Raw genomic sequence first — 70005 nt, 5'->3', positions numbered from 1 at the left:
TTCATACTACCAATGGGACATTAAAAACTGTAATATCTTATGTTTCACCGAGTTGTTGCTGAACAACGACATTAAAAACAAACGGCTGGTGGGTTATACACTCTATCGGCAGGACAGAACAGCAGCCTTTGGTAAGACACGGGACGGGGGCCTATGTATTTATGTAAACAACAGCTGTTGCACAATAGCTAAGGAAGTCTCAAGGTTTTGCTCGCCTGAGGTAGAGTATCTCATGATAAGCTGTAGACCACACTATCTACCTAGAGAGTTTTATCTTTATTTTTTGTAGCAGAAGGTGTCTCCTTCCTGAGCGGTATGACAGCTGCGTGGTCCCATGGTGTTTCTACTTGCGTACTATTGTTTGTACAGATGAAAGTGGTACCTTCAGGTGTTTGGAAATTGCTCCCAAGGATGAACCACACTTGTGGAGGTCTACAATTATTTTCTGAGGTCTTGGCTGATTTCTTTTGATTTTCCCATGATGTCATGCAAAGAGGCACTGAGGCACTTGAAATACATCCACAGGTACACCTCCAATTGACTCAAATTATGTCAAATAGCCTATCAGAAGCTTCTAAAGCCATGACATCATTTTCTGGAATTTTTCAAGCTGTTTAGAGGCACAGTCAACTCAGTGTATGTAAACTTCTGACCCATTGGAATTGTGATAGAGTGAGTTATAAGTGAAATAATCTGTCTGTAAAGAATTGTTGGAGAAATTACTTGTGTCATGCACAAAGTAGATGTCCTAACCGACTTGCCAAAACTATAGTTTGTTAACAAGACATTTAAACGAGTTAAAACAAGTTTTAATGACTTCAACCTGTGTCTTCAACATAGTGTATGTAAACTTCCGACTTCAACTGTACCACCACAGACTGATGCTGGCACTTAAACCACACTCAGTGAGCTGTATACTGCCATAAGCAAACAGGAAAACGGTCATCCAGAGGTGGCGCTCCTAGTGGCCGGGGACTTTAATGCAGGGAAACTTAAATCAGTTTTACCTCATTTCTATCAGCATATTAAATGTGCAACCAGAGGGGGAAAAAATTGAGACCACCTTTACTCCTCACACAGAGACGCGTACAAAGCTTTCCCTCGCCTTCCATTTGGCAAATTTGACCATAATTCTATCCTCCTGATTCCTGCTTACAAGCAGAAATTAAAGCAGGAAGCACCAGTGACTCGGTCAGGAAGTCTCAAGGTTTTGGTCAGATGAAGCAGATGCTAAACTACAGGACTGTTTTGCTAGCACAGACTGGAATATGTTCCAGGGATTCTTCCGATGGCATTGAGGATTACACCACATCAGTCACTGGCTTTATCAATAAGTGCATCGAGGACGTCGTCCCCACAGTGACTGTACGTACATACCCCAACCAGAAGCCATGTATTACAGGCTACATTCACACTGAGCTAAAGAGTAGAGCTGCCGCTTTCAAGGAGCGGTACTCTAACTCGGAAGCTTATAAGAAATCCCGCTATGCCCTCCGACGAACCATCAAACAGGCAAAGCGTAAATACAGAACTAAGATCGAATCGCACTACACCGGCTCCGACGCTTGTCGGACTACATGAATACAGACTACAAAGGGAAGCACAGCCCAGAGCTACCCAGTGACACAAGCTTACCAGATGAGCTAAATAACTTCTATGCTCCGAGGCAAGTAACACTGAAACATGCATGAGAGCATCAGCTGTTCTGGACGACTGTGTGACCGCGCTCTCAGCAGCCGATATGAGTAAGACCTTTAAACAGGTCAACATTCAGAAGGCAGCAGGGCCAAACTCCGGTGCCGACAGAGATGGCCGCCTCGCTTCGCATTCCTAGGAAACTATGCAGTATTTTTTTTAATGTGTTATTTATTACATTGGTACCCAAGGTAATCTTAGGTTTTATTACATACAGTCGGGAGGAACTACTGGATATAAGAGCAACGTCATCTCACCATCATTATGACCAGGAATACAACTTTCCCGAAGTGGATCCTGTGTTTTGCCCACCACCCGGGACAATGGATCGGATCCCAGCCGGCGAGCCAAACAACGTCGCCGTAAAAGGGGCAGACGAAGCCGTCTTCTGGTCAGGTTCCGGAGACGGGCACATCGCGCACCGCTCCGAGCATACTACTCGCCAATGTCCAGTCAACAAGGTTGATGAAATCCGAGCAAGGGAAGCCTTCCAGAGAGACATCAGAGACTGTAACGTTCTTTGCTTCACAGAAACATGGCTCACTCAAGACACGCTATCGGAGTCGGTACAGCCAGCTGGTTTCTTCACGCATCGTGCCGACAGAGCCAAACATCTTTCTGGTAAGAAGAGGGGCGGGGGGGTATGCCTTATTAACGAGACATGGTGTGATCATAACAACATACAGGAACTCAAGTCCTTCTGTTCACTTGGACTTAGATTTCCACACAATAAAATGTCGAACGCATTATCTACCAAGAGAATTCTCTTTGATTATAGTCACAGCCGCATATATTCCCCCCCAAGGAGACACATCGATGGCCCTGAACAAACTTTGACTCTATGTAAACTGGAAACCACATATCCTGAGGCTGCATTCATTGTAGCTGGGGATTTTAACAAGACTAATCTGAAAACAAGACTCCCTAAATTCTATCAGCCCATCGTTTGTGCTACCAAGGCTGGTAAAACCCTAGATCATTGTTATTTTAACTTCCGTGACGCATATAAGGCCATCCTCCGCCCTCCTTTCTGAAAAGCTGACCACGACTCCATTTTGCTGCTTCCAGCCTATAAACAGAAACTAAAACAGGAAGCTCCCGCTCTCAGGTCTGTTCAGTACTGGTCCGACCAATCTGATTCCACGCTTGAAGATTGCTTAGATCCCGTGGATTGGGATATGTTCCGCATTGCGTCAAACAACAACATTGACGAATACGCTGATTCGGTGAGCGAGCTCATTAGCAAGTGCATTGGCGATGTCGTACCCACAGAAACAATTAAAACATTCCCAAACCAGAAGCTGTGGATTGATGGCAGCATTCGCGCGAAACTGAAAATGTGAACCACTGCTTTTAACCAGGGCAAGGTGACCAGAAACATGACCGAATACAAACAGTGTAGCTATTCCCTCCGCAAGGCAATCAAACAAGCTAAGTGTCAGTATAGAGACAAAGTAGTCACAATTCAACGGCTCAGACACAAGAGGTATGGTATGGCACGGTCTACAGTCTATCACGGATTACAAAAAGAAAACCAGCCCCGTCACGGACCAGGATGGCTTGCTCCCAGACAGACTAAACAACTTCTTTGCTCGCTTTGAGGACAATACAGTGCCACTGACACAGCCCGCTACCAAAACCTGTGGACTCTCCTTCACTGCAGCCGACGTGAGTAAAACATTTAAATGTGTTAACCCTCTCAAGGCTGCATGCCCAGACGGCATCCTCAGCCGCATCCTGAGAGCATGCGCAGACCAGCTGGCTGGTGTGTTTATGGACATATTCAATCAATCCTTATTCCAGTCTGCTGTTCCCACATGCTTCAAGAGGGCCACCATTGTTCCTGTTCCCAAGAAAGCTAAGGTAACTGAGCTAAACGACTACCGCCCTGTAGCACTCACTTCTGTCATCATGAAGTGCTTTGAAAGACTAGTCAAGGGTCATATCACCTCCACCTTACCTGTCACCCTAGACCTACTTCAATTTGCTTACCGCCCCAAAAGGTCCACAGACGATGCAATCACCATCACACTGCAAACTGCCCTATCCCATCTGAACAAGAGGAATACCTATGTAAGAATGCTGTTCATTGACTATAGCTCAACACCATAGTACCCTCCAAGCTCATCATTAAGCTCGAGGCACTGGGTCTCAACCCCGCCCTGTGCAATTGGGCCCTGGACTTCCTGACGGGCCTCCCCAGATGGTGAAGGTAGGAAACAACATCTCCACTTTGCTGATCCTCAACACTGGGGCCCCACAAGGGTGCGTACTCAGCCCCTTCCTGTACTCTCTGTTCACCCATGACTGCGTGGCCATGCACGTCTCCAACTCAATCATCAAGTTTGCAGACGACACAACAGTAGTAGGCTTGATTACCAACAACGACGAGACAGCCTACAGGGAAGAGGTGAGGGCTCCCGGAGTGTGGTGTCAGGAAAATCACCTCTCACTCAATGTCAACAAAACAAAGGAGATGATCGTGGACTTCATGAAACAGCAGAAGGAGCACCCCCCTATCCACATCGACGGGACAGCATTGGAGAAGGTGGAAAGTTTAAGTTCCTCACCGTACACATCACTGACAAACTAAAATGGTCCACCCACACCGACAATGTGGCGAAGAAGGCGCAACAGCGCCTCTTCAACCTCAGGAGGCTGATGAAATTTGGATTGTCACCTAAAACCGTCACAAACTTTTACAGATGCACAATTGAGAGCATCCTGTCAGCCTGTATCACCGCCTGCTATGGCAACTGCACCACCCACAACCGCTGGGCTCTCCAGAGGGTGGTGCGGTCTACACAACGCATCATCCAGGGCAAACTACCTGCCCTCCAGGACACCTACAGCACCCGATGTAACAGGAAGGCCAAAAAGATCATCAAGGATAACAACCACCCGAGCCACTGCCTGTTCACCCCGCTATCATCCAGAAGGCGAGGTCAGTACAGGTGCATCAAAGCTGGGACCGAGACCGAAAAACAGCTTCTATCTCAAGGCCATCAGACTGTTAAACAGCCATCACTAGCACAGAGAAGCTGTTGCCTATATACGGACTTGAAATCATTGGCAACTTTAATAAATGGAACACTAATCATTTTAATAATGCCACTTTAACAATGTTTACATATCTTGCATTACTCATCTCATATGTATCTACTGTATTCAATACTATCCATTGCATCTTAGCTTATGCCGCTCTGACATTGCTCATCCATATATTTATACATTCTCATTCCATTCCTTTACTTAGATGTGTGTGTATTAGGTTTTTCTTCCCTGAGTGTGGACAGAGGGACACACAGCAACTATGACTGCCCTGAGCTCAGCCCTATGGGACTTTGCTCTCTGTCTGGCCTAAACCTAGTTCACTGATTAATCTGGTATTAATCTGATTAATTTTTAGATAACCCCAAATGTAAATGGCTTTCTTTTTCTATGGCCATAGGTTTATTTCTGAATACTTGTATATAATTGTTCACTTGAGATTAGCAGTAATACATTTGTCTCTGAAAATACTGTTGCATATTCATTTCATTTCTGGATAAGCACCCAGCTATATTTGATTATTTTCTTGAATCTACAGTTGCATAAATGGCGCCCAACGCAGGGCTGGGTCCTTTTTCAGAAATGAAAATGTACAATTGAGTACATCATAAATATTCTCTCAATATTTCAAGAGCATATACATCTTCATTATTAATTTCCATTATTCCTTTCACCATTCCAATGGATTATCTGAGACCAGCAACCAACAATTAACAAAAGGTATTTCATTTATCTGGTGAAATCTCACAGGCAAGTATTTGGGCCAAGGTGAAATGTTGTGTGAATTCTCAAACACAATCACAGTCAAACATCTTGATGAATTGCAGGATCATTGAAGAAGAGCAGGGTCCCCCGCGTGATTCACAGCAAGAAGCTAGTGCTGGGGTCAGGTCTTCAGATGAGCTGCTTGAAGACAGTACAGGATCTCACTGAACATTTTCAGGTGCAACTAGACTGTCTTGCTGCGGCAAACGCTGTGAGGGAAAATGCATTGAGGGAACATGCAATCATGAAGCTCAGTGTGTCAGGCACCCCAGTACGAGACAGCTTAACTGCGATGTACCCCATAGACTCATTCACACCAAAGTAAATCCTCCCACATATGCCAGACATCCACCTCTTTCCATTCCTGCTGATGTTTAAAAGATGGCTGTTGAGCATGTTGTGAGGGATACAGTTGAAGTCAGAAGTTTGCATACACTTTGCTTGACATCTTGGGAAAAATCCAAAGAAATACAATTGTAGACCTCCACAAGTCTGGTTCATCCTTGGGAGCAATTTCCAAACATCTGAAGATACCACATTCATCTGTACAAACAATAGTACGCAATTATAAACACCATGGGACTATGCAACCGTTATACCACTCAGGAAGTCTGATGAAACAAAAATAGAACTGTTTGGCCATTATGACCATTGTTATGTTTGGAGGAAAAAGGGTGAGGCTTGCAAGCCGAACAACACCATCCCAACTGTGAAGCACGGGGGTGGCAGCATCATGTTGTGGGGACTTGTGCCCTTCACAAAATAGATGGCATCATGAGGAAAGAAGATTATGTGGATATATTGAAGCAACATCTCAAGACTTTTGTCAGGAAGTTAAAGCTTGGTCACAAATGGGTCTTCCAAATGGACAATGACCCCAAGCATACTTCCAAAGTTGTGGCAAAATGGCTTAAGGACAACAAAGTCAAGGTATTGGAGTGGCCATCACAAAGCCCTGACCTCAATCCCATATAACATTTTTGGGCAGAACTGAAAAAGCGTGTGCGAGCAAGGAGGCCTACAAACCTGACTCAGTTACACCAGCTCTGTCAGAAGGAATGGGCCAAAATTCAACCAACTTATTGTGGGAAGCTTGTGGAAGGCTACCCGAAATGTTTGACCCAAGTTAAACAATTTAAAGGCAATGCTACCAAGTACTCTTTTTTGTACTCCCTGACAAAGGCCATGCAGCCGAAACGCGTTGGTTTTTAAGAACGTTATTTCTATTGAACATGCCATACTAATAAAGGCATTTTAATCAATTATATGAAGAGCGCCTTGGTCCTCCTTTCTTTTTGGCTACCAAATACTAATTGAGTGTATGTAAACTTCTGACCCACTGGGAATTTGATGAAAGAAATAATAGCTGAAATAAATAATTCTCTCTACTATTATTCTGACATTTCACATTCTTAAAATAAAGTGGTGATCCTAACTGACCTAAAACAGGCAATTTTTACTAGGATTAAATGTCAGGAATTGTGAAAAACTGAGTTTAAATGTATTTGGTGTATGTAAACTTCAGACTACAACTGTACATCATCTAGCCCCACCTCAAGACCCCACCTGAAGGTCTTCTCTGGTGTTTCACCTAAACCTGTCAATGAAGTGACACATGCTGTGTGGTGTGTGCAAGTGCATCAAATCTAAAATACAATCTCTCAGATAATGCAAAGAGAAGAAGACTACTAGACAGCCATCACCTGGGTCAGTGCAAAAATGAAACCGTTGCTGATCCAAACAGAGGAGTTCGACAGAGGAGCTCCAGAGTAACGTCAACCCAAGTCTTTAAACATGTGAAGGATTTTCTTGGGGGACAAACAGAAGCTTTAAAAGAAAAGTCCTATGCTTTACTCACAGAACATACATGCAGATGGAAAGGTTTTAGAGGGAACACAAACCTTTTAAAATACCTGAAGTAAAAAATAAAACATGTTTTTACCTTTATTTAACAAGGCAAGTCAGTTCTGAAAAAAAGTATTATTTTCAATGACAGCTTAGGAACAGCCTAACCGCCTGAATGACAGATTTATACCTTGTCAGCTTGGGGATTTGAACTTGCAACCTTTTGGTTACTAGTTCAACACTCTAACCACTAGGCTACCCTGCCGCCCAAGGGTCAGAGAGGCATGTGAAACCAAAGTGTTTGTTGATGGAAAATAATGTAAACGTCTAATTGACAGTGGATCACAGGTCACATGTGTTTAGGAGACCTCCCATATCACCAAAGTCACCCTGAACCATCTCTCCTGAATACATTGATTAGCATTGAAGGTGCTGCTGGGCAGAGTTTGCCATACTTGGATGATGTCGAAATAGACATTCAACTGAAGAGCTTTGTGAGACAGAGGAAACCTTCAATATCTTAGTTCTTGTCTGTCCTGATCATCAGTACTCCATGCGGGTGCCTATAATTGTAGGGACAAATTAGCTGAAACCTGTTGCCAGGTCATGTAGAGATGTTACAGGTGACAGTGCTTTTGACTAACTCACTATTCAAGAATACTTGGCCCATGTACTGCAAGCTGTATGTCATCTAGTCACTGCCTCTGTCATGGATGAACCAATAGAGCAGTTACTAGTGAACACCAGCAAGCCTGTCGCTGTTCTCAAAGAGGAAACTGTTGAAATCTCAGGTGAATTCGTCAGCAGTGTTGATAAGTTCAAGTGTGCTGTGCTAGAGGAGCCTTCAGATCCATGCTTGCCAGGAGGGCTACTTATGTTTCATCAACTCCTCTCCTTCCAGGGAGAGCCTGTGAACTACAGTGTTCTGATGAAGAATGGGACAGAGCATGATATTACACTCGCCCCAAAGAGAGTCAAATTCAGATGTATGTGCAGTGGAGTGGGTCAAACTGATCAATGGAAGAGAAACTGTACAAAGTTGTCCTGACCAGCCCCCAGAGAGTCCCATCTGTGTCGAACAGTCAGCTTTTCAGTCGTCTGACTTTCATTTGGAAGATTCGCTAGCTGCACCTGAATTCTGCAACCGTGTGATTAAGAGACTGATCGAAGAGGTCCCACATGCTTTCTCCAAGCATGATTTGGATAAAGGCCATATATCTGGAGTGAAAAATAGGATCAGTGTCAACTGATGTGCCTTTCAAGGAGCGGACTTGTACTATGTCCCCGACCGATTTCAATGATCTGAAGCAGCACCTTTATCTGATAGTCCCTATGCTTGTCCCATTGTGCTTGTAAGGAACAATAATTATGCTTTAAGGATGGTAGTAGACTATCCAAACCTGAATTGCTTAACCGAGCGTGATGCTTCTCCTCTTCCAAGAATAGAGGAGACCTTCAGACTTCTTGCCGGTTTCAAATGGTTCAAATGGACTTGAAAAGTGGCTACTATCAGTTTGAGATAGAGGAGGGTGACAAGCCTAAGACGACCTTTACCACTCCTTTTGGAAATTGGCAGTTTAAGATGATGCCGCAAGGATTGACCAATGCCCCTGCTACTTTCCAGTTGACAATGGAGAAGGGAATGGCAGGGATAAACCTGGAGGAAGTCATTGCTTTCCTTAATGACATCATATTTTCTGAGATGCTGGAGGAGCATGAAGAGAGGTTAATGAGGTCTCATGTCTTAAAGAATGGACTCAAGCTCTCCCACTCCAAATGCAAGTTGTACTTGGGGCGTTCTGAGAGGGGAATTGAGCCTTCTGAAGACAGTGTCTATACTCAAGACCTGGCCTGTTACAAGGATCACAAAGGACAGGTTACTCCTTGATTTTTCTGCATATTACAGAAGGTTTGTTCAGAATTATTAAATAATTGTGAGCCCACTGAATGATAATGATCTTCGAGTTGTAGATCCCTCCGTGAAGAAAAAAGGGCAACTGGAGAGGCCCAAGGAGAGCCCACCACTCGCAAGATGACGGGGTGATCATTGCCAGAGAGCTTTGAGACTGTCTTTGAGAGGCTCACCTCTGTGCCTGTTCTTGCATTTGCAGATTGTAGGATTCCATTTGTGCTTCATACTGATGCCTACACATCAGGCCTTGGTGCAGCCCTGTATCAGATGCAAGATGGATCGATGCGGGTAGTTGCATATGCCAACAGATGACTCAGCAGAAGTGAACAGACCTATCCGGCCCATAAACTGGAGTTTCTTGCTCTCAAAAGGGCAGTCACTGATAAGTTCCGGGACTACCTCTATGTCTGTTAATTTACAGTAATAACTGACCACATCCATTGACTTATGTCCTCACGTCAGCCAAGCTGGACTCCACTGGACATCGCTGTCTGGCAGCACTGTCATTGTTCAACATACAGTACATACAGTACCAGTCAATAGTTTGGACACACCTACTCAAGGGTTTTTCTTTATTTTTAACTATTTTCTACATTGTAGAATATGAAATAACTAATATTGAGTCATGTAGTAACCAAAAACAAGAGTTAAACACGTCAAAATATATTTTATTTTTGAGATTCTTCAATTCACTGTGAGCGGATCAAGTAATTGGGCGTCACTCTAAAGCGGGAAGGTGGAATAAACGAGTCAGGAGTAGGTTTTTCTTGATTGAACACAGTTTTCTATTGAGGGCATTTGGTCAACACAAACACTCCAACATAATCCATGAAAATCTCCCAAGGAAAAACATACATCTTCTTCTCCAGATGAAACAGGAACACAATATGATTATCTTTAAACTACAACAAAAGTCACGGGATTGTTACCGTCTTAGTGGTTCTTCATGGACAGATCCTCTGTCTAGGTGGCCATCTTCCAGAAATAGTTTGCCCCCGCTCTCTGCTGGTTCCATACTCTCTCTTATAGGGGAAGGAGAATATGTCATTAGTACCGTCAGCTGTGCTTAATTGCCTCTGGTTACCTTGTCTCCCATGCCTTGTTGGGCTACTATCCGTGAGCCCAGCCTGCCCTCTGGTGGTCCTTCCACATACCTTCCCCCTCAGGACCGAACCAGAGGGTCGGGCGCCAGACGCACCGTCTTGGTCACGTCGGGACAGCGCGTCTGCATTCCCTTTCCTCGATCCGGACCTGTGGATGACATGGAAAGAGAATGGTTGTAAAGACAAAAACCATCTGGCTATTCTGTTGTTATTGTTTCTCTTACCAGCCATCCACGTGAGGGGCGCATGGTCAGTAACTAATGCAAACCTCCGAACCAGTAGGTAGTACCAGAGATAATCGAGGGCCCACTTAATGGCTAAGGCCTCTTTCTCTACGGTAGCATACCTCTGTTCCCGATCGCTGAGCTTCCTACTTATGAAGAGAATCGGCTTCTCTGCTTCGCCTTTACCCTGAGCTAGTACGGCCCCGAGCCCCGTATCCGAGGCGTCGACCTGCACAATGAACTCTTGTGAGAAGTCCGGAGCCTGTAGAACGCGACCAGAACACAGGCCATCTTTTAGCAATTGAAAGGCCTTTTCCGTCTCGTCTTTCCACTCTACCTGGTTTGGCAGGTTTTTCTTGATGAGGTTTGTGAGGGGGTTGGCAATGGTTGCATATCCCGGGATAAAACGGCGATAATATCTCGTTATCCCTAAGAAGGCCCGAACGTCTCGATTGGTCCGGGGTCGAGGCCAGTCACGAATTGCCCTGGTCTTCTCTGCCTGTGGGCGTATTTTCCCATTCCCCACGGTGTACCCTAGGTATTCTGCTTCAGACAGGCCCAGGCAGCATTTATTTGGATTGGCTGTCAACCCTGTGGCTTCCAAACTCACGAGCACTGCCCGTAATCGCAGGAGGTGACTATCCCAGTCCTCGCTGTGGATGACCACATCGTCTATGTACGTCGCTGCATACTCTTGATGGGGCCGTAGAATGGCATCCATGAGGCGTTGGAAAGTTGCAGCGGTACCATGCGGTCTGAAGGGCATCCTCACATACTGGAAAAGTCCCTCTGGGGTGGCGAAGGCAGTCTTTGGGCGATCCTCCAGAGCCACCGGCACTTGCCAAAATCCCTTCATCAAATCCAGGGTGGTGATGAACTTGGCCTTTCCTAAGTGCTCCAAGAGTTCATCCACGCGGAGCATGGGATACGCATCGAATGTAGAGATGGCATTCACGCCCCTAAAGTCGTTGCAGAGTCTCATACTACCATCGGATTTGGGGACCAGGACTATGGGACTGGACCACTCACTCGTCGATGGCTCGATCACGCCCATCCTCAACATCTCATCTTACCTCGTTCTTAGCGATGACTCGGTGAGCCTCAGGAATCCTGTAAGGGCAGATATGCACCTTCTTGCCGGGTTCAGTGTGGATATGGTGGAACAGGATATCTGTTTGTCCTGGGAATGGAGAGAATATTCGAAGTTCATAATCAGCTTGTCTAGCTGTCTTGACTGCTCCGGCAGGAGAGTTTGGCCACGGCGCACCTGTGGTAGAGCCTCCTCTTTTCCTTTGCCCTCCAGGGCCATCAAAGCCACCTCCTCCTCTCGTCAAAGGTACATCATCAACAGGTTTATGTGATAGAGTTGGACCTACTTCCTCCTGTCAGGTTGCTTGATGAGGTAATTGACTGGTGAGACCCTTTTCATTACCTCGTAGGGCCCCCTCCACTGCGTCAGCAAGCGATATTCGGCCGTGGGCACGAGCACCATCACTTTCTCTCCCACGGTGAACTCACGGGGGTCGCGGACTTATCGTAGGCCCGGCCTTGGGTCCTTTGTGCCTTCTCCATATGCTCCTTGACTATGGGCCACACTGCTGACAGGCGGTCTCTCATCAGGGTAATATGTTCTATTGTGGATCGAAAGGGGCATGGTTGGGTCTCCCAGGTCTCCTTGGCTAAGTCAAGGATACCTTGACAGGGTCTGCCATAGAGCAATTAAAATGGAGAGAATCCAGTGGATGCCTGGGGTACTTCTCGCAGGGCAAACATTAAGTGTGGGAGAAGCATGTCCCAGTTTTTGCCGTCTCGGGACACCACTCTTCTCAACATGCTTTTAATCGTTTTGTTCAAGCGTTCACACAACCCATCTGTTTGAGGGTGGAATATGCTTGTACGTATCTGTTGAACCTGATATAACCGACACAAGTCCTTCATCAACCGGGACATGAACGGGGTTCCATGATCAGTTAAGATCGTCTTGGGGAGGCCCACACGAGAGAACATCATGAATAACTCCTTGGCAATTCCCTTTGACGACATGTTACGTAGGGGTATGGCCTCCGGGAACTTGGTAGCGTAATCTATAACCACTAGAATGTACTCGGGAGGGGTCCTACGAGATCCATAGCTATGCGTTCAAAGGGAGTCTCTATGATGGGGAGAGGGGGTTTCGTCAAAGGGTTACGTAGGTGTGGCCGTGAAGCTGTACGTTGACATTGATCACACGTCCTACAATACCTGGCCACATCCCGGGTGACCCGGGGCCAATAAAATCTCTGCATGATTCTGTCAATAGTCTTGTCTCGTGCCAGGTGTCCTCCTAGGATGTGAGAATGGGCTAACTGTAGAACTGTATCCCTGTATGGTCTAGGCACCATTAGTAATTCCTGGTTTTCCCCCCTTCGTCGTACAGCCCAGTATAAGGCTGCATAGTAAGGAAGAGGGGGCTCACCTGATCCGTCGACGTTCCTCCGGTCGATCACCTTCACCTTCCTCATGGCCTCCCTTAGGTCTGGGTCTCTATGCTGCGAGGTGCTGAACTGTCCCTTTAATTCCTGGGGCAGGTCGACCTCGGTAGAGGGATGTGGAGGTTGTTCTCCATCCCCATCAGGGGTGACCGAGGAGAATCCCTTCCAGGTTCCCTCCTCGGATGGAGCTTCAAATATATCCCTTAGCGCCTGGTTGCTCCTTCCTTCCTGCGTTGTGTATAACCCTTCACAGGTGTCTTCATCGGTGGTTTCCTGGAATATCTGTCGTAAACGTTGGGTCGCTATTTCTTCCTCTGCTGCAGAGGACGAGGACGCGGCTACGTCTCCTTGTAGGACTACTACCTCGGGCTTGGATTTTCTCTTCTTTCCTGTCCCCCTTCTTCCCGTGCATAACGTCATCTGCCGAAGCTCCTTGTATGGGGGACAGTCTCTCCCGATCAATAATGGCACCTTCAGCTGGGGCACTTTCCCTGCCCTGACTGTACACCTTCCTTTTGGAGTGAGAATAGGCAGATTCACAGTGGGGTAATAGTGGGTGTCTCCATGGATACAGGATACTGCTACTTTGTCTGGTAGCAGTGTTGCGGAGGTCACCATCCGCTCCTCTACTAACGTAACCATACTTCCCGAGTCGAGAATGGCTACCACACTTCCCGAGTCGAGAATGGCTACCACATCTTGTCCTTCGACTCGAACCGGAATCTCTGGGGCTGCTAACCAACAGTGTTGATCCTGCCCCCTCAAAACGGGATGTGTGGGGGTAGGCAGTGATGACTCCGTAACCATGGGCTGGGACTTGCTAGGACATTGTGGGGCATAATGGTCGGGAGACTGACATTTATAACACCGACCCTGCTGTGTGGTGGATGACTTCTCCCACCTCCGGAGGGGGTTTGGACGTTTCGGTGGCGGACGCGCCGGGCTGAGTCGTGGTACGGGATTGGAAGAATCCTTCCGTTCCTCCTTGTCACTTTTTAACAACTCCCCTGTAGACCGAGTCACAACAATAGACAAACACAGTCTGATTAAACTAATAACACACACATTATTGTATTTTTCTTGACTATATTGAATACATAATTTAAACATTCCATGTGTAGGTTGGGAAAAGTATGTGAAGCCCTAGGCTAATGACTTCTCCAAAAGCTAATTGGAGTCAGGAGTCAGCTAACCTGGAGTCCAATCAATGAGACGAGATTGGAGATGTTGGTTAGAGCTGCCTAGCCCTATAAAAACACTCACAAAGTTTGAGTTTGCTATTCACAAGAAGCATTGCCTGATGTGAACCATGCTTCGAACAAAAGAGATCGCAGAAGACCTAAGAATGGTTGACTTGCATAAAGCTTGAAAGGGTTACAAAAGTATCTCTAAAAGCCTTGATGTCAGTCCACGGTAAGACAAATTGTCTATAAATGGAGAAGGTTCAGCACTGTTGCTACTCTCCCTAGGAGTGGCTGTAAGAGAAAGATGACTGCAAGAGCACAAAATGCTAAATGAGGTTAAGAAGAATCTAGAGTGTCAGCTAAAGACTTACAGAAATTTCTGGAACATGTTATCATCACTGTTGACGAGTCTACGATACGTAAAGCACTAAACAATAATGGTGTTCATAGGAGGACACCATGAAAGAAGCCACTGATATCCAAAAAAAAACGTTGCTGCACGTCTGAATTTTGCAAAAGTGCACCTGAGTTTTTTACAAGGAACACACAACACTATGTGTGGAGAAAAACATCAAAACCTCATCCCAACTGTAAAGTATGGTGGAGGGAGCATCATGATTTGGGGCTGCTTTGCTGCCTCAGGTCCTGGAAAGCTTGTTATCATCGACGGAAAAATGGATTCCCAAGTTTTATCAAGACATTTTGCAGGTGAATAAAGGCTGTCTGTCTGCCAATTGAAGCTCAACAGAAGTTGGGTGAAGCAACAGTACAATGACCCAAAACACAGAAGTAAATGCACCTTCTGAGTGGGCCAGTCCTGACCTCAACCCAATTGAGATGCTGTGGCATGACCTCAAGAGAGCGGTTCACACCAAACATCACAAGAATATTGCTGAACTGAAGCAGTTTTGTAAAGAGGAATGGTCCAAAATTCGTCCTGACCGTTGTGCAGGTCTGATTCGCAACTACAAAAACTTTGGTTGAGGTTATTGCTGCCAAAGGAGGGACAACCAGTTATTAAATCCAAAGGTTCACATACTTTTCCCACCCTGCGCTGTGAATGTTTAGTGTGTTCAATAAAGACATGAAAACGTGTAATTGTTGTTGTGTTATTAGTTTAAACAGACTGTGTTTGTCTATTGTTGTGACTTAGATGAAGATCAGATAAAATTTCATGACCAATTTATGTAGAAATCCAGGTCATTCCAAAGGGTTCACATACTTTTTCTTGACACTATATGTTACTAGAACTAGTCTGTATAGATTTTCTCTCACAAGAACCTGACAATTCAGACACCAGAAACATCTTAGTAATGTCAGATAATTTTACAAAGTACTCTTTAGCTATCCCAACTAAAGGTCAAACCACCAAGACTGTAGCCAGAGCACTTTGGGAGAGTTGATTTTACATTATGGATTTCCTCAGAGTATTCATAGTGACCAAGGAGCCAGTTTTGAGTTTAAGCTGATAGCGGACATATGCTCTATTGGAAATCACAAACAACCCCTTACCACCCTTGTGGTAATCCTGTTGAGCGCTTAAATAGTGCTTTATTCGACATGTTAGGCACACTGAGTGACAAGAGAAAAGAAGAGTGGAGACATTATGTGGAACCCATAGTCCATGCATACAATTGCACTCGCATTGACACAACAGGTGAGACTCCATTCTTTCTCATGTTTGGGCCACAAGCTTGGTTACGCATTGACCTTTGTTTTGGCCTGAGGCCTGCTGGCCACAATGCAACCATGCATCAGAACTACACTAAACAGCTACGAGATGACTGAAGTACACTTACGAGTTGGCTGTGAAATCTGCAGAGAAGAGTCAGATGTCCAACAAATGCAGATGTGACTCAAAAGTGATAGAATCTACAATCACTTAAGTTGACAGAGTGCTCGTCTAGAAGTGCATTCGAGAGAAACACAAGCTACTGATCGCTGGGAGTCTGATGTGCACATTGTGGTACGGAAGATATCAGATGACATCACAGTGTTTGAGGTGAGGTCCAATAGAGCCGACGGCCCAGAAAGAACCCTCCACTGTGACGTGCTAAGACCCTGCGGCTTCCTGTCCCCACCTGATGATAACCAGCAGGAAGAAGTGAACGTCCCAACTCCACCTAACACCAGGCAGAGAATGCGGAAGCATGGAGGTGATGTTTTAGAGAGATGGATAAGGATGTGGATGAAGACATCCTGGAGCCTTTCCCAAGTGGTCATGAGAGTCATGACATGGGAAAGGGTGTATCAGTGAATTTTGAAGTTCTGGCAGGTGATATTGCGAATGGTGAACCACAATCCTCACCATTAAATGCTTGATCATTAAGGCTTGATCCTTAAGCCAAAGAGTTATCTTTGCCCAATGGGGTGGAGTCCATTGTTGAGACAGTGGAGGAGGTCACAACTGCTCCAAGAAGTTCGACTCAGGAGCGCAGACCTCACAACAGATTGAGTTATCCTATGATGCTGGCGGAAATCACACCTATGGTATCAGACCGTGAGGATCTCAAAGAGTTCTCTGACCTAGGGAGGTTCTTAGTAAATTTTGTCACAAAACAAAGTGAATTAATGCAGCATCAGTGTAAAGTCATTAAAAAGCTAATAGAACTCTTAGCTCAAACGAACAATCATGTTACTGGATTGTCGGGACAACGATGTTAAGCAGGGGAGAGTGTAACCCTGTGTTACTTTTGGATATCATAGCGCAGTTGATAGTACCAGTGAAGCACTATAGTAAAATTGTGCGTTGCCCCTTTAAAGTTCCTTAATTATTCTACGGCTGCTGCTTTATCCAGACGTGTCCTGTATTACTCACAGAAGTATTCATGTGGGATGATTTTTAATGTGTTTTGAGCTACTGTTTTAGTCATATGGAACTCTGTTACTAGGTGAATTATGGATACCTGCACATCATACACCATTGCTCTTGCTTAAAGGTGGAACTGGTTCTGAAGTCATCACGTGATCAGCGAGGGATCATCTCGTGTCCAACATAGTTCCACTTCCATCACATCCCTGCTCTTCAAAGCAATTGTGCACAAAGTTTTACAGCTTAAATAGGCATTTTATTTCTGGGATTTCCTTTCCTATGACCATAGGTTTATTTCTGACTGGTTGTATTTAGTTCTTTACATGAGATTACTGTTTATTGGAATTCTTGAAAATAACAACAATCTAGCAGTAATCATTTGTCTCTGAAAATACTGTTGCATATTAACTTCTGCATAAGCACACAGCTATATTTGATTATATACACAAATATACAGTTACACATGCAAAAGAGAACTATTAATAATGTCATTTGAAACCGATTGTCTTTGAAAATTGACAGAGCTAGGCATGTAATTTACAAATCAGGCAAAGAAAATCAAGACAAATAGGCCACAATAATTATTTACGCATTGAGGTAACCACCTGACAGGCTAAATCCCATTTTAAAGTGGAGCTACGAGTAAAATATCCTAAAAATTTGGACCGCCTACCCAAAAAGCCTTTTCTACAATCCCATATCTGATGTTTCTCGTGATCCAAAGAAGCACCTTTGGCGTCTGTATATTTTACTACTGCACTATTGATGAATCACACCCTGATTTATAGATCCATTGACACTGATGAATTAGGACTGACTTCAGCAGGCAGCAAGCTTTAAAACCTCTTAAGGATTAGCCCCCTTTTTTCCACATTTTCAACCTAAAGAAGGAAATCAGACCTAAGACCAAGAATAATAGGTGAGGCACCAGTAGCCTTCTCTCTTAAAACCAAAGGTGCAAGTTGGATCCAAATAAGGTTCTTGAGAGTGATGCCATAGGGGAACCGTTTTAGGGTCTCTGAAGAACCATACAAAAATACAAAACCAGAAATATTTTGGCCCTCCAGGACAGAAATTGAATATCCCTGCTGTAGGGATCAAGACTTATTTGCATATTCCCCAGGGTGCCTTTGGATTGAGTTTTAGAGTTACCAGTACAACCCATGACTGTGTTTGAAATGGTTGTTGCATTAATTAAAAAACAAATCCAATCCAAATGTATTTATCACATGCACTGAATGCAATGGGTGTAGACTTCACTGTGAAATGCTTGCTTACGAGCCCTTCCTAACAAAGAAACATAGTAATACAAGAGGAATAAAAAACACAAGAATTAAAATATATACAGGGAGTACCAGTACCAGATTCATGTGCAGTGGTACGAGGTATTTGAGGTAGATATGTACATGAAGGCCTTGTAAAGTGACAAGGCATCAGGATAGATAATAATAATAAGGGATAAATAAAGAACATAGTAGCAACATCATATGATACGTGTAAAAGTGTGTGTGTGTGTGTGTGTGTGTGTGTGTGTGTGTGTGACTGTGTGTTTTGACTCCATTGGCTTGGGTGGCTGAAGTCTTTGGCAATTTTTCCAGCCTTCCTCTGACACCACCTGATATAGAGGTCCTGGATGGCAGGGAGCTGAGCCCCAATGATGTACTGGGCCTACCGCATCACCCTCTGTAGCGCTTTGAAGTCGAGGGCAGTACATTTACCATACCAAGGGGTGATGCAGCCAGTCAAGGTGCTCTCGATGGTGCAGCTGTAAAACGTTTTGAGGATCTGAGGGCCCATGACAAATCTTTTCAGCCTCCTAAGGGGGAAGAGGCGCTGTCGTGCCTTCTTCAATATACATGTTTAGTCCTGTGGCCTTCACCAAGTGAGATCATAAGTGAAAATGTTGACATTCAAATCAAATTATTTAAGACAATACAATACAGATTTCATAAGGCCTTCTTTTGAGGGCCTAGTTCTACCATAATACAGTGGCCTGAAACTCATTGTTCTCAGGTCACATCAGACCTGCAAGACACATTATGCTGACTTGCAATATGATGTGTAATTCCTATTGGAATCTGGCCAGATTGGGGATATTCAACATTTGGAATTTGCATTCACCTGCATTCAGAATGGCTACAGGGGTTGGGAAGACTAAGATATCAGACTACCTTAAACATCTAAACTGGAACAACCATTTCAGTAACGGGTGCAAAAAGTCCAAGTAACAGATGTGAATAGTTTCTAAAAAATGTATGTTATTTATACTGTATTTGATTAGCGTAACATTTATTTATCAATCAACGTACATGCAAAAACAGATATTGAACAAACAACTCTGCTTATTAACACCAACACTGGCGTTCTTTTTCACCACTGAGTGTTAATTTAACTTTTTACAGTGTTACTTTAACTCCTAAATCAACACTAGAAATGTTACATGGAAAAAATCAACACTCGTTAACACTGTGCTATAAAAGAGACACATCTGCTGCCTTTCATACATTTCAATAACCTTTTACAATTCTGAAGAACCGTAGATGCCATGTCAAGAACCCCACACTTACCTCAAAGGTTTTTTTATCAGGCAAGAGTTCTTGAAGGAACCTTAAGAGCTGAGGAAGAACCATTTACGAACCTTTGTTTTTTTCAGTGTATAGCGTCCAACTGTTGCCACAATCCCTGCATACACAGTGCATACGGTCTATTGCCTATACCTTTCAAGGGGAATGTATGTTTTTTTTATTTGCAAACATTTAAAAAAAAAGTGTTTTTGCTTTGTCATTATGGGGTATTATGTGTAGATTGATGAGGGAAAGAAACATTTTCAACAATTTTAGAATAAGGCTGTAACGTCACAAAATATGGAAAAAAGTGAAGGGGTCTGAATACTTTCCCGAATGCACTGTAAATATTCACACCCCTGAGGCAATACATATTAGAATCACATTTGGCATCGATTACAGCTGTGAGTCTTTCTGGGTAAGTCTCTAAGTGTTTTTGCACATCTGGATTGTGCAATATTTGCCAATTATTACTTACAAAATTCTTCAATCTCTGTTAAATTGGTTGTTGATCATTGCTAGACAATGATTACAAGCATACCCATAGCATGACGCAGCCACCACTATGCTTGACAATATGGAGAGTGGTACTCAGTAATGTGTTGTATTGGATTTATCCCAAACATAACACATTCTATTCAGGACAAAAGTTAATTGCTTTGCCTATTTTTTCCAGTATTACTTAGTGCCTTGTTGCAAACAGGATGCATGTTCTGTACATGGTTACTTCTTTTCACTCTGTCAATTAGGTTTGTATTGTGGAGTAACTACAATGTTGTTGATCCAACCCCAGTTTTCTCCTATAACAGCCTTTAAACTCTAACTGTTTTAAAGTTACCATTAGCCTCATGGTGAAATCCCAGAGCGCTTTCCTTCCTCTCTGGCAACTGAGTTAGGATGGACGCCTGTATCTTTGTAGTGACTGGGTCTATTGATACACCATCCAAAGTGTAATTAATAACTTCACCATGTTCAAAGGGATATTCAATGTCTGCTTTTTAATTTGGACCCATCTATCAATAGGTGTCTTTCTTTGCGAGGCATTGGAAAACCTCCCTGGTTTTTGTGGTTGAATCTGTGTTTGAAATTCGCTGCTCCACTCAGGGACCTTACATATTATTGTATGTGTGGGGTACAGAGATGAGGCAGTCGTTCAAAAATCATGTTAAACACTATTACACTATACTATTATTGCACACAGAGTGAGTCCATGCAACTTATTGTGTGACTTATTATGCACATTTCTACTCCTGAACTTATTTAGGTTTGTCATAACAAAGGAGTTGAATTCTTATTGACTCAAGATATTTCAGCTTTTCATTTTTCATTGATTTGTAAAAACTTCTGAAAATATTTTTAAAAAATCTCTATTTAATCTATTTTAAATTCCAGCTGTAGCTCAACAAAATGTGGAAAAAGTCAAGGGGGTGAATACTTTGTGGAGGCACAACAAAATGCATAGCATTTTCCCAATGACTTCTCCCTAAATTGCATTCTAAAAAACAAACAACATATATCATGTGTGTGAAATAAACTATGTGTGCGTCCTCTCCTGACTGAAAACTCCAAGGTGGATAGGCTACCTTGCAATTTTTACGAAGTGCAAGATTGTTTAGAAGAACAGAGCTTTTATTCATGGCAGTAGCATGATGTTAAGCATTTCAATTCATATTTAACCATTGAGAAATCACATGTTCTGAGCCAAGTTAGGCAGCTTTATCAGGCTAAACCAAAGTCTCTTATCCAGGACTCCCAAATAGCTCAAGGTAAATGTTGCTTGGCGAGGGCTTGCAGTTTTGCTTAAGATACAGGTCTGTCTCTTATCTCTTTAAATGTCCAATGTAATCTTGTTGAGGAATTCCAGGTTTAGTTTACAACATGAGCAAACCTCTGTCTGACAAAGGGCTAATGATGTCAGACAGCCCCAGACTGAATCAGGGGCGGACTGGGACCAGAAATCGGCCCTGGGAGTTCTAACGTCAACTGTCCATTTTTTCTGTTGTGGCCACACTAGCCATTTTTTTCACCCGAGACACCCACACTGGACAATTTTATCCTTGAGGTCCCCATTATTAGCCAGCCAAAGATTATTTTGCCTATAAAACCCAAGTCAGATAGTGCCACTGGGCTAAAAATGGAACAGCCCATCTGGCATTTGTCCGAAATGCCAGATGGTCAGTCCACCTCTGGACTGAATGCTAACACTGTAATATAGTGCGCGCACACATGCACAGTCACGTCTTAACATTTGCGCGGGCACGTCAACATACACGCTGGAAGCACAGCCTTTGCTTTCGATAGTAGTGGTGCGCTACAGCGAATGGAATAGGCTACAAACAAGAAAGGCACCATACCAGAAGTGTGAGCAGTGTTTGGTGGCACAGCTCTGTTGCGGGCAACTGATCGCTTGAAATCATGCTGGATTGACTGAAGAGGCTACTACAATCAATGGCTTGGCTTTGAAATCGTTAACATTTTATTGGAAAGGAGTGTGTGAGACAGAGGGAGAGGGAGAGCGAGGGAACAAGAGAGTGCGCACGAGTGAGAGGGGAGAGAGAGGTGTAAATAAAGATTATTTCAACAATGGAACTTACAATGGAAAACATTGGAAATCTGCACGGCGTATCTCATTCTCATCAAACGGGTGACTTAATGAACTCTCCGCACCACGCACGGCAGTCCTTGGCGTCGCATCGGAACTTGGTGTCGCACGGACGGTCAGCCATGGTGTCCAGTATGGCCTCAATATTAGAGGGAGCTGGGGAGTATCGCACAGACCATGCATTGTCCGGTCCCTTGCACCCCGCCATGACTATGTCCTGCGACTCCGGGATGACCATGAGCAGCACTTACACTACGCTGACACCGCTGCAGCACCTGCCTCCCATAGCCACCGTCTCGGATAAATTTCACCATCATCCTCACCCGCACGCTCACCACCATCCGGCCCATCAGCGTCTCACCGCCGGTAACGTCAGCGGCAGCTTCACGCTCATGCGGGACGACAGGAGCCTTGCCTCAATGAGCAACCTCTACGGCCACTACCCTAAAGACATGTCCGGCATGGGCCAGCCACTGTCCCCTCTCTCCAACGGCCTCGGGTCTTTGCACAACTCGCAGCAGACTCTTGGTGCCTATGGTCAGGGAGCCCACCTCTCCAACGACAAGATGCTCTCTTCGGGAGGCTTCGAGTCTCACGCAGCGATGCTGTCCCGGAGCGAGGAACACCTGGCCCGGGGATTTGGGGGCCACGGGGCCGGGATCATGTCATCCCTGAACGGTATGCACCATCACAGCCATCCGCACTCTCAGGCTAACGGATCCATGCTCTCTGACCGGGAGAGGCAGACGGCGGGGGGCGGGCAGGGAGGTGGGTCCGGGCAGGTGGAAGAAATAAACACCAAGGAGGTGGCACAACGAATAACGGCGGAACTCAAGCGCTACAGCATTCCCCAGGCCATCTTCGCCCAGCGGATCTTGTGTCGGTCCCAGGGAACCCTGTCTGACCTGCTGAGGAACCCTAAGCCCTGGAGTAAACTCAAGTCTGGCCGGGAAACCTTCCGGAGGATGTGGAAGTGGCTGCAAGAACCGGAGTTCCAGAGAATGTCGGCACTCAGACTAGCAGGTGAGTAAAGAGACGTCCAAATGTGAAGGGATCTTAGAAGTCAATGTGGCGAGACTATCAATCACTACTCAAACAGATATCACTGTAACAAGTTAGCATAGATTCTTTGAGGAGTTAACAATGGCTATTATTCTTTGAACTTTGTTAAACCAGCATGTTGAATTGAATGTTTGAAAAGATATTTAAATCCAGATTGGATTGACTGCTTCATGCTCATATAATAAAGTATGACAGAGTAAACAGCAGCTATGCTGTGGTAGTCTACTCTGCAGGTGATATTCTAATTAGCTGTTAAACTTGAAGACAACAAATAGAAATGAACTTGTTTCAAGTTTTTGTACTCACTAGTGTTCTTCCAACGTTATACTTGAATCAATTTTACGCACGCGCGTAATGGGGAACACACACACACACACACACACACGACAAGGTGTTTAGACCACAGACAATAGGAAATCAAACAGGGAAAGCCCTGCATCAAATTGATTGTGCTTCTCTGTAACTGTATAATTTGGGCCACAATAACGCATCTAGGCCTACACTGGTGGGATTATTGACCAGAAGTTCAAAATGCACATATTCACTCTTCTTCTGGTGTTGAGTCGTTCCATTGGCCTCATGTTAAATATCGTTTTGTCAGCGTATTATGTATCAAATGGACCTGGAATTCTCGTGGGCTTTCCCTTCCCCTGTCTACTCCGCGAAGCACAAACAAGGCGCGTCTGAGATGCTAGGGCCTAGCAGCGAGTCGGGAGCGTGACCTCTTGCGAATCGATACTTCGGGTCCCCGCGTCCCTTTTCAAAGTAGAACACTGATAAATGATCGATTTGGATCTGAAAGACAGCTCAACAAACAGATGCGCCTGTCTTTGATTTTCAACATTCTGCGGCTTACGCTTTATTTATAAAGTTTCCAAGTCCTTTATAGGTGGAATAGAGACTTCATAGTGATATTGTGATTATGAATAAGTAAGAGTAAAATAAGAACTGAAAATAAGAACTGAATGGAGGTGAAATAAAAATAGGCCTAATGTCAGAATGAACTGTGAACGATGACTTTCCTTAAATCTACAAGATACCAACTCTAAAACATCAGCAATAAATAACACTACAGTCGAAGTTGTACATTGTGTTGTAGCCTGTACTGGCTCTAAAAATACATAAGCCTAGTATAGCAGCCTAGAATGTTTTTTTTTTACATAGGTCTATGCAACTCTAATGCACAAAACTAAAAAGTATTAAGGCCTACACTAACCTACTTAAGGATGTCAAAGCAAAAAAGCTAAAGGCATTTACTTCAAGAATGTTATTGGTATTAGTTGAACCCCAAACATAATCAATACTTGGTCTCAAGCTTGGAAATGCACCAGAAATGTACAATTTAATTGGCAATCATTGCTATAATCACTCCACTTTGAGACTGAGAAATATATTTCGAGAGATGGGATGTTTATATAGCTACAATTGAACTATTTATCCATTATTTCCACACTTACCTCTGAATTCATAAGCTATAACCATTTATTCATTCATCAGTTCATTTATTAATTTTTCCAGTGAGAGGTAAGAGTTTGTAACAATGACCACCGGGCTATCCCAAGCACCTGCGGTGAAAGTTCCAAGAAGACAACAAAAAAAAGCTACCGAAAATTGTGTTGTTGTACAAGATATAAAGCTTAGGAGAGAATTAACGAGTTGGAAGTGAGGGCCACTTTCATTGATGTTTCTCCAAATGACTACGTTTGGACATGCACGCGCTTCAAAACGCCAATCAGTACTTCTCTGTCTTATTTCAGTGGACAGTTCAATTAAGCAGATATAGTGGCATATTTTAGTTCCAGTCAATGCCCTATTGAAAAGCACTTAATGGCATGTAAATTGTTCCGCATTTAGTGGGGTTCTGGTAAATAAAGATTTAAACACTCTACAATTGTCTCTTTAAGTGCCATTGCTGTTAAACCTAATTGAGCAGTGGGGTTTTAAATCCCCCCCCCCCCCACACACACACACACTATGATACAAACCTCTCAATGAATGGACTGAAGGCACAAAACTAGAGCTATGGCACATAACTTCCCATACATGTGTATTTCTGCATGCATGTAGTCCTACAGTATGCCTGTGTATGTGTAGCATGCATGTAGTCCTACAGTATGCCTGTGTATGTGTAACATGCATGTAGTCCTACAGTATGCCTGTGTATGTGTAGCATGCATGTAGTCCTACAGTATGCCTGTGTATGTGTAGCATGCATGTAGTCCTACAGTATGCCTGTGTATGTGTAACATGCATGTAGTCCTACAGTATGCCTGTGTATGTGTAGCATGCATGTAGTTCTACAGTATGCCTGTGTATGTGTAGCATGCATGTAGTCCTACAGTATGCCTGTGTATGTGTAGCATGCATGTAGTCCTACAGTATGCCTGTGTATGCGTAGCATGCATGTAGTCCTACAGTATGCCTGTGTATGTGTAGCATGCATGTAGTTCTACAGTATGCCTGTGTATGTGTAGCATGCATGTAGTCCTACAGTATGCCTGTGTATGTGTAGCATGCATGCACGTTCGTATGCATTCATTTTAGAATTGATACGCCTGTGCTCCATTTGTACCCCGATGGCTATTCTTCATACTTCATTAGTTTACAGGCTATAGGCCTAATAGGTATAGTGCAAGTATCATTAATTATTTTCAAGTATCAATCAATATCATTCGTAGAAGTGATATTACCGTGATTGTTATGGTTATGATTATGGCTATGATTGTTAAATAGCTGGGCTCTCTGCGAGCAAGTGGTTATCCCCTGACGTGCTGTCTGTTGTCATGTCAGTTGCTCGCAGGCAAAATGACAAATGACTGTGGTATGTAAATGGTGAGCTACATTTTACTTATTGCATTTCAATTCGCCATTACCCACTGTGCGCATGTGGGTTGGCAGTGGGAGTTAGGATTCTAAAAGGGAGGGTGCGGATTCTCGGTCGGCCACATCAATCAATACATTCAAATTACTATTCCGAATTCATCATAGTCCCACAAATCAATGCCGCTTCCCTGCTTAGCTAATGTGAAAATGCCAGTGTCTGCACACTCACATGACAATCTTCCCCAGAAAATTAAAAACAGAGCACGATGTAGTCAAATGAGGGGGGCTGCGTGCCCTTTATTCGCACACCATAAAACACATGGTTACAAATGTGTGCTGCGTTGTCCCCGAGTGGAGGGCAAGGTGAATCTCACTAAAGTGCAAACGTATAGTATGGCCTACAATTAAGTCCAACCTGTGCCTCGTAACGCATTACGTTGATCATGTATCAAGCTGATTGGCTTTTTAGGACAGCTAATTTACAAAAACAAGCTCACAAAGTGAATGTGTTCAAATGTTGAACCAACGCAAACAAGGGTGCATTATAGGTAAAAACAACAACTTGGATTGTGTCGAGAAAGATACGGAAAATGGGGGTCTGAGAGACATTTAAAGATTGCATTTACGATCAAAACAATTCGTATTTGCATCTGCGTTGAATTCCACACTCCATCTCAATGTATTTAGTCGGGTCAATAATGCAGTGATCGATAACGATAGCCAGTGCATCTATCAATTATTCCGCCTCAGCACTCTCTCCCATTGGACTCTCCCAGAGCGGTGGGTGGGGGGGGTGGGGGTGGGGGTGGAGAGACTGGAAAAATCCCCCATTGCACACCTTTTTCTCTCTCTCTGTTGTAATCATGTTACATCTGTAGACTGGATGGCAAACTCACTCTCAAAACACCCTTTGGGGGTTGGGTTATACAATCAGCCTGGATCTGTGTAAACATGTATTCACCAACGCATTGTTCCAGACACACTCGGGAGCCAAGAGGAAGACAATAGAGACAACAAAAATGATTCGATCCTGCCAAACCACACATGCGTAAAATACGACGCAATGAAATATTTCGCAAGAGCATCAATCTCATTTATCCCAAATGTAAAGTGGGAATATCAAAATTGTGTCGTTTGTAAAAATTCGATTTTGGGGGTGAGATTATTCTCTCTTCTGTTTTGTTCTCTACCAAAATACAGGCAGACTATGGATAGGGAGAGAATAGCTCAATCAACTTCATTAGAGGCTAGGCCTACATTCACATCAAGGGAGGTCAACCTCTCTGCTGTCCCCATACCTTTTCCTATTTCTGGATGGAGGAATATTTAATATGGCTATACTACTCATGAAAAGCTAATATAAGTAAAATGAGTATTTTATGAATCTATTACCTAGCAGTCATCCACATGCATGCATCCTTCATATACTCGGAAAAATGTCTGCCTGCCTCTAAACAGTTGGGACATAATCCCAATGCCATCACTGTACCTAAGCATCGACCAACCCAGCCTGTTCCACACACCACTAGCATTTCTATCCACCTCCAAGTGTATTTGCTACAGAAATGCTCACCCCCACCGACAAAAAACATTTTCATTTGGGATCACCGCTGTCCATGGTGCTGAAATCTTAGGCCTTTATGAACCGTACGGTTGGCCTGTTTGAGGTAATGAATTGTGGCTTTGCTGTAGCCCTTTCCTGCAGTCAAGTGACCTAGTGAACCAATGGGTGGAATTGTATTAATATTTGTCATAATTTCATAATTAATAAACTGTTTACGCTGAAAATCTGGTGTTTCTATGTCTAACGGTTTTGTTTGATTTCCATCATTAGTTAAGTATTTAAAGTGTAATATTGGGATGCAAACTCAAAATTGAATACATTTCAACTATATATCTGACATGGTACAGGTGTCTTCCTTTTTTAAGCAGATAACCATGTGTGGGGTGTATAGAGAGCTTGTAGTAATAAAAGACTGTACAACAATGTATGGTTGAGGTAGGCTATGTTCATCTCCCAGATGAGTCAAATTCTTTATTTTGACATGTTCATATAGCCTGCGTCTAGCATACTGTATGTCCTTCACCCACCATCAACATGTCAAGATCAATAATATCACACAATGTCACAATCAGATCAGTCTCACCATCCTGTGTGGTCTATGTTAAGACACATAGTTCAGAGTCCCGAGAATAAGGTCCATATTCTCAATATAGAAAACACTTTTCTGGGAGATTCTTCTCAAGAATGCACCTTTTCCAGTACCAAAAGACACTCAGCAATATATTAATCAAAAGCTGTGATGCAAGAATGTTGTTTATGTTCTAACCCGGAAATCCGGTTAGCGGTTTTGATTGAATAGAGCCTTTAGGCGTGATTGATTTAGAATAATCGAAAGCAGGCTTTTTCATGAAGAGACGGGTTGATACAGGCCTGCGAAATGATCGATGCGAACTTTAATAATTGATAGGCATGGGGAACAGAAGGGGAGAGAATCATGCAGCTGCGGTTTCACAGACGCATTTTGTTAAGCACAGCAATGTGTGCTGTAAATAGGTCTACTGGGATTCACACACGCGCGCACGCATGCACACACTGAAATCATGTGGCTGTTGTGGACAATGGGGGGCATTTTCTCCGGGGCACAAATGAAAAGCTATTCACATTCTTCAAATCCATTCCAAATGTTTGTCAATGCAGCCAGATGACGAATTCTGATTTGTTTTTCTGCGTTTGAGGAGGCGAATTGAGTATAGTGATGGAGAACGTGCACTCACAGACACGGCTCCCCATTTTTCCAGTATAGCCTATGTGCCTGCATGTGTGTATGTGATCGGGATACTGAGTGCGTCTGCGCCATACATTGTTAAGGCCGATCTGGCGAGCTCTGAATCTGTATCGATTTCCATTCCCGGGTCTCTCCCTTCCATCGCTGGAGCTACGCCATGCAGGCATAGGCCTACTCCCGCTAACACTTCCCCCCTCCGCTCATGTGCAACACCATTTTCCCCATTAACAGCTCACCCTTCATAACGTACAACGGAATGACTATTAAACGCATGCTTTCATTGGCACTTGCATTCACACGACCAAATCCTAACTAGTATTCCACTAATCATAGGCTATGTTGACGTTTCACTAAAATGGTGAAGCAGTATTCTATGGATAAGGGAATAGCCTAAAATTAGATTAGGCCTATGCCCAGACAGACCAACTCTGAAAATTACAATGTGATCAATAAATGATAAAGTAAAGCTCTGAGACAAAAGACTGTTCCGTCCCTTACACAAGAAAATGTGGGCAGTCGCACCTGCCTGCGACCCACTCACGCTGTACAGTAGCCTTGCTGCACTCTTGCTGCATATTAAGGGGCCAATATCGTTCAAATTTTCATCCTGTATGTACATGCTCACACAGACTACACACAGTACACACACAGTCGGGCAAAGAGAGAATTCACACGGGGGCATGCAATTATAAATGCAGCACATATAGGTCTATCTAACCCGTTTGCCTCAATAGGCCTACAGTTTAGAATACCGTCTATTCTATTTTAGATGATCAATTCCTCCGCTTTTCCGTCGCCCCCTCGCCAAACCGGATCGATAGGAGAGAATGACCTTTAAATCAAATTGCTAGGAGACTGAACTGTGCGCACGAGGCTAGCATCTAAGGGTTAAATGACGTTGCGTCACCGATTTCAAATATAAAACAGTAAGAGAAGCCATTTGCTGAATTACAGAATCATTGTTGTAGACTGAAATCACAGCAACATTTCCCTGCCAGATAATATGAAAAGTATTCTGTTTGTAGGCTTATCATATGTTTTATTAGGCACATTGAATAGTCTATCCAAAATCACTTTGGCACCGTAAACTGTGACTCCAATTATCAACACGTGAATTGGCATATGGCTGAAACAAAGGCATATCGTTTTGGGTTTAATCGATTTCCCAAAATATTTTGGTGAAGTGGAATGAGTAGCTAACGAGACAACATTATACATCTAGCCAACCTTCACGTTATGCTGTTTGTAGCCTAAATGGGTATTTGTAGTGTGAAAATGTTGTGACAAGAATCAACCAAGCCAATGCGCGTGCATGTGATGATGGAATCTGAGCTCATGCAAGTCAACTGCATACTCTTCTATGGGTGCGTATACTGTCCAATACAGCACTTCCCGTGCGCCCTGCGTAGCCGGGGCCTGGTGGTAAATCTCTGCGCAGTGGTGCTGAAATGCTCTCTCTCTCCTGTTAGCAGTAGACGCTTATCTGACGCCAGACAGGACATTGGTTATTAAAGGTCCGATAATGGCTTGTTTAATGCCCGATCTAAGGCGAATAGTGCAACGTTCGAAGAACAAGGGAAAGACAATGCCCACGCAATTCTTTGAAGGAGAGAAAATGCACACATCCCCATTTATGCCTGAACGAATAGGTTAATAGTAGGGCAGCATTAGCCAATAGCCAACAAATTAGGCTGCACTGATAATTAAATGGCAACATGCAATGACAGCAGCCTCATGCATAGACCAATACGGAATTCATAGTGATTTAATGAACACAACCATGTTTGCATATTACAGGTTCGGTTGTAGACAATAGGCCTATACAAATTCTAAGGCAGTATCACGGATGATAGAAATAATATGTTTTATGAGTATGCTTTTGTAAAATTATGATTAAAACTGACTTCAGAAAAGGGTCACATTAGGCCCTTATTACCATAAAACGTGTTCGGGCACTGCATGCCAACAATCATCTGCAGACAGAATTGGCTTAATCGATTATTGTCGAAAGAGGATCACAGCAAAGAGATAAATAAGCAGTCGAGGGGCGTAATGTTGTGCATGCTTGTATCAAGATGATTTGCACAATAACACATGGTTGTGTCTACATTTTACAGTGGTATGAATAGTAAAACAAATAGAAAACACGGGAATGTTACGCCTACTTTTTTTACGCCGTACACATTTTTTTCCAACATTTAAACTTTTCATTTAACTCAGAGTTGAATAGTAGACAAGTAATTCCAAAGAGCATGCAGCTTGACTCATTGAAGACGGAAAACTGAAAGTTAGGACTAATTGTTATTAACCATAATTTCACATGAACAAATATGTGATCATATTACGGTCATATTATTGAATACATAAATCATTAAAGAGCCTGAAAAATACAAATATTTGAATGTCCAAACGGCCTAACCTGAGAGAGCCGAGCCTGCATGCGCTCAAATACACTGACTGTAACCTGGGTCGATCACCAGCCGATCGCAGAAAACCGCAGTCACACACAGACAGTACCCACAGATGCAACCCGAAACTCCAGTTGGGCAAACCCACACAAATCAACAAAGGAACAAAACGACCGTGAAATCAATTGATGAAATAATCAATGCTATATTACATGCGAAATAAACAAACTGAGTGGAGTCCAATATAAAAATTTGAATTGATGTTTGAATATCAATTCAGTGAGGCTATCGTTTTGATTATTCAGGCCAATACGGATCCGGAATCTTTAGACCCCTTTTCTACTATTGGCTACAAATGAACAATGTTGTTGCTTATAGAAGCTATATATATATATATATATATATATATACACATAATTACATAAAATGCATATATCACATTCAATAATCCAATATCAAAATTAACACACATAATATGTGTATGTGTGTACGTGTGCTTGTATGTAAATAATTCCCATGTATGGCATTAATTGCGGTTTATTACTATTCGTTCAGGATTTTCACAAGGCACAATAATTACACCACGGTGTATATCTCAATCATATAACGCAGGCAAGCTCCTTTCGCTCATTTGGTTTGGGTCCAATGCAGATAATTATGTTACCTAAACTAGCCACACGGTTGTTGCCATTTTTGATACTTTCACGCCATTAGTTCGCAGTGTTTTAGATGTTAATGATACAGGTCTTGTCTCCAATTTCATTAACGCAACTCACACCCACATATTATGTGACCTCAAGCCCAACTTTTTGTTTTACCATTCTCCACTTTTGTTCGATAGACTATTGTTATATAATTGATAAAATATTGGATTCATTTTAATTCAATTTACTCTGACTTGTTAATTCTAATAATAATAATAATTATTCGTAGTATTTATTGATACTACAATTCTGCTTTATTACATAGGCTACTATTTAGTCATATTTGCAGCCATTTGAGCTGCCTCGTTGGTTGAATAACATTTTCCATACAAGTTCTCATCTGCACTGTGTTTTTTCAGCTGACTGCAGAATTAAATCCATCAAAATTGACCTTTGAGATGATTAGCAGGCTGCTTCAGTGATAAAAATGTTCAGACCTTCCCATACATCACAAAAAATAAGAAAAATACTCAAAGAGTGACGTAAAGTAAATCAACTTAAGGTTTAACTTAATAAACAGAGGTAGGATTGGTACCCTAGGCAATATGTTTTTTTTTTGGCGTTACAGAGCAAATTAAAGTTCTGAACATGCCAGGAACAGTAGGCCTATATGAGTAGGGGAGAACAAACACCACTGTGACGTTTGAACAAGCATTTCGCTACACTCGCATTAACATCTGCTAACCAATGTGTATGTGACAAACAAAATGTAATTTGAACAAGATTCCCTTACTGATAGGCGGGTACGCAGTGTTAATGTTGGCCACACAACTCACTCAAAAACGATATGCCTGGTTTCCTGTAGTAAATCATCCATACTGCCAATGAAATAACCCTGAATGTTTGTCTTCATTTTATTTTAAAACGTAAAACATTCCTCAACATAGTCTCTGTGCCAGGGTATTGGAGTTTTCCTTTGTCTATTTGATGTTTTGGCCTGTAGGCCTATATATATCGCTTGATGGTGTATTTTTGTTAACCAACCCATCTATACACGTGTGTTGCTATAAAACAACTTAAGAATAGGATAGGCTATGCAAAACATTTGCATAAGTACGATCACACAAGAACAGACTGCCCACCTTCACAATATCAACATAATATAACTGCAATTAAATAATCGAAAACGATGAGGTGATAATCCCTATTGGAATAAACTAAATAACAGCCCATATTAATGATTTGAAAAGCATATTGCATGTCCACCTCTTACATTGACCCAATGACTTGTTACATGCCAGTTATTCATAGTAAGTAATTATGAACAACAGGTTGAGTCCATGGTTGACATAGTGACTGTTTCTCGCCCGCAGTAGCCCGGCCTCTGCGGGAGAGAGTCGCACCGCACCCAATTTCAGATCAGCCCCATTCAAGCCATCGATCCCAGGCAGACCGGTTGGCTGAACGGTGCGGTTAGTTATCGATTCCCCCACCATACCCCACCCCCTCTGCTCTCCCACTTCAAATCCGACAGAGCACACACCTCTAGCCTGGCTGCTGAGACAGATTTCACACGCTCACATATTTATTTATTTCAGAAATGTGTTTATTTATTTATGCCTACCTATTTTTTTTAATTTTTAAGTCATCTGGAAGCATGAAGTGTCTTTTACTAAAATTGGGGATTAGTAACTCAGGTATAACCTAAAAATAATAACAATGAGATCAAATGTGTTGATTATATACATCAAATAAGTTCACAATTAATTGACAACGAATCCCATAACATCAAATGATTTATAAACTGACAATGTCGTCCAAATTTGAGATACACCTGTTGTTATTTAGGATTTAGATAAGAAACTCAGACATGACAGACCACTTGATGTAAAAATATGATTATTATTATTTTGTAGTCTTAAGTATAGATCAAGCCAATCTCAGCGAAGTTAGTCAATGTATTAACATGATCCCACTCTTGCAAACATGTTGCACTAGTACTTGTATTGCTGTTTCACATGAACTGTATATCTCTAACAAGAAGAATCAGTCGGTTATTGCCTTTCTTAAATCAGGGAAACACCAACATATGACAGAGTGCATAAAATAAAGTAATGAGGTGTCACTCAATTCTAAATGTTTAATCATAAAACAAAAGTAGAGTTTATAACACTATTGCAATCTATAGATGGGCACTCCTACGTTTCCCCTGCAGTCTGTTTACTGAGAAATGCCACCATATTTCATTGTGCAACTTTCACTGACTTTTGTTGCCAATTATGATATGCTTTATCAATCAATTTAAGCATGACGTCTACAACATTTGCCAAGACACTAATTTAGTCACATTTGACATCAGTTAAACATTACTGGTAATCATCTGAATGTTTCCATCGATAATCTGAACACTTGAGCACTGTTTTCAAAGGAATTATGCAACTGTGAATGACACAGCTGTTATCACAAGTAATGAGGTACGTACATATTGTATTATATCAGGTTCTGGGCCTGCATACTTCATAATATTTATCTTAAGGTGATTAAGGAAGTGCTCACGTGGCTTCTTTTTAAGAGCAAATATTAAAGCAAACAAAAAAAACACATTTGATTGGTGAATGTTGCACACAAAGAAATGTCTGACTGATGATCTCATATATAATGGTAGCCTAATGACTGGTGAAATATGAACTATAAATAACATATTTTAAAAAAATGAAAAAGTCTAATGAAAACGTACGCTACCACTGAATTGATCCTGAACTGCAGTTAGAACCATTTTTCTTCCATCAAGTGATTTGAGCCGGGTGACTTTCAAAGTGTTATTAAAGTTGTGGGGGAATGCCTTGCAGCAGAGCAGTGTGCAAGGTAAACAAACACATTGTATCAAGTTATCAGTATATTAGCATCAACTCTGCCTCATTACATTAAGGAGTATTGAGTTGGAAGTACTTTGCATTGGGAAACCTTGGCACTGCCCTGCGGTCTGAATGGAATAAATACTGTACAAACTAGCCTTTAAAGTGCAGCCCAGTCGATACACATACTATCAATCTTTGTGCAACACAACATAAGTGAAAAACAAAAAAACATTCCTTTATAATACTGCACGTCCCATTTTACAGCACTATTCAAGGTCTGGAGAAAAGGTGCATCCGATTCTGTGGCATCTAGAATCCTGCAGGGGGAAATAATTGAGTTTTAGATAACACATTGATACATGCCAACTGGCAGTGCTTATAAGGCAGAGATAAGTGCCTCGGGTTCTTTTCTGTAAGGGCAATGGAAGCATGACTTGAAGGTGGCTTTATAGTGTGTATGATGTTGAACCGCAGCCAGTAAAAATGTTTATTGGTAGATTAATTACATCGGTAGTCTAGTGCTAGAGTAGACCATACACCCTATACACTTTAACCAGAAGTCCTGAACGGACATGTGTTTTACATTTAGGACTGTTGACATTAAATATTTAGCCATGGCTATTAGACATTATTAGCTATATTGTAGGACTAGATGATCATAGCCCTACGGGGCATTATATTCATTCTGCATGGCCAATAACCAAAACTCGTTACAAAATGTCGTTCATTCCATAGATCCAATGTGATTTCAATGTCTAAAGATTAGGCTACTTCTATCTTTTGACACGAACTTTATTTTACACCTAGTAGGTTTCTGTTTTTCTCATACAAGTAGAAAGGCAGCACAAGATTGTCAACATGGCCTTTGGATGGCTTTTGGATAACCCAGGAACTGTCAAGAGAAGTCCTTCGAATAACAGGCTTCGTAGGCAAGTGCAATTACATAGCGGTTTATGAGAACCATTGTTTCTACAACATTTTAGCAAATAAAACCTACAATTAACCAACTCGAAAGACGCTTGCTCCATGTCGCGTCACGACACGATTAGTATCTGTAGATTATTTAGCATCCGTCTCATTTCCCTGCATGTTTTGTGTCCCTGCCCCGCCTCTTCCCATTCTCCTTCTGATGCATATTTAATTGCACGAACTGATTTTCACACATTAATTATTCACAAATCTACCAACCGATATTGAACACCCAGGGCCTTTCCCGTAACCTCTGTAATGCTAGCAGTAATAACTTCCAGAGAAAGAGAAGTTAGTCTATTTTTGTTTTGTTTTTACACAACTTTATATTGACACACATTTAGACTTTACATTGTGGTTCAATACAAATGAGTCCAAGTCAGGATGCTCCCGTCTATTGTGAGATTGTTTTGAGTGACCATGACAAAAGCCGACACCCATAGGCTATATTATGGTAAACCCTATACCGACCCAAATGTATCGATTGGTAATTATGATGATTAATTGAGTAGGGTAGGCCTATACTCTGATGGCTACTCTGATTACCATCTCTAAAATGTGTTAAATGGCATTTTACAGAAATGTGAGAACTTAGGCTCGTATTCTGCACAATATGTCAATACTAATAAAGAGGAGTAGGTACATATAGCTTCAATCTTATATGAACACATTTCAGAGCACATTTTGTTTCTGCCAAAGCATGAGGCACAGTATTGTATCTTAATACAATACTGTTTGGAATTAGTTGCTTTTATAGCAACTTCCCCCTAACCGTATACACATGCCAAACGTAGGCTATAGGCGATTATCCAATACAATTCTCAAGTTTAGGACGGAAAAATATTGAATAAACAAAAAATATAATTGTATATATTTAGCCTATCTATTTATGAATTTTACTACGATGATTCCACTGCAGCCACAGCTAAGTAACGAACGGGTAGACTAATTGCCAGGGTGTTAGGCCGGAAAGAGTAGACTAACTTGAAAGCCCAAAATAAAAGCCAAATACATTTCTATTATGAGTCCAATGTGGATAGTTCTTTGTGCATGCGTTTATGTCCGTCTCTGTGCCTACTGTAGCTCTAAAAGCTGCAGTGATCGATTTTCTTCTTCTCTACGGCGCGCTTGGTTCAGTAATCAGGGCCCCCTTCCTCATCGATCGATCGCTATTGATTACTAAATCCAGCGCCTGTAGCAAGGCAGCCCAGTATGGGGCCTAATACGGCCAGGGCACAGCGCTAGTGACACCTTCTGACTGACTAAGAGACGATAAAACAACGGGGCCAAAAGTCTCCCACAGAGCTCTGTGAACAACTCGAACATAATGAGATGAAGGGGCTGGATGGAGAGAGGGATAAGAGTGGATAGCTGTGTTAATAATTATACACTACACACATCAATAGCCTGTTGAATCTAATGTCATCTGTTGCTCAAGCTAACTACAATGATGATACATCCAGACTATATGAAACTATCATCATCACCACCACAACTAAACCAGCAGCACTAACCGATGAGCTATAAATTAATGTCAATAGGGTAGGCTAAACACTGTACAAGTGTGTCAATAGTGCAGAACCAGTGTATAGTGTATGTGGGTACAGTAGGAAAGGCCTGTAGTGTTGATGTGAAACATGAATATGATGGATGTGCTGGTGTGGAGGTTAGACGGCTGTAGTAAACAGATTTGACATGCAATGGCTGATCAATGGGCTCTGGACCACTGTAATTAGACACACAGCGCCAAAGCCTTGCTCCAGCCACTTCAGCACAATCACACACACACAGGCGCACACACATCAGAGAAAGTGAAGAATAAAGGAATAAAGGAACATTGGAGTGAAAAAAGGTAGAAAAAGAGGGTAATTATGGCAACAGCAGGGGAAATAACCCACTGCCTTGAATCCTCAGGGACGAAACGCACCTCCTCCGCATCTATACCCGTCTCATCATGTTTTCACTGTTCATTTCACCTTTATACATAGTTCATACTTAGTTTACTGTACATGACATATTCTGTACATTTTTATTTAGTGCCTCTAAGTATTACTATATGTTTTCTCTTCAAATTGCTCCTCATAGAAGTCAGTACACACTCAACACTCCATTTTGTGTTGGAGGCAGTTATAAATACCACCTCAGAGCTCAATGGACAGGGCTCCAGTGGCTCTATGTTTGATGTAGCAGACGGCAGACCTGCTGGAGGGGATTCTGACCTCCATCCCTGTAGAGAACCCCCCAATTCCTACAGCAATGTGGGTCAATATCTCCCGCTCTACCACTCCCTCTCTCATACACACATGCACACACACTAAGCTCTCTTTCTCCCTTCTCTCACTCTCTGTCTCTCACTCACGCGGATGTGTGCGTGTGCACATGCACGCGCACATACACACACGTACACAAACACACACTCACACAAACGCTCACTTTTGTGTAACAGTCACTCAGTCTCCCATTGCGACCCAAACTGCATTAATATTGAATCAAACAGCAGTGTCTCCACCAGGCAGCCAGAGCAGCTCACCGCAGGCTAGCTCCGTCTGCACTCTGCAGGATGGAAGGAATATTCCCACTGGGCACCAAGTTTAATACATGGCAATATAAGGGAGCTCAATCTATTTTGCTGCCTTTGAAACCTGTTTTTATTTCTGGCTAATGGCTAATTTCCCACACCTTCCCCTAATTCTCCCTCTGCATCTCTCACCATTTTCCTCTATCTGAAATACTCATATTCATATAGTATTACAGTACTATAACTATAACACTGCATTTATGCTATGTTTATCTCTTCCCTTTTGTCTTCCCAACCCCAACTCTACCACCCCTTACAGCCTGCAAGCGCAAGGAGCAGGAGCAGCACAAAGACTGCAACATGGCGCCCAAAAAGCAGCGGCTGGTCTTCACGGACCTGCAGCGCCGCACACTCATCGCCATCTTCAAGGAGAACAAGCGCCCGTCCAAGGAGATGCAGATCACCATCTCCCAGCAGCTGGGCCTGGAGCTCAACACCGTCAGCAACTTCTTCATGAATGCCCGGCGCCGCTGCGTGGATCGCTGGCACGACGAACACGGCACCAGCCCCGGCCAGCCGGGCACCTCGGCCAACACCTTCTCCAAAGCCTGAGAGGCCCGGGGGGAGCCACGGAGTGGCATGGGGATGGGAAGGTAGTACCTCCTGTAGCCCACTCCGTTCCCAATAACCATGTTGATGCCTCATTCCTTCCATGCAACCACCTCTTGGTCAGTCGTAACTTTAACCACAACGATCTGAAAGTCTCACCACTGGACTGTTATGAAGCAAGTGAAACGTAAAGGTAACATGTAGTCAGGTCCACACAAGGACAATCATCTTTTTTTTGATTGAATTGGGTTTCTGTTGATGGTGTCAGTCCATCTACACTACAGGCACCATGATACGTTGCTATGTTTAAACGATCTCAACATCAAGCCTCAGCCAGCCTCCCTATCCAGGTAGTTGCTGCTGAATCCCTCCAAGCTCTCCCCTTTGTGTCTGCTACGAGTCTGCTGAGCCCCATTCTCTACTCACATTTCTCAACAAAGACAAAAGAACATCAATAAACCTGACAGCACACAGCCCTGTTATCTAACCCAGTCCTGTGCGCAAGACCATCCTAGAGAAAACAACACAACCCCATGAAAAAACAAAAGCTCGACCAGTCTTCTCCTCCCTCTCTCCACTCCTTCTTTGCCAAAGGTATTCCCTGATGGCCAGCCATTTCAGCGAGCCACTCGGATCATACGCCGGCAAACTAATGAATTGAAAAATGAATCGATGCAGACAGGGAGAGGGAGCAGGGCCTTGACCCTTCCTGAAGGTGAAACAGAAGACGCTTGGCAGTAAAGATACTCAGGTCTGCCCGGCTGCCCAGGTCTATATTTTTGCACAGATGTTGGAGGCCTGCAGGGAGACTGTCGTTGCTTTGGAGAAGCAGAAGCGTCTGTGTTTGTGACCATCGGGGAGGAGATATGTCTGGACATGCTCTTTGTTCAGGAGGGAGCTGCTTTTCACTGATCAATACAGAAACCAAGCGACAACACGGCCAGGCAGGCGTCCAGCCAACTGTATTACAGCTGCTGCAGAAAATAATGTAAGAAGAGCACATGGGGAACTCGATGGAGGTGGCGACACAATGGCCTCACCCGGCGGCAGTGTCCAGTCTACTCTGCACTGAAGGTGCCCTAGTGCCCCCTGCTGGTTATAGGCGAAGCTGCAGACTGCAGTCCTCTTAGGAGAAGCTTCTCAGTGTGTTCCAGGGCTGGGGAAAGAGAGGCCATGGCACAACATTTTCAGGCCCTCGCACCTCTCTGAAGGCAGATCAATAGAGAGCCATTATCTTATTGTTGTTCCTCATCCAACAAGGACTGGTGAAGTAGGAGGAGGGGATGGTTCAACCAGCCGCCTATACACTGGGAAAAAGAAGAGGCAGGTTTTTAGTAAACACTCCAAATTCGTTACCTTGATAACACTCACCAAGCAAATAGATTACCTTGTGTCACAACATACACGTCAGGTTATTGAAAATATACACTCAGAAACACATACAGTTGATATAGAGATATGTCTCAGTTTAATTTAGTGGACAGAGGGGTAATGATGGATGCAGAAACATTTGAGGTGCTACGGAGATTTAGTATTACATCATCATTTACGCAAAAATGGTGGGGAGGCTCCCTGTTTTGAAACTGAATGACACAGTTTAGATGCATCCGTCTTTTACCAAAAATAGGGATCAGCAGATTTGGAAAAGAGCCAATCTTCCACTTGATATTCCCACCCAATGGTTATTGTCTGTGGCTTGCTGCGACATACTACAGTCACAAATGCTACAAGAACTAGTGCCAATGCTAACTGCCTTAATGATAATCAGAGAATATGGCATTGCATTCACATACAGCTACAGTGTGCCCTACTCCTAGTGATGGGCAGTATGTGCCATAGCAACCCACAATAAACTTTTAAGTGAATTCGAATCTGCTTTTTTAGAAAACAAAAAAAATGTACCCGATTTTATTAAAGCATACAATACCAAACCTCAAAACTACAAAGATACCACAATATGTTACAAAGAAAATCCACTGACACATACAGGACACATTTTGAAACAGAGGAAAATCTCTCTCGCTTTCATTCTATCTTTGGTTATCTACCTCCTCTTCCCCTACCCCCTCTTTTCCCTCTCTTTCTTTCTTACACTCTATAATATTGATGCGGGTAATTAGTACCATAGACACAAAGTTTATATTTCTTGTTACTTTTGTGCTCTGTCGTGCATAAGTAAGGCACCTTGTTGATAAATCAAAAAAAGACAAATGTAAGGACTTTTTAAAAGAAAAAAAAGATGGATGCAAGGACCGAGACCAATGAAGGACATCTTTTTTTGCATTATATGTGAATATTGACGAGGAGGAGATATCTCCCAAGAGAAGGACAAACCAGGGAGATGGACGATGTATTCTTTCGTGGCGTTTCATGTCGGGCTGCGGTCCGTACATCAGCACCCCTTTAATCTGAGCCTCAAAACTGGCTGTGGAAAGGGGACGCAGCATGACCTCCATACGTCCTTTCTGGTTATGTGTGTGTATGGGGGGGGGGGGGGGGGGGGGTGAAGGTTAAAGGGGAGTTGGAACATGGATGCTATCTGAATGGTCTTAAAATGCAACTGTAGCATTTCCAACAATATAGTTAGATTAACTGTGCAGATTAGATAAGACATTGTCATGGTAAATGGTTTGATAAAATGGCTGTAAACTCACTTTGCTATAAGCAGTGAGTTTGAAGTCTCGAACGATGAGAAAAATTGATTTGTGGTACACAGTTCAGCAAGGATAGGATTCAGCTCTGTGTCCGTGGCTGAAAAAAAATGACCTTTGTTTGTAGTGAGAACCAATGTGGCTACCTCACTAAGCTGAGTGGTTTGTGAAACCGCCACGAATACCAAAGATTACTCCAGCCTGCCAGTCCCAATGCTGCCTGGGGGACACACCAAAAAGAGCCCCCCTCTGCCCCAACGCTGTTACAGACAGACACAATGACACAGTTAGACACACTGACATGCTCCATACACACACAGTGCAGTCAGGCTGCATTGTGCCACAAAGGAGGAGGTGGCTACCATGTAGATTGAGTTGAGTGCCTTTTTCCTTCAACCACGGGTGGGACTGCTCTGGACACACACACGCGCGCACACACACACACACACACACACACACTCACACATAGACATTACATTCATTATTAGATGGACAGAAAGGGGGGCCAAACAAAGGGCGTGGGGGCTGTGTCAGCATCTTCTTTCATGTTGACTTTCCATCTTGATACACTAGAATCCAAGCACTTTATCATGAAGGAAGTCTAGAAAACATTTTCTATACACTATTTATTTGAGACAAAAAATATGTTACTTCGAATTCCTTCGATGGCTTTGTTACCGCGCAGTAGTTGCTGTCGGAGTAGTTGCTGTCGGAGTAGCGCAGAGCCCTAGTTTCTGTAGCCTGGTGTTCTTCTGCTCTCTGTCCCTTTACCCCTCCCAACAGAGATATTTTTATGTAACAGAAAGGGAGGTGGTTAAGGGCTTTGACAGAAGTCAGAAGTGACCAGGTTGTAGTTGTAATAATCGCCCCACTGCATGCCACTCTCTCTCTCCACACCTGGTGCCAGAACTAATGAAGCACTGGGCACTGGAACAGTCATTGACAATTATAGACTGACACAACTTCCCTCTCCCTCCAACCCCACCCTGTCTACTCGTCTCACACATCAACTTCTCCCCCTGGCCAGAGCTAAGACTTGGTAGGCATGTGTTGACAATTAATTCTGAAATACCTCAAACCTTTCATGTAAAGTTTATGTAATTTAACTTAAAATAGTAATGCGAATGATAACAATGATTATGATACTACGATACTATGATAGTTAGTTTTGGAACTTGTAACTTGAAGCTTTATACTGTTACATTTTTGAATTTGTTTGCTCATTTTCTTGTCTGTTTCCTGCTTGTTTTGCTAGGGCATGAACTTAATGTTTTCAGAAAGACATTGTGAACGTTTCTGTGGAAGTTAAAATGGGAAAAGAACAAGGGATAGGGGAGAAGGCTATTATAAGAGGAAGGAAAGAGAGAAAGAGTGCTACAAGACATAGTTAGCTCAACTCTTTGAGAGGCGTTTTTTCAAAGACAAAAAAAAACACGGATTTGGATCGAATTCCAAAAAGTATCATTTGAATATCAACCAAAGGAAGACCTTTTTTACTCATCCTAAGCTTTCGTCTGCCATGTTGTTCTCTTTTCTCCAAAACAAGTCCACAGTTACTTTGGAAGGTTCCTGAGTGTGTTCAAGTACTCCTGATGTTATTCAAATATTAAAAAAACAGCACCTCTCACTGAAAGGGGGGTGCAACCTTTTTTTTCTGCATGGATATTGTATAACTGTATAGAAACCTACAGGAATGACCTGTGATTTTGTGGGAGAGGAGGAAGGAAAGACTGGGGGGGGGGGGGTATTTGGTAAAAGGGTGGGGTTGGGGTTTGGCGTTGGAGGGGTCTTTGTTTTTAGACTTTTTGTCACTGTTGGATTCACTGGTTGTGTGCATGTGTTGTTTCAACCCTTTCCCCCTCCCCAATGTATATAAATCCTGACAGTAGGGGGCAGTGTGCTGGGGAGATTCCACTCCTCCTCTCCAATCAATCTCATTCAATCTCATTCCTCAGCCTGGCTACTAACAAGGTCCTGTTGGTGGCTGTCCTGCTTTTCCAAGGCCGGGTTGTTTCCTTGGAGTTAATCAGAGGGACTAAGCCACAGGCCTGGGTGTAGCTGCCTATATGTACTGTATGTCTCATCCTTTTCTTTCATCTGTGTGTGTGTGTTTGTGCGTGTGCATTTGAATTTATGTGAAAAATTGTTCTTTCTTTGGGTTCTAATCTTTTTCATGCAAAATGTAAACATTTACCAACCAACCAGTACGTTGGCAACTGACCCCTCCAACCAGAGATGTTCTCATCTTCTGTCAAACAGCATATGTGCATCATTTCCCCTTGGGATGTAAAAGTTGCCAGTCGGCCTGCAGTCAGACCCCGTTACCACCCCCAGTCAGACCCGGTTAACACCCCAGTCAGACCCCGTTACCACCCCCAGTCACACTGTGCTCTCCCTCTTCTGGTACCTGTTAATCAATCAGAACCAAGTGTCTTTGTGATGGTAGAAGACAATCAGTTTCAAAACAAGGAAAAGGTCGAGAGAGGACAGGCCGGTAGGGGGGATTGGGAAATCGGGAAAAGAGGCTCTCCGGGTTGTTTACTGCTGTAGTGCCCCAACTGCCAAAATATGCCCACAACCCACTACCCCACACTCCAATACACTCCCTATCATAAATCTCATCACAAGCCACACATGTAGTAGGGTGGCAAGTAGCCTAGTGGTTTAGACTGTTGGGCCAGTAACCAAAAAGGTTACTGGTTCAAATCCTGAGCTGACTAGGTGAAAAATCTGTCAATGCGCCCTTGAACAAGGCACTTAACCATAATTGCTCCTGTATGTTGCTCTGTCTGCTAAATTACTAAAATGTAAAATCATCCCAAACATTTAGCCCTTACCTTGAGAAACTCTTACTCTGACATCCCTTGTCTATAATAGTAACCAATTTCTGATCAAGAAGGACACCCAACAACATTCCCTCTCACCTGTCGGTCTCACGTGCCTTCCCTCACTGGCACTGCATCGTGTGGGAGAAAAACTACACAATGCAGTGCAAAACAGCTATCACTACATTTCCCATCTAACCCCTCTCCTTCTGATCTAATGTTGACAAAACCAGCCGTGAGAGATAAGAGGATCTGGCTGGTGGCTTTTGCACAGAAATCTATGCAAACACCTGACCCCCCAATCTTATTCATTGCTGCTGGGTCAGAGTGTACAACCTTCTATCCCCCACCTACCCTTTCCATTTCATGACCCCTGACCCCTCCCGGTTTCCCCCAGAGTGGGTCTAGCAGCTCCAGACACTCAGGGTACTGTAGAGTGCCTGGAGAGGAGAGGCACTACAGCACTGACTCTCTAGTGGGTACCAGACTGTATTTTTACTAGATTTTAGAACGGTCCCAAACTGCCATTGACATGACATGGAGTCCATGCCCATACACGGGTAGCCTAAATCATTTTGCTATATGGTCACACATTACAATGTTGGATAGTCTCTGTTTAGGGACAAGGAAGGCCCCAGTCAATCAATGCAGACATCCAAATGGACCATAGTTTACATGAGTTACAAAAGGCAAGGGTGACTTTCAGTAAACACAAACTAACTCATACAGACACACACACATGGAATTGAAGTCTGCCATTTGAGAGCGTATGCTAAAAACCAAAGATGAAATCAGAGGTATGAAAACCTGACCACTGAACCAAGACAATGGCCAGCTCTCAAAGCTGCTCTATTGAGTCCAACACTGGCCATGTACACACACACGGCCATGTACACACACACACACACACACACACACACACACACACACACACACACACACACACACACACACACACACACACACACACACACACACACACACACACACACACACACACACACACACACCCTCTGGTCTGAGAGCCTCTTTTCCCTCCTCCCACTGCAGAAGCCAGAGAGCCTGTGGATAACTTTTTGTTTAGCTCTAGTGGAGACTTTTTAAATGGAAAAAAATCGGAGTAATAGCTAACTGTTACAGAAAATAAAAACTTAAAAGGATAATATGGGTAAATTGCGTGTTTTGAAATAAATTAACAAATAAAATAAGGATAAAACATCTTTGCTGTTTCAGTTTGGTTTGTTGCTTTTGAAAGGATGGAATCTTCTATGGGCAAACACCAAAATATATCCCAAAGCATGGTGCACACATCCTATCAGTGGAGGCCCCTCAGAGGAGGAAGGGGAGGACCATCCTCCTAGTTCATTTCAAAAAAAGAATAATAGTGAAACATTAAGAAAGTTATCCTTTTAAAAAAAACAATATAAAATACACTATATATACAAAAGTATGTGGATACCCCTTCAAATTAGTGGATTTGGCTATTTCATGCTGACAGGTGTATAAAATCGTGAACACAGCCATGCAATCTCCATAGACAAACATTGACAGTAGAATGACCTTACTGAAGAGCTCAGTGACTTTCAACATGGCACTGTCGTAGGATGCCACCTTTCCAAGAAATCAGTTATCAAATTTCTGCCCTGCTAGAGCTGCCGGTCAACTGTAAGTGCTGTTATTGTGAAGTGTAAACATCTAGGAACAACAACGGCTCAGCCGAGAAGTGGTAGGCCACACAAGCTCAAAGAACGGGACCGCCGAGTGCTGAAGTGCGTAAAAATAGTCTGTCCTCATTTGCAACACTCACTACCAAGTTCCAAACTGCCTCTGGAAGCAACATCAGCACAAGAACTGTTCGTCGGGAGCTTAATGAAATGTGTTTCCATGGCCGAGCAGCCGCACACAAGCCTAAGATCACTATGTGCAATACGAAGCATTGACTGGAGTGGTGTAAAGCTCACCGCTATTGGACTCTGGAGCAGCAGAAGTGCATTCTCTGGAGTGATGAATCACGCTTCACAATCTGGCAGTCCGACAGATGAATCTTGGTTTGGCGGATGCCAGGAGAATTCTACCGGCCCCAATGCATAGTGCCAACTGTAAGGTTTGGTGGAGGAGGAATCTGGGGTGGTTTTTCATGCTTCGGGCTAGGCCCCTTAGTTCCAGTGAAGGGAAATAGTAATGCTACATTATACAATGACATTCTGTGCTTCCAACTTTGTGGTAACAGTTTGGGGAAGGCCAGTTCCTGTCTCAGCATGACAATGCCCCTGTGCACAAAGCGAGGTCCATACAGAAATGGTTTGTCCAGATTAGTGTGGAAGAAATTGACCGGCCTGAACAGAGCCCTGATCTCAACCCCATCAAACATCTTTTGGATGAATTGGAGCGCCGACTGCAAGCCAGGCCTAATCCCCCAACATCAGGGTCCGACCTCACTAATGCTCTTGTGGCTGAATGGAAGCATGTCCCTGCAGCAATGTTCCAACATCTAGTGGAAGCCTTCCCATAAGAGTGGAAGCTGTTATAGCAGCAAAGGGGGGACCAACTCCGTATTATTGACCAGGATTTTGGAATGAGATGTTCGATGAGGTGTCCACATACTTTTGTTCATGTAGTATATATTCACGTCACCAAATAATTGATTAAAACACACTGTTTTGTAATGAAGGTCTACAGTAGCCTCAGCAGCACTCTGTATGATAGCACCATGGTGTAGCCGAAGGAGAGCTAGCTTCCATCGTCTTGGTACATTGACTTCAATACAAAACCTAGGAGGCTCATGGTTCTCACCCCCTTACAAAGACTTAGACAGTAATTATGACAACTTCCGGAGTACGTCCTCCAACAAATCAGAGCTCTTGCAGCATGAACTGACATGTTGTCCACCCAATCAAAGGATCAGAGAATGAATCTACTACTGAAAGCATAAGCTACAGCTAGCTAGCACTGCAATGCATAAAATGTGGTGAGTAGTTGACTCAATGAGAGAGAAAGACAATAGTTGAACAGTTTTGAACAAATTAATTTCTTCCAAAGATATGGAGAAGCAAGAGAGCGAGAGAGAGAGAGAGAGAGAGAGAGAGCTCTACGCAGCCACACTCCACAGTCCTGTGTCTGGTCAGGAGAATAATCTAAGGAACACAAACCAAAATATAACATAAATTAAATATCATGTCATACATTCATATCAAAATCATCACATTCAATCTGCAGCCTTAGACAACAATCAACAGTGATTGCTAAACTCCACAGAACTCTGTTGACGTCCATTCCATACATTCTAACCACAAGGGTGGCAGAGAACACTGATGCTAAGGTGACGGTAACAGTCATGGTCTGGTAGTCCAGAGCAGAGTTCTAGAAAACCCCCAGGGGCACGAAGAAGAGGACCAGGGAGGTGTAGAGGGCAGAGAACACTGATGCTAAGGTGACGGTAACGGCCATGGTCTGGTAGTCCAGAGCAGAGTTCTAGAAAACCCCCAGGGGCACGAAGAAGAGGACCAGGGAGGTGTAGAGGGCAGAGAACAGGGTGGCAGTCAGCAGCCAGGGGTTGGACAGCTCCTGTCACTGGCCAACCTTATGGAGCTCAGACTGCTCTCATCTCCTGTAGCAGGGAGGAGATCAACAACAGTATGGTAAGGGTCAGGAGTGTTTCCATGGCCACATGGAGTAAAATAAACTCTGGGCTCCTAGGGCCCTAACCTAGGGGGAGGCCTTTCTCTTTTCTCTTACCTGCTCAAAAAAGCCCAGGCATTCTACTGGCATGTCGGTGTAGAAGACGTTGTACAGGATGATGAACCAATTCTCATACAGAGACTGGAAGAAAACAGCTCCAGAAAAAGGCAAACACATTGGGGTCTGTTAAAAAAGGTTGCAGTTCCATTTATGATGCAAAACCAATGTGACCAGTTGGACCATCTAACCTGGACACTGAAGCCATTGAAGAAGCTGAACCAGATGTGTACCAGAGCAAAGCCTCTACCTGCATTACCTCTACAACCTGTACCCCAGCGCATTGACTCAGTACCGGTACCCTCTGTATATATGCTCGTTATTGTTAAAAAAAAGTTTTATTTGGTCAATATTTTCTAAACTCTTTCTTGAACTGCACTGTTAGTTAAGGGCTTATAAGTATGCATTTAACGGTTGTATTCGGCGCAGGTGACAAATAAAGTTTGATTTTAATTGTACAGGAAGTAGTGCAGGAAGACAGCGATGCTGCGGTACGACCAGCTTCTGTGGACCAATAGGAGTCTCTATAGGAAGCTGAACTGGGGCAGGGCATAGTCAGCATTCTGCCCTGCCTGACCCCCGTCTACACCAGCCAAACCTACCCCTATATGAGCCGGTAGAGGAAGGAGAAGGGGGAGAGAAAACATGTTAAATACAACCTGCCTTTGAACAGACATAATTTCACTGCCAACCTCTCTGTCCATCACACTCACCGTTGATCAGGTTCAAATTGTTGGCATCATCGCCTATCGCCATAGTGATGGAGGTGGTGTGTTTCCCAATGAGCATGACCACATCAGCCTTCTGGCCCGGAGTGACACGACAACACAGCACTGACTGGCACAGCCCTGCCAGGGACATGAACCTGGCACAAACTCTGCCTGAACACTATCAACATGACACTGCCTTTTGTGTGATGCTTTCTTGAGAAGAAACAACAAGAGAAGGCAGCCTTCAGATAAAGAGAATGTTTACTCGACTTTACTACTAAACGATACGGATCATCACTAAGCTATAAGATATTCAGTCTTGTAGTCTTAAGACAAGCTCTATTAGTCCTTATCCATATGTTTACCAGTTCAGGGCCTTTGAGGACCAATGCTGATTTCTCTCCAGCCATCTTTCTGTCCACACACCATAGTTATGTCTCTTTGCCCTTGGAGAAAGTCCTCTCTGGATCAGGAGAAGACTGCCCGCGGCAGGAAACACACTAATAGATACAGTATATTGGTAAAGTATAGTGTGTGTGTGTGTGTGTGTGTGCGTGTGCATATGACCTCCGTTCCTCCCCTTCTAATAGTCTGGTATCAGGTTCCAGAAGTCTGCAGGAGGATCATATGTTCACCGCTGTCTCTTCAGAGAGAAAGAGAGAGACAGTGACAGAGAGACAGACAGAGGGATTGATGACTGAGAAGAACAGAACATTGAGAGTTTTCTCCACTCAGTATGGTGTGGTGCCTACCTTTCTTGTCCCCGGTCAGCACCCAGACTTGGAGTCCAGCCTGTCTGAGCAAGGAGATGGTCTCAGGGACCCCGTCCTGCAGCCAGTCCTCTGTAGCCGTCACCCCCAGCAGCTGCACAACAGGAACCAGGATATACAGAGAGTTTATCACTCTGATAGTGGATCACATTACATTTATGTAAAGCTTTCATGAGTTTCCTTGACTGGCATCATCCGTTGGAGCATAGTGATTCTCATCAAATCCCATCGTATGAACATACTGTAACGCAGTGCCCTGATTATGAGGATTCCTTTACATCTCTCTCCATGTCGTCAGACAGCTGATCCAGCATGTCCTCATGGTTACGGGTTGTCAAGGCAGTATGTTCAGTATGTTCAGTATGTGTTCAGCATGTTCAGCATGTTCAGCATGTTCAGCATATTCAGTATGTTCAGCATGTTCAGCATGTTCAGTATGTTCAGTATGTTCAGCATGTTCAGCATGTTCAGCATGTTCATGGTTCTCAGACAGGACAGGGCAACAGCTAGAAGAGGGCAGGAATATACCTGACGAGATGTTGCATGAGATCTGTTTGTTCTGCTTACTCTATGTAGTGTGTGTGTGTGCGCGTGTCTGTGTGTGTGTGTGTGTGCACGTTTGTGTCTTACATCTAAAGCTTTCTCAGTGGTCTCCAGATATGGACAGTCTTTTTGTAGTCTCTCCAAGATCACTATGTCAGCACCTTTACAGTATAACTTCAGCCCTCCCTCTGGCTCCCGCACTGCACACACAACAACATACATCAGAGGATAGAGCAGATCTACACATGTCAGGAGAATACATCAAGACCAGAAACTGGGGGATAGAGAGATAAAGGGAGAGAAAGGGAAAGGTGCCAGGATATGGGAGATGTGGGGCAGATGCATCCAGTCTCACTCAGGTAGTCACTAGATAGCCATGCTAGAAAGGACAAAAGAGGCAATTCTGTCAGATCTTTTGAGAAAGTACATAATTTGTGTATATTTGTTAGGGGTAAGCTCAGGGTTATATATTCCTCCTTCTAGCATGGTCAAATGGTAACGTCAGTCTCACCCAGTACAGACATGTCTGGTGAAGTCGAGCAGGGTGAGGGAGCTGGTAGTGGGGTTTGAGGCCCAGCTCACTGACTGTCAGAGAGTCCCTGGTCCTGGAGAGGAAGACCCAGCCCAGCTCCCTGCCTGCCCACACCAGGGCCTCTTCGTCTGGGGACGCAGCCTGGTACACCGGGGCCTCTTCGTCTGGGGACGCAGCCTGGTACACCGGGGCCTCTTCGTCTGGGGACGCAGCCTGGTACACCGGGGCCTCTTCGTCTGGGGACGCAGCCTGGTACACCGGGGCCTCTTCGTCTGGGGACGCAGCCTGGTACACCGGGGCCTCTTCGTCTGGGGACGCAGCCTGGTACACCGGGGCCTCTTCGTCTGGGGACGCAGCCTGGTACACCGGGGCCTCTTCGTCTGGGGACGCAGCCTGGTACACCGGGGCCTCTTCGTCTGGGGACGCAGCCTGGTACACCGGGGCCTCTTCGTCTGGGGACGCAGCCTGGTACACCGGGGCCTCTTCGTCTGGGGACGCAGCCTGGTACACCGGGGCCTCTTCGTCTGGGGATGCAGCCTGGTACACCGGGGACCCTGGAACAAACACCATAAACAGAACTGTCTTTCTGTATCAGGATGACGTGCAGTTTCCTACTTCTTGAAAGGGTTTAGTACAATTTTGTTTGACTGTATGGAAAATGATTTACCTAGTTAAACTAACTACACAATTCTTACTTGTTTGCCTTCACATTTCTTCCATTCTGGCAGAGTGCCAGTGCAGTGAGGAAGTGTTTGCTCTGTGTGCACTGCTGCCCCCTCAACCTGTCCTCCACCGCTGGTCCTCCAGATACAGACCCCCTCAGGAGAATAGGTTCCAGCTCAGGTCTAATGTCTGGGGGAGCCAGAGGTGGGGCAGAGACCTTTATTTAAGTTAAGTAAGTAAGTTAAGAACAAAATCTTATTTACAACGATGGCCTAACCTGGTCAAACCCTAACCCGGATGACGCTGGGCCAATTGTGCACCACCCTATGGGACTCCCAATCACAGCCAGTTGTGATACGGCCTGGAATGGAACCAGGGACTGTAGTGACACCTCTTGCACTGAGATGCAGTGCCATAGACTGCTGCGCCACTCGGGAGCCCTTCCCTTCCTGACGGATTTGACTATGTGCAAATAATACTGGACTGAACCGCATAACGTTTATAGTATGTGTTTCTCGACAATGATATGGAACATCTGAACCTGGATCATTCCCTGTGATTCCTCTGCACTGATTGACGCATCTCCTGAAAAAATGCAAGAAAGAGAAATGAAGACATTTGCAGATAGAGTGGGGATAGAGGGCTGTCTATTCTAATACCAGACAAAGAGTAGTAGTAGACAGTGGGCAGATGGGGAGTGTGATTCCAGCCACATTTCAGATCACACCTTGACTCTAGAGGGCTGGACCATCATTAAATATTTAGCACTTATAGGCGTGTCTATTTGAATATTTAAGGGTGCCCTGATTTGTCATATAGTGCCCAGAACTTCCAGTCAGCCTGTAGCTCAAACTGAGTCTGACACTCACATATGTAGGTCTGGGTCATTGGTCAGATGCAAACAAAAATGAGTTCAGTCACTGTCTTTCCAAACCAGGGACCAAACTGAGAACCCTCTGCACAATAACACAAGGTACTTCAGACCCTAGTAGTGGTGAAACCAAATCTAACACATACAGACAGAGGCAGACTGCTCCCAGGTCATAGGTCATCCGTACTAGATAGTGCTAGATGTGTGACAGACAGAGGCAGACTGCTCCCAGGTCATACAGTGCCTTGCGAAAGTATTCGGCCCCCTTGAACTTTGCGACCTTTTGCCACATTTCAGGCTTCAAACATAAAGATATAAAACTGGATTTTTTTGTGAAGAATCAACAACAAGTGGGACACAATCATGAAGTGGAACGACATTTATTGGATATTTCAAACTTTTTTAACAAATCAAAAACTGAAAAATTGGGCGTGCAAAATTATTCAGCCCCCTTAAGTTAATACTTTGTAGCGCCACCTTTTGCTGCGATTACTTTATGTTTGAAGCCTGAAATGTGGCAAAAGGTCGCAAAGTTCAAGGGGGCCGAATACTTTCGCAAGGCACTGTACATGCAGTTAAACACACACTGTTACACAAAAACACTTGTAATACATGAATAAAACACATGTTAAAGTTGAATAATTCATCATAATAACATGAGTCAAGACAAGAGACGCATATAACTCAGAAGATAAAACCATCTATCTCCATAACTCTCACACTGCTTTACTTCATCATCCTCTCCAGGTCTCTATCACTCACCACAATGATGACCTCTTTCAGGTCCTATCACTCACCACAATGATGACCTCTTTCAGGTCCTATCACTCACCACAATGATGACCTCGTTCAGGTCCTATCACTCACCACAATGATGACCTCGTTCAGGTCCTATCACTCACCACAATGATGACCTCGTTCAGGTCCTATCACTCACCACAATGATGACCTCGTTCAGGTCCTATCACTCACCACAATGATGACCTCGTTCAGGTCCTATCACTCAACACAATGATGACCTCGTTCAGGTCCTATCAGGGGCGGCAGCGTAGCCTAGTGGTTAGAGCGTTGGACTAGTAACCGGAAGGTTGCGAGTTCAAACCCCCGAGCTGACAAGGTACAAATCTGTCGTTCTGCCCCTGAACAGGCAGTTAACCCACTGTTCCCAGGCCATCATTGAAAATAAGAATGTGTTCTTAACTGACTTGCCTGGTTAAATAAAGGTTAAATAAAATAAAAATAAACTCAACACAATGATGACCTCGTTCAGGTCCTATCACTCAACACAATGATGACCTCGTTCAGGTCCTATCACTCAACACAATGATGACCTCGTTCAGGTCCTATCACTCAACACAATGATGACCTCGTTCAGGTCCTATCACTCACCACAATGCGACCTCGTTCAGGTCCTATCACTCACCACAATGACGACCTCGTTCAGGTCCTATCACTCACCACAATGACGACCTCGTTCAGGTCCTATCACTCAACACCTTCTCAATCTGAGTCATCTTGACTCTGTGCCGACCAATATTACACAGGATCTTACTGTCTGAGCCTGAGGGGCTGTAAAGCCTATTTGAAACTGGACACTGTGGTGGGATTAACCACAAGATTACCTTTAAAACGGTATAAGATACATGTATGTTTGAGGAATTTTAATTCTGAGATTTCTGTTGTTTTGAATTTGGAGCCCTGCACTTTCATTGGCTGTTGTCATATCATCCCTTTAACGGGATTGCAGCCCTAAGACGTTTTAACCCAACTTATCTAGTGTTACATGTAAATATGATTTAATGCATGTGATTCTATGCAAGGACTAATGTCTATTGACAATTGATGAATATTGATAAGAAGAATGAAAAATCTTTCTTGATAGGGATTTCGTGAATAATCTGATAAACTTTTCTTAGCATTGAAGTGTAATTGTTTTATAACATTTTTCCACGTGCCTCTCCATTAAAAGGGGGTATTACACTGAGATAAAATGTCTGAATAATTATTTAGCTATAATAATAAGAAACATTGCGTATACGTATAGGGTATCTATCAGACAAGGTAGAAGACCACTCGATGAGTCATCACCCTCTGAAAGGTATGTCTCATTTCAACTTTAAATGTTCTATTTCATAGTCCTTATAATTGATCTGTTAGGGGAGAAAAAGAGGATCCATTTTAAAGTATTGGAGCAGGGCCTATGCATGTGTGCTGAGTACCGGTGTATATGAACATGCCATAGGCTGTGTCTGCATTGCAAAGGACTGTTCCGCTCAGCAGGATGTGTTCACCGTCCAGAGGGTGGTGCTCTCCCCTCTAGTGGAGCTCTCCTCGGATGGTGTGCGGACTTTTGGGCCCCTCATACAACACAATGCCTGAGAGACGGAGAGAGAGGGGGAGAGATAGGGGCGGGGAGCGAATAAGAGAGGGAAGGAGGGAGAGAGTGAAAGGGAGGGAGAGAGAGGGGCAGGAAGAAAATGATGCAGGGGTAGAGTGAAAGAAAGGGCTGTTTACATTTCTAACCTGACACTGACATATAGCTATTAGGAGCTCACCATATTTTGAATACACTTTGCATTTGAACCATTTGAACCAGGGTCTGCTCTGTTGGATCAGTGGTCATCTCTGTGTGGGTGGAGGCCAGGGTCTGCTCTGTTGGGTCAGTGGTCATCTCTGTGTGGGTGGCGGCCAGGGTCTGCTCTGTTGGGTCAGTGGTCATCTCTGTGTGGGTGGCGGCCAGGGTCTGCTCTGTTGGGTCAGTGGTCATCTCTGTGTGGGTGGAGGCCAGGGTCTGCTCTGTTGGGTCAGTGGTCATCTCTGTGTGGGTGGAGGCCAGGGTCTGCTCTGTTGGGTCAGTGGTCATCTCTGTGTGGGTGGCGGCCAGGGTCTGCTCTGTTGGATCAGTGGTCATCTCTGTGTGGGTGGCGGCCAGGGTCTGCTCTGTTGGGTCAGTGGTCATCTCTGTGTGGGTGGCGGCCAGGGTCTGCTCTGTTGGGTCAGTGGTCATCTCTGTGTGGGTGGTGGCCAGGATCTGCTCTGTTGGGTCAGTGGTCATCTCTGTGTGGGTGGAGGCCAGGGTCTGCTCTGTTGGGTCAGTGGTCATCTCTGTGTGGGTGGCGGCCAGGGTCTGCTCTGTTGGGTCAGTGGTCATCTCTGTGTGGGTGGCGGCCAGGGTCTGCTCTGTTGGGTCAGTGGTCATCTCTGTGTGGGTGCAGGCCAGGGTCTGCTCTGTTGGATCAGTGGTCATCTCATTGTGGGTGGCGGCCAGGGTCTGCTCTGTTGGGTCAGTGGTCATCTCTGTGTGGGTGGAGGCCAGGGTCTGCTCTGTTGGGTCAGTGGTCATCTCTGTGTGGGTGGAGGCCAGGGTCTGCTCTGTTGGGTCAGTGGTCATCTCTGTGTGGGTGGCGGCCAGGGCTGCTCTGTTGGGTCCGTGGTCATCTCTGTGTGGGTGGCGGCCAGGGTCTGCTCTGTTGGGTCAGTGGTCATCTCTGTGTGGGTGGCGGCCAAGGTCTGCTCTGTTGGGTCAGTGGTCATCTCTGTGTGGGTGGCGGCCAGGGTCTGCTCTGTTGGGTCAGTGGTCATCTCTGTGTGGGTGGCGGCCAGGGTCTGCTCTGTTGGGTCAGTGGTCATCTCTGTGTGGGTGGCGGCCAGGGTCTGCTCTGTTGGATCAGTGGTCATCTCTGTGTGGGTGGCGGCCAGGGTCTGCTCTGTTGGATCAGTGGTCATCTCTGTGTGGGTGGCGGCCAGGGTCTGCTCTGTTGGATCAGTGGTCATCTCTGTGTGGGTGGCGGCCAGGGTCTGCTCTGTTGGATCAGTGGTCATCTCTGTGTGGGTGGCGGCCAGGGTCTGCTCTTTTGGGTCAGTGGTCATCTCTGTGTGGGTGGCGGCCAGGGTCTGCTCTGTTGGATCAGTGGTCATCTCTGTGTGGGTGGCGGCCAGGGTCTGCTCTTTTGGATCAGTGGTCATCTCTGTGTGGGTGGCGGCCAGGGTCTGCTCTGTAGGGTCAGTGGTCATCTCTGTGTGGGTGGCGGCCAGGGTCTGCTCTGTTGGATCAGTGGTCATCTCTGTGTGGGTGGCGGCCAGGGTCTGCTCTGTTGGATCAGTGGTCATCTCTGTGTGGGTGGCGGCCAGGGTCTGCTCTGTTGGGTCAGTGTTCATCTCTGTGTGGGTGGCGGCCAGGGTCTGCTCTGTTGGGTCAGTGGTCATCTCTGTGTGGGTGGCGGCCAGGGTCTGCTCTGTTGGATCAGTGGTCATCTCTGTGTGGGTGGCGGCCAGGGTCTGCTCTGTTGGATCAGTGGTCATCTCTGTGTGGGTGGCGGCCAGGGTCTGCTCTTTTGGATCAGTGGTCATCTCTGTGTGGGTGGCGGCCAGGGTCTGCTCTGTTGGATCAGTGGTCATCTTTGTGTGGGTGGCGGCCAGTGTCTGCTCTTTTGGATCAGTGGTCATCTCTGTGTGGGTGGCGGCCAGGGTCTGCTCTGTAGGGTCAGTGGTCATCTCTGTGTGGGTGGCGGCCAGGGTCTGCTCTGTTGGATCAGTGGTCATCTCTGTGTGGGTGGCGGCCAGGGTCTGCTCTGTTGGATCAGTGGTCATCTCTGTGTGGGTGGCGGCCAGGGTCTGCTCTGTTGGGTCAGTGGTCATCTCTGTGTGGGTGGCGGCCAGGGTCTGCTCTGTTGGGTCAGTGGTCATCTCTGTGTGGGTGGCGGCCAGGGTCTGCTCTGTTGGATCAGTGGTCATCTCTGTGTGGGTGGCGGCCAGTGTCTGCTCTGTTGGGTCAGTGGTCATCTCTGTGTGGGTGGCGGCCAGGGTCTGCTCTGTTGGATCAGTGGTCATCTCTGTGTGGGTGGCGGCCAGGGCCTGCTCTGTTGGATCAGTGGTCATCTCTGTGTGGGTGGTCGGCCAGGGTCTGCTCTGTTGGATCAGTGGTCATCTCTGTGTGGGTGGCGGCCAGGGTCTGCTCTGTTGGATCAGTGGTCATCTCTGTGTGGGTGGTCGGCCAGGGTCTGCTCTGTTGGGTCAGTGGTCATCTCTGTGTGGGTGGCGGCCAGGGTCTGCTCTGGTGGATCAGTGGTCATCTCTGTGTGGGTGGTCGGCCAGGGTCTGCTCTGTTGGGTCAGTGGTCATCTCTGTGTGGGTGGCGGCCAGGGTCTGCTCTGGTGGATCAGTGGTTATCTCTGTGTGGGTGGCGGCCAGGGTCTGCTCTGTTGGATCAGTGGTCATCTCTGTGTGGGTGGCGGCCAGGGTCTGCTCTGTTGGATCAGTGGTCATCTTTGTGTGGGTGGCGGCCAGGGTCTGCTCTGTTGGATCAGTGGTCATCTCTGTGTGGGTGGCGGCCAGGGTCTGCTCTTTTGGATCAGTGGTCATCTCTGTGTGGGTGGCGGCCAGGGTCTGCTCTGTTGGATCAGTGGTCATCTCTGTGTGGGTGGCGGCCAGGGTCTGCTCTGTTGGGTCAGTGGTCATCTCTGTGTGGGTGGCGGCCAGGGTCTGCTCTGTTGGATCAGTGGTCATCTCTGTGTGGGTGGCGGCCAGGGCCTGCTCTGTTGGATCAGTGGTCATCTCTGTGTGGGTGGTCGGCCAGGGTCTGCTCTGTTGGATCAGTGGTCATCTCTGTGTGGGTGGCGGCCAGGGTCTGCTCTGTTGGATCAGTGGTCATCTCTGTGTGGGTGGCGGCCAGGGTCTGCTCTGTTGGATCAGTGGTCATCTCTGTGTGGGTGGTCGGCCAGGGTCTGCTCTGTTGGATCAGTGGTCATCTCTGTGTGGGTGGCGGCCAGGGTCTGCTCTGTTGGATCAGTGGTCATCTCTGTGTGGGTGGCGGCCAGGGTCTGCTCTGTTGGATCAGTGGTCATCTCTGTGTGGGTGGCGGCCAGGGTCTGTGTGGGTGGAGGCCAGGGTCTGCTCTGTTGGGTCCGTGGTCATATCATACCATCTGAAGATGGTGATGGCTAAAGCTAAAACTGGCGAGTGTAGAGAGTATAGAGATATTGTTATCCACGTCGGCACCAACGATGTTAGGATGAAACAGTCAGAAATCACCAAGCGCAACATAGCTTCTGCGTGCATATCAGCTAGAAAGATGTGTCGGCATCGAGTAATTGTCTCTGGCCCCCTCCCAGTTAGGGGGAGTGATGAGCTCTACAGCAGAGTCTCACAACTCAATCGCTGGTTGAAAACTGTTTTCTGCCCCTCCCAAAAGTTAGAATTTGTAGATAATTGGCCCTCTTTCTGGGACTCACCCACAAACAGGACCAAGCCTGACCTGCTGAGGAGTGACGGACTCCATCCTAGCTGGAGGGGTGCTCTCATCTTATCTACCAACATAGACAGGGCTCTAACTCCTCTAGCTCCACAATGAAATAGGGTGCAGGCCAGGCAGCAGGCTGTTAGCCAGCCTGCCAGCATAGTGGAGTCTGCCATTAGCACAGTCAGTGTAGTCAGCTCAGCTATCACCATTGAGACCGTGTCTGTGCCTCGACCTAGGTTGGGCAAAACTAAACATGGCGGTGTTCGCCTTAGCAATCTCACTAGGATAAAGACCACCTCCATTCCTGTCATTACTGAAAGAGATCATGATACCTCACATCTCAAAATAGGGCTACTTAATGTTAGATCCCTTACTTCAAAGGCAATTATAGTCAATGAACTAATCACTGATCATAATCTTGATGTGATTGGCCTGACTGAAACATGGCTTAAGCCTGATGAATTTACTGTTTTAAATGAGGCCTCACCTCCTGGCTACACTAGTGACCATATCCCCCGTGCATCCCGCAAAGGCGGAGGTGTTGCTAACATTTACGATAGCAAATTTCAATTTACAAAAAAAAATGACATTTTCGTCTTTTGAGCTTCTAGTCATGAAATCTATGCAGCCTACTCAATCACTTTTTATAGCTACTGTTTACAGGCCTCCTGGGCCATATACAGCGTTTCTCACTGAGTTCCCTGAATTCCTATCGGACCTTGTAGTCATAGCAGATAATATTCTAATCTTTGGTGACTTTAATATTCACATGGAAAAGTCCACAGACCCACTCCAAAAGGCTTTCGGAGCCATCATCGACTCAGTGGGTTTTGTCCAACATGTCTCTGGACCCACTCACTGTCACAGTCATACGCTGGACCTAGTTTTGTCCCATGGAATAAATGTTGTGGATCTTAATGTTTTTCCTCATAATCCTGGACTATCGGACCACCATTTTATTACGTTTGCAATTGCAACAAATAATCTGCTTAGACCCCAACCAAGGAACATCAAAAGTCGTGCTATAAATTCACAGACAACACAAAGATTCCTTGATGCCCTTCCAGACTCCCTCTGTCTACCCAAGGACGCCAGAGGACAAAAATCAGTTAACCACCTAACTGAGGATCTCAATTTAACCTTGCGCAATACCCTAGATGCAGTTGCACCCCTAAAAACTAAAAAAATGTCTCATAAGAAACTAGCTCCCTGGTACACAGAAAATACCCGAGCTCTGAAGCAAGCTTCCAGAAAATTGGAACGGAAATGGCACCACACCAAACTGGAAGTCTTCCGACTAGCTTGGAAGGACGGTACCGTGCAGTACCGTAGAGCCCTTACTGCTGCTCGATCATCCTATTTTTCTAACTTAATTGAGGAAAATAAGAACAATCCGAAATTCCTTTTTAATACTGTCGCAAAGCTAACTAAAAAGCAGCATTCCCCAAGAGAGGATGACTTTCACTTTAGCAGTGATAAATTCATGAACTTCTTTGAGGAAAAGATTATGATTATTAGAAAGCAAATTACGGACTCCTCTTTAAACCTGCGTATTCCTCCAAACCTCAGTCCTGAGTCTGCACAACTCTGCCAGGACCTAGGATCAAGAGAGACGCTCAAGTGTTTTAGTACTATATCTCTTGACACAATGATGAAAATAATCATGGCCTCTAAACCTTCAAGCTGCATACTGGACCCTATTCCAACTAAACTACTGAAAGAGCTGCTTCCTGTGCTTGGCCCTCCTATGTTGAACATAATAAACGGCTCTCTATCCACTGGATGTGTACCAAACTCACTAAAAGTGGCAGTAATAAAGCCTCTCTTGAAAAAGCCAAACCTTGACCCAGAAAATATAAAAAACTATCGGCCTATATCGAATCTTCCATTCCTCTCAAATTTTTTTAGAGAAGGCTGTTGCGCAGCAACTCACTGCCTTCCTGAAGACAAACAATGTATACGAAATGCTTCAGTCTGGTTTTAGACCCCATCATAGCACTGAGACGGCACTTGTGAAGGTGGTAAATGACATTTTAATGGCATCGGACCGAGGCTCTGCATCTGCCCTCGTGCTCCTAGACCTTAGTGCTGCTTTTGATACCATCGATCACCACATTCTTTTGGAGAGATTGGAAACCCAAATTGGTCTACACGGACATGTTCTGGCCTGGTTTAGATCTTATCTGTCGGAAAGATATCAGTTTGTCTCTGTGAATGGTTTGTCCTCTGACAAATCAACTGTAAATTTCGGTGTTCCTCAAGGTTCCGTTTTAGGACCACTATTGTTTTCACTATATATTTTACCTCTTGGGGATGTTATTCGAAAACATAATGTAAACTTTCACTGCTATGCGGATGACACACAGCTGTACATTTCAATGAAACATGGTGAAGCCCCAAAATTGCCCTCGCTAGAAGCATGTGTTTCAGACATAAGGAAGTGGATGGCTGCAAACTTTCTACTATTAAACTCGGACAAAACAGAGATGCTTGTTCTAGGTCCCAAGAAACAAAGAGATCTTCTGTTGAATCTGACAATTAATCTTAATGGTTGTACAGTCGTCTCAAATAAAACTGTGAAGGACCTCGGCGTTACTCTGGACCCTGATCTCTCTTTTGAAGAACATATCAAGACCATTTCGAGGACAGCATTTTTTCATCTACGTAACATTGCAAAAATCAGAAACTTTCTGTCCAAAAATGATGCAGAAAAATTTATCCATGCTTTTGTCACTTCTAGGTTAGACTACTGCAATGCTCTATTTTCCGGCTACCCGGATAAAGCACTAAATAAACTTCAGTTAGTGCTAAATACGGCTGCTAGAATCCTGACTAGAACCAAAAAATTTGATAATATTACTCCAGTGCTAGCCTCTCTACACTGGCTTCCTGTCAAAGCAAGGGCTGATTTCAAGGTTTTACTGCTAACCTACAAAGCATTACATGGGCTTGCTCCTACCTATCTCTCTGATTTGGTCCTGCCGTACATACCTACACGTACGCTACGGTCACAAGACGCAGGCCTCCTAATTGTCCCTAGAATTTCTAAGCAAACAGCTGGAGGCAGGGCTTTCTCCTATAGAGCTCCATTTTTATGGAACGGTCTGCCTACCCATGTCAGAGACGCAAACTCGGTCTCAACCTTTAAGTCTTTACTGAAGACTCATCTCTTCAGTGGGTCATATGATTGAGTGTAGTCTGGCCCAGGAGTGGGAAGGTGAACGGAAAGGCTCTGGAGCAACGAACCGCCCTTGCTGTCTCTGCCTGGCCTGTTCCCCTCTTTCCACTGGGATTCTCTGCCTCTAACCCTATTACAGGGGCTGAGTCACTGGCTTGCTGGGGCTCTCTCATGCCGTCCCTGGAGGGGGTGCGTCACCTGAGTGGGTTGATTCACTGTTGTGGTCATCCTGTCTGGGTTGGCGCCCCCCCCTTGGGTTGTGCCGTGGCGGAGATCTTTGTGGGCTATACTCAGCCTTGTCTCAGGATGGTAAGTTGGTGGTTGAAGATATCCCTCTAGTGGTGTGGGGGCTGTGCTTTGGCAAAGTGGGTGGGGTTATATCCTTCCTGTTTGGCCCTGTCCGGGGGTGTCCTCGGATGGGGCCACAGTGTCTCCTGACCCCTCCTGTCTCAGCCTCCAGTATTTATGCTGCAGTAGTTTATGTGTCGGGGGGCTGGGGTCAGTTTGTTATATCTGGAGTACTTCTCCTGTCCTATTAGGTGTCCTGTGTGAATCTAAGTGTGCATTCTCTAATTCTCTCCTTCTCTCTTTCTTTCTCTCTCTCGGAGGACCTGAGCCCTAGGACCATGCCCCAGGACTACCTGACATGATGACTCCTTGCTGTCCCCAGTCCACCTGGCCATGCTGCTGTTCCAGTTTCAACTGACCTGAGCCCTAGGACCATGCCCCAGGACTACCTGACATGATGACTCCTTGCTGTCCCCAGTCCACCTGGCCATGCTGCTGCTCCAGTTTCAACTTCCACCTGACTGTGCTGCTGCTCCAGTTTCAACTGTTCTGCCTTATTATTATTCGACCATGCTGGTCATTTATGAACATTTGAACATCTTGGCCATGTTCTGTTATAATCTCCACCCGGCACAGCCAGAAGAGGACTGGCCACCCCACATAGCCTGGTTCCTCTCTAGGTTTCTTCCTAGGTATTGGCCTTTCTAGGGAGTTTTTCCTAGCCACCGTGCTTCTACACCGGCATTGCTTGCTGTTTGGGGTTTTAGGCTGGGTTTCTGTACAGCACTTTGAGATATCAGCTGATGTACGAAGGGCTATATAAATAAATTTGATTTGATTTGATTTGATCTGTGTGGGTGGCGGCCAGGGTCTGCTCTGTTGGGTCAGTGGTCATCTCTGTGTGGGTGGCGGCCAGGGTCTGCTCTGTTGGATCAGTGGTCATCTCTGTGTGGGTGGCGGCCAGGGTCTGCTCTGTTGGGTCAGTGGTCATCTCTGTGTGGGTGGCGGCCAGGGTCTGCTCTGTTGGGTCAGTGGTCATATCTGTGTGGGTGGTGGCCAGGGTCTGCTCTGTTGGGTCAGTGGTCATATCTGTGTGGGTGGCGGCCAGGGTCTGCTCTGTTGGGTCAGTGGTCATCTCTGTGTGGGTGGCGGCCAGGGTCAGCTCTGTTGGATCAGTGGTCATCTCTGTGTGGGTGGTCGGCCAGGGTCTGCTCTGTTGGGTCAGTGGTCATCTCTGTGTGGGTGGCGGCCAGGGTCTGCTCTGTTGGGTCAGTGGTCATCTCTGTGTGGGTGGCGGCCAGGGTCTGCTCTGTTGGATCAGTGGTCATCTCTGTGTGGGTGGCGGCCAGGGTCTGCTCTGTTGGGTCAGTGGTCATCTCTGTGTGGGTGGCGGCCAGGGTCTGCTCTGTTGGATCAGTGGTCATCTCTGTGTGGGTGGCGGCCAGGGTCTGCTCTGTTGGATCAGTGGTCATCTCTGTGTGGGTGGCGGCCAGGGCTGGTAGCTACTTCATGTTGGTCCCTTTGCAAAAACAACACTGCAGTGACTGCATAATAGAAGAATTATAATATGGATATAATATGTGTAAGAGGAAGACACATACTACTGGGGAGCCATGCTCTCATAACAATGATATCAATCTCAGAATAAAAGCCAAGTGCATTGTTAGAACACAGATGTTCCTGGACCTTTCCATTACTGTCAGCTGTCTCCAAGTAGCACAGGCTGTGAGGCTCGGAGCTGCAGAGGAGAAGCAGATCCGCCTGTACAAGAGATATAAAGCGAGAAGCGGGAATAGAGAGGATCAAAGGCAGAGAGGGAGAAAGGGGAACAAGAGTCAGGAACAGGAGACCAGATCGCAAGAGAGACACAGGTTTTGAATTAACATTACTTTTCACAATCTGTGACTGTTTGTAAACCTGCAGGGGGTGCTGAGTAAGCTGAAGCATCAGCCTAGGCATAGAAACTCACCGGGATGATCTGGTCTTCGTGAAGCCACAACACATCTCCCACACATTCATCCTTCCACTGGGATGGGCTGAAACTGAGACTGGAGTGGAGAGAGACAGAAGGACAAAGGAACTAATATTGATTTACACAGAAGTTTGAGGGTTTTACAGTACATATGGGTGTCTCAAATTAGGTTTTTGCCCTGAGAAACAGAGCTGGCCTCTTTGTACTCACCTCTGGGAGATGAGGACATCACAGAGTTATTCATCTGAGAGTCACTGCGTCTCCTGGCCTGATGGAGAAAGGAGAAATAGACAGATATATCTCTAACTATCTATGTATCGATCTATATCTATATCTATAGATCTATATATATATTAAAAGCCAACATTTACTCCTGAGGTGCTGACCCATTGCACCCTCTACAACCACTGTGATTATTATTTGACCCTGCTGGTCATCTATGAACGTTTGAACACATTGGCCATGTTCTGTTATAATCTCCACCCGGCACAGCCAGAAGAGGACTGGCCACCCCTCAGAGCCTGGATCCTCTCTAGATTTCTTCTTAGGTTCCTGCCTTTCTAGGGAGTTTTTCCTAGCCACCTTCTACATCTGCATTGCTTGCTGTTTGGGGTTTTAGGCTGGGTTTCTGTACAGCACTTTGTGACAACGGCTGATGTAAAAAAGGGCTTTATAATAAATTTGATTGATTGATGAGATGGCAGAGATATACTGGAAACACACACACACACACTTCATTGAATCACAAATATGGATTGAACATTAATAAGACCTGCTCACACTTTAGTTTAAAACAACCAAATATATAAAAATATTACGATTCTATATCACCATACATACAGATAATTACATTCACCAATATCAAATATTGGCTAAAAACTGAGAGTTGAAACCTAGAGTTTGATCATCACCACGATGAGGAGGAAGTAGTGGTTGGCTTCGCACTGGAACTGTTTATACAGCGTGAGGGGAAGTCCTGACAACAAAACCCAGCGGACAGACACAGGAAGAAAGAAACAGAGAAACAGAGAGAAACAGAGAGAAACAGAGAGAGATAAACAGAGAGAGAAAGAAACAGAGAGAGAGAGAAACAGAGAGAGAGAGAAACAGAGAGAGAGAGAAACAGAGAGAGAGAGAGAGAGAGAAACAGAGAGAGAAACAGAGAGAGAGAGAGAGAGAGAAACAGAGAGAAACAGAGAGAGAGAGAGAGAGAAACAGAGAGAGAAACAGAGAGAGAGAGAGAGAGAGAAACAGAGAGAGAGAGAGAAAAACAGAGAGAGAAAAACAGAGAGAGAGAGAAACAGAGAGAGAGAGAGAAACAGAGAAACAGAGAGAGAGAGAAACAGAGAGAGAGAGAAACAGAGAGAGAGAGAAACAGAGAGAGAGAGAAACAGAGAGAGAGAGAAACAGAGAGAGAGAGAGAGAGAGAAACAGAGAGAGAAACAGAGAGAGAGAAACAGAGAGAGAAAGAAACAGAGAGAGAGAGAGATGTGAGAGTTTGTCAATTAGTGGGTTAGCGTGTTTGTGCCAGCAGTGTTGGATCACAACACAGTGTACTCTGTGACTCACGGTATATCGGTCCCAGTGGAAACACAGAAAGGATCTCTGCTGTCAATGTTTGTGGAAGCGGCGGCTGTTTGCTCTCACCTCCCACGTGATATGTGTTATAAACAGAGTTAAAGAAAAGCCTTATATAACTGCAAATGTGCTTTATCTATTACTAGGTCAGGTCACTTTCCATCACAGATGGAGTTAGGATGAGATCATGTATGTGTGTGTGTGTGTGTGACAGACTGTAGTGTGTTATTATGCCATCTCTCAGGGGGAATCTTGCAGGTCCCTATTCGCCCATACCGTGCCTGGAGAAGACAGAAATGACTCTAATAGCTTCTTCTAAGGAAACCGGACCCCTTAAAACACTCTGTCATTATCAAACTAGGTCAAAGGTCATATATTGGATGCTTTATTTGACATCTAAACACTTTTCTTTGTTTCATGCAAATATGGATGGACACAAAGACTGGACTGACCGGTTTCAGGGTTGGTGGTATTATCCCCTTTTGGGCACGGTGCCATAATGACCACATATGCTGTTCTGGAGGAGTGAAACATCAGGAAACAACAGACAACAAGTTATTTATAACATTGACTCGCATGGCAGCCTTCTAACTCATTACATGGCTGCCATGCTTACTACCTCACAGAACACACAGAGAGGGAAAATTTCTCAAATCATTGACTGTGACCTATTCTCAATAGAAAGACACAAAGTCCTATGTTACTAGGTGACTGAGTGTCAAATCAAATGGTCCCAAGGTTTAATATTTAAGATGCTTGATCAGCAGTAGACAAAATGCCTACCGAACATGAGTTCTTCTTTTGGTAAGCGGTTAGTAAAAGAAGTGTCGATCCAACAACTTGAGCATGAATCCTTTTAAGCCCGGACTCTCAGAGATGGTGAATTCTGGTTCGGGAAGTAGATATCCTGTTTTCATCTGTTGTCATAACCTATTCCATTCCATATTCCGTGGAATGAATGTCAACCCAGTTCACCTCAGACAGGCCTGAGTGAGGGCCTCCACCTCCGTAGCTGTAACTCTCTAATGCCTATTCTCCTTACAAAGAAAATAGATAACAGGTGTTATCTGATGTCCTTTAACTCTAACCCTAAACACTAACCCTCCTACACGCTTTGGCATAACAGCACAAACTCGAATAAGCTCCCACCTTAAATAAATAAACTAACAAATCCATAGCTCAATGTTAAATTGTTTGCATGTCTCACACACAAACACCTGTGTAGGTGATTGTGAACAACTCTCACCTGTAAACAGCGTCTCTGGAGCATCCCTCCGTAGCATGTGCGTCCCATGTGCGTCACATAAGACCCGTGACCAAGTGACTGTGGCGCGCACCAACAACCTCAGCAGAGTCAGACCACGGCTGAACATTAACGTGGTGGTAACTGTCCATCCACCCTCCACAGCATTTCATAACATTCACCTGCGTGGGAGTGTTCCCTCTCTTCTCCCTCGCTACCTTTCTCTCGGTCTCTGCCCCTCTCCATCTCCCAGGTAGCTTCACTATCAACATGTTCCATCTGTACCTGCCAGAAAGAGAGGGAGGAAAGGAGGGCAGGGACAAAGCGTGAGGACCGAGACGGGAGAAAAACAGGCAAATATAAAGGGGGAAAGGTTATCAGTGCTTAGTTTGAGAACAGAAACACCAGTGGTCCCTCATTTTCCAGCTCCTTTTCCCAGTCCATTCAACACTAGACCATTGAGATATACTCATCCGCACGGAAGATCTCACTGACGTCTTTGACTGAATCTCAATTGTCTAAGGAGAACGGGAGAGGTCAAGAGGAAACAAGGAAATGATTTTGAGATTCATCCTTTGTCACAATGCTAATAAGGTTAACATTGGACTAAAGGTCTGATGAGAGTATCTATGAGCAGGAAGGCCTGTGTGGAGAAACTGAAACACTATGTCTTTGTTCTGGAAATACCTGGCCAAACTCACAGTTCTGATTCTCTTTCACCATGGGTTTTATATTATTTCCCCTCACAATACAGAGGTCTCCTTTTCTTCCCCACATCACCCCCCTCTCTGCCTCTTCCCTCATCTCCCCCTCTTTCTCCCATTCGCTCTATTTCTTCCTCCCTCTCTCTCATTCTCTCTCTCTGAGGGAGGACAAACAGTGGGACTGTGGATGTGTCTCTCAGCTCCAGGTAATCAGCCTGTCATAAGGAAGGCCTCTGAGCTGCAGGAGGACTGAGATGAGGACGAAGGGCCACAATGAGCTCCCTCCCAGTGGTGGCCACTAAGTCTTCATCCTTAAACGGAAGGTCCTCGCTACAAAAAGACCACCATTTATTGACACCGGTCATTTATTGACACCAGTCACACAATTACATTGTTTATGGCATAACATTGTCCACTTGTTAGTACAATTTTAGATTTTCTGTTAAATCACTATGATAAATCACTAATCACTATGCATGTGATAATCAATGATGTTTGTGAAAGAAATATGTTACAATAAGAAGCCCATTACATTCAATGGTCTAAATTCTCTTTCCATTCCTCAAGTGCATCTCAACCACATTCAGAGGACTGATGCTGACCAATAAAACCAAGGTGGCCACAACAGTGGAAACTACTAAGTGGCCTGGAATCACGATGGAACCACAGCAACTGCCAGGATTGTATATCAAAACAGTAGATCAATTAGGTCAAAAGGCAAATGATCACCATTATTGTTCAAAAGGCAACATGCAATGAAATATAAACTTATATAAAAGCCACAAAGATATATAGATAAATAGCTCAAAGCATGTTTTAGGTTATAAAGGCATGTGTAATAAGATGCATGTATTTAGATGGATCTGTATGTAATAATACAAACTAATCCATTGTTCAGTCAGCACACCTTCTTGTGCTTTTCTCTGTTGCATTGCCATCTGGTGGTTATAAATATCCACTGCAGCTTGATAATCCACTAAACAGTTTATTAACTGTTTCTAAACTATACTAAGTTGTCATCATGTGTCATCACATAAATATCTTACATCCAGTTCAATTGCATGTAGTGTATCTAACATAGTGTTAAATGTGCTTATGTGTTTTACTCGTACCCTCCGTTGAATTATCCTCAAAAGGGCCACAGTCTAATCCTTGAACGCGAGTGTCCGTGTGTTCATGTAGCACATGGAGATGTGTGAAACTTACTCCTCGGCCTTAAATGTCCTGCTTGTGTCACCTCAATAGCTGTCTTTTGCGGTGACGCGATGGGCTAAGACACTCGAAGGAGGGCTGTCACGTGTGCTAGCAAGAAGGGGGTCCTGAGTTCGTGCCAGCTATGGGCCTGAAACGGGAGGAAGTGGTACTCGCTAAGCAAGCAGCATGGCGCCCTTTTCATTCACATCTGTGTATTTTCATCAAGTACAATCAGTCCAATCTATTTTTAAATGTCGGCTTGCAGCAGAGTGGTTTTCTTAGATGTGTTGTGGCATGGGGGTCTCAAACCTCCACACACAATAAGACCAGTCAGCCAGGCTTTTTCCACTACAGTTTAACTGCTGGCTATTATACCTGCTAAACCTCATATCCCTCAGCAAGCATTCACACTTCAATGTGAATCCATCACACCATTAGAAATAGTTCAAAAGGTGGAGGCCTACTTACCATACAACAGTTTGGATGGTTGCTAATTGATGTCCACACCAAAGCAACAGAGAGATGGATGGACAGATATACCGCAGTATCTTTGGTACATTTTACAGAGCGATGTCACTGTGGGGTCAAACTGTGGCCAATTAGCACACAACAGACAGTTGACACACAGGCCTTCTGAGAGAGGACTGGAGGCCATTTTGACCAAGCTCCATCCCGCCTGGTTACTGTAGATCAAACCCATACTCAATCACTAAGGCATCTTCCACATGAGATCAGAGCCAGAGTAACACCATGACACAAAATTAGGTACTTGTACACTTGCACAAACTGTGGGGTCAAAACCTTGTCAAACTAGAATCTCTGTAGCTCATTACATATTACTGGATCTGTACAGTACCATCACTTGTCTATGCCTGGTCCATCTTTCCCATGAATGACTGGATCAGTGTGAGAAAACTGTGCTTTTCTGATGGAGGGGGTCGACAGCCAGGCTCTGACCAACCTCTGCTCTCAGTCACCCAGTCACACTGCATCTGAAGTAGAAGGTTACACCCAGAGAGCTAAATGAGGCAGTGAAACTTCCTGTGAAAAGTGGTTAGCAGCGTCGCTGACAGGATAGGACTAGGAATCATGCAAAGACCATTTCAGATTGGCCTTTCAACCAAGATGGTGAATATAAAAACATGCCCTGGTTTAAAATAGAACCACATCTTGTCATTCACACGTACTCTATTGTCAACATGCACACACTTCTGACAACTACAAACAGCTAGCACAAGAAACAAGGCTCTTTCAAAAGTATTTCAGATACATGGCTAAAGAGTAGGGAGTAAGATAAGGAGTCATAACCTGGCTAACAATACCTGACGTTTACTGGTATACACCACAATGAGTCACTTTGTGGAAGTACTGTATTTGAGACTGTATGTGGGCACAGCATCAT

At 44.7% G+C, this 70005-nt stretch overlaps 2 protein-coding genes and 1 long non-coding RNA gene across 4 annotated transcripts; 1 reads left to right on the top strand and 2 right to left on the bottom strand.

Moving 5' to 3' along the window:
• Positions 1-21942: 21942 nt before the first annotated feature.
• Positions 21943-43248, top strand: onecut3a (one cut homeobox 3a). The gene is made up of 2 exons (XM_020497553.2): positions 21943-23251; positions 38619-43248. The coding sequence occupies exons 1-2, from the start codon at positions 22210-22212 to the stop codon at positions 38909-38911; spliced, it is 1335 nt and encodes a 444-aa protein (XP_020353142.1). The 5' UTR covers positions 21943-22209; the 3' UTR covers positions 38912-43248.
• Positions 43249-47391: 4143 nt separating this feature from the next.
• LOC109902968 (uncharacterized) lies at positions 47392-51648 on the bottom strand. Of its 2 annotated transcripts, XR_004202384.1 has the most exons (6): positions 51370-51648; positions 50654-51228; positions 50230-50342; positions 49582-49693; positions 48120-49472; positions 47392-47991 (listed from the first exon to the last, which is right to left on the bottom strand). It is a non-coding gene; the product is annotated as an uncharacterized LOC109902968 (long non-coding RNA). The 2 variants fall into 2 exon arrangements; XR_004202383.1 differs by having other exon boundaries at positions 50230-51228.
• Positions 51649-57239: 5591 nt separating this feature from the next.
• Positions 57240-66978, bottom strand: LOC116353064 (oxysterol-binding protein homolog C2F12.05c-like). The gene is made up of 7 exons (XM_031786129.1): positions 66709-66978; positions 65915-65979; positions 64095-64152; positions 63882-63960; positions 63599-63673; positions 62762-63431; positions 57240-57667 (listed from the first exon to the last, which is right to left on the bottom strand). The coding sequence occupies exons 6-7, from the start codon at positions 63093-63095 to the stop codon at positions 57270-57272; spliced, it is 732 nt and encodes a 243-aa protein (XP_031641989.1). The 5' UTR covers positions 63096-63431; positions 63599-63673; positions 63882-63960; positions 64095-64152; positions 65915-65979; positions 66709-66978; the 3' UTR covers positions 57240-57269.
• Between the last annotated feature and the right edge of the window lie 3027 nt (positions 66979-70005).

The sequence above is a fragment of the Oncorhynchus kisutch genome, linkage group LG13 (genome assembly GCF_002021735.2).
Source record: "Oncorhynchus kisutch isolate 150728-3 linkage group LG13, Okis_V2, whole genome shotgun sequence".
Classification (NCBI taxonomy): Eukaryota; Metazoa; Chordata; class Actinopteri; order Salmoniformes; family Salmonidae; genus Oncorhynchus; species Oncorhynchus kisutch.
This window is presented reverse-complemented; position numbering and strand designations above follow the sequence as displayed.

Bases quoted from the DNA above. Each gene is read 5' to 3' on its own strand.
- LOC116353064 (XM_031786129.1), bottom strand. From the start codon at position 63,095: ATGACCACTGATCCAACAGAGCTGACCCTGGCCGCCACCCACACAGAG. The intron at 57,668-62,761 runs ATCAAATCAAAT...CCACCCACACAG, and splicing joins CCTGGCCGCCACCCACACAG to AGATGACCACTGACCCAACA.
- onecut3a (XM_020497553.2), top strand. From the start codon at position 22,210: ATGGAACTTACAATGGAAAACATTGGAAATCTGCACGGCGTATCTCAT. The intron at 23,252-38,618 runs GTGAGTAAAGAG...CACCCCTTACAG, and splicing joins GTCGGCACTCAGACTAGCAG to CCTGCAAGCGCAAGGAGCAG.